Here is a 72,089-nt window from a genome sequence, read left to right on the forward strand (position 1 = left end):
AGGGTTCATAGGTTAGCTTCAAATTGACCAATCAAAAACGACAGTTCTCAAGCTTTTACTTAAGCATACATTATCCTTGGAGATGGGTACGCAAGTTGCAACATTGTCTCTCGATTAGCTTACTCTCAGAGCCTCCATTGTCCGCACCTGCAAGCCGACCTTGAATTAAAGAGAAAATATGCCATGCTGGCACCAACTTTAAGATAAGCATGTGAACAGTCTCTGTGGAAAAGTACAGCTTCAAGCAGAAATACACGTTTAATAGCACAGTGGAAAAATACGAACATCTAAACCGTGAGACCAGGCAACTAGGCCAAAGCCTCCGCTAAAGTAATGCTAAGCTAAGGCATTTCAAATAAGCAAATCGTAGCACATGTTTATGATTATGTCGGATTAGTGCAATTCTAATACACCACGTTATATAAAGCACGCATATAAATGATGACAAACTACTCTGAGGGCACATTTTGTTCCCGTACAATCTTCATTAATTCGGTTAATGTCACACGCGATTATGTCAGCACTACGTTTATGCGTTAATAAATCAAAACCTTCATTTTCTGCTTCATCAGTCCTCAAAAATGGTGGCCCCCACCTGCAACCACTGGGTCAAACTAAGACCTGCCTTGCATCCTTTCAACCTCCTCATGCATTGGGGTGTCACTCCTCCAGCCCTTCCCACTCACCACTCCCAATACACTCCCTCACATAAACACAGAACACTGAATTAACTTCCTATAATCAGTATATCTTCCAATTAGAAAAAGATTTGAAAACAAATGCGGTCATTATTGGACTGGAATGTTGGAAGTGTTTACCCTAGTTCTCTTTGATTGAGAAAATGGTTACTGATGTCTCAGCTCTGAAAATTACAAAATGACTCATAGAGGTGAACGTAGTTGATATGGTAATAATTTTATGTGCAGGCGTCTATAATTTGATGGGAGTGTGTATTTATAAAAAATAGCTTGTGTTTTCATTTGTAAGGGCATACTAGCATTCCAGATACTCAGCCAACCAAGGCTCTAGCCAGACTCAGGCCTACGGTCTGGCTTCTGTTTGGCCCTTGTCCCATGGGATTTTTTAAAAAGGTCGGTACACTCCCTAGCATGGTGAGATACGAGAGGTTTGGAGTTGTGGTTAAGATTGTTTGTTTCACAAGACTCCGGAGCCTCCCTCCTCATTGCCAAGACTCTCTCTTCAGCCTGACTCCGTCAAGACATTATTCCTCGCACTGTCACGTCCCACCTCGATTCTCACGTCTGTTCTTCATCGGTTCCCACCTCGCCTCCCCTGCTTTCTCCATGGATTTACTGTTCCTTCTTTCTCGACCAGCTGACAAACAACTGAAATAGAATTTCATCCCAGCTGGTGGAATTCTGGAATTTTTGGGAAGGGCATTCTATGGAACAGACTGCTTCCTCATTTCCTGCCTCTTCTTGCCTCCTCTCCTCTCTCCACCTTTTTTCTCCTGGCCCCTCTGTGCTTTAACACGCCATTAGGGCCAATATTGCTCTGCGTGATTAGGCAACCCTTGTTAAAAATTACTTATGTGGCTGACTTATGTATAATCCGTTGCAACAGAAAGATAAAATATACAAATACTCCTGCCACTGTGTTTTTTAATGACGTCTTCCTGCTTTTAAACTCTCAAAATGAGAATTAATGAAAAATCAGATTGTATCCGAAGCTCACCAACATCTTATACTCTTTAACCATTGTAAGTCTACCTTCTTGCTTTAAAAAAAAAAAAAGTTTATTAAGTTTTAAGTAATCAAACAATCATCAGCAAGGCAAGGCAGTTATACAATAAAGCAAAAAAAACTCCAAAATTGGAGAGGGTCCAAATTACTATTCTCCTGTGTAAGTGCCAAATTCATAAGGTAGGGGACTCGACCAGAGGACAGGGACCCAAACGTCCTCTAAAGTAGAGAGTACATCGTCAAAGAGAGGTAAAGTCCCACTCAAAGATTCTTGAAGCAATCAGTTCAAAGTTTATTGCATTATCTTTTCAGTCAGTATTTTGCTTCCAAACGTTCAAAAAAAGTCACTTCATATCCTTTAGCGAAGACAACATCCAAAATAATGACACAAGAAGGAAAGAAGAAAAACAGCCAACACGTGTTTCGCCCCCTCTGGCATTATAAGCCGGGGCTTTCTCAAGGCTGGAAGACAAAGAAAAAATCTGTTGATAATATTGGTGAAAAGAAATATCAGGAAAAGTCCAGAAAACACCGAAGTGTGAGTAAAAGAGCAGAGTACTCTGCAGAAAATCACCGGTATGGTGCGACAGCTAACACCAATACAATAAGGACATTCACTTTGCGATAGATTTCATAACCTCTTCAATAGTAGGTAAGTACTATAGGGTAAAGTGTCTAGTGCTTGAATCCCAAATAGAAGAGAAAATAAGCCAGTGCTGGAAGCATTGTTTTAAGAAAAATACAAGTGCAGCTAATCGATAGGACACTAGTAAAAAAATACAATAATAAGGTATATCGTAAAGGTAAACATACATTTGTAATATGAATCTAATTACATTTTATGACAAATATCTAACATGTATTGGAGCATTTCTAATTTTAGAAAAAATATTCGTAATACTCATATTCTCAATTGTAATATAATTAGTTTAGGTAAACACTCAAATTGTATTTAATTGTATTTAAGTCATCAGGACAAATCTCCGATGTTAGTACGGTTCACAGCTCATAGCTACTACCTTGCCAGCTATAGTATAAATCATGTTTGTTAATTAAAAAGGTACGCTAATTCAGAAAGACGGGATCTCCGTCTGTAGCAGAAAACACTCCTTTACCTTACCTTATGGTTAAATTAATGTCGGAAACGCCGACTTTCATGGGCGCGGAGCCATAAGGAACTCAAACGAGCGCATTAAACATCGCGCTCGCAATGGACGAGCCTTTAACGGCTAGGAAATTCCTAGCGTCGTTCTGTTTCGAAATAGAAACAAACGACGGACTATTATCGTTATAGACATTAAAAGAGAAAGAGGAAAAAGATGGCCGCCATTTTATCATGGTGCATACGATCAAACAAACAGACGTTAAGACATCTTATTTGTAAACCCAAAGAATATATACAGGAAATCTAAATGGAGACCAATAACTAACTTATAAATATGTGAAAAAGAAAGAGTGAGAGTAAAAATTAGAAAAAATAAAAGAAATAATATCTGAAACAATGTTGGAGCATACAATAGATTCTATGAAAACATCTGTCTGATGGGATAGAAACACAGACTGTTTTTTGTACACGATAACAACAGAGAACTGAAAATAAGACAATCTATAATTATAAAACCAAAAATTTACCTTTTTTCTACAATAACCAAAAATGCCATTCATAGTCTTTATTAAGACCCTTGTCAACTGTATCATATTTAATAATGGCACGACTTTCTTCTTGACGTAATCTCAATGCCCTATTACCGCCACGCAGGGAGGGTAAAATGCGTTGCAGACCACTGAAAGTGAAGGTACATTGTTGTGGGTGACAGTTATTAAAATGTTCAACCAGTGGTGCTTGAATGTCGGATATTTGTATATTCCGAAGATGTTCCTGGATTCTAGTTTTTAATGGGCGAGTCGTACTGCCAATATAGGTTAAATTACAAGGGCACCAAATGGCATAGATAACATAGGTACTAGCACAGTTAATAAAGTCTGAAATCCGATGAGTATAATTATTAATACAGACTGATGTAGATTTGGAACGACCCAATTTACATACAGAGCATTTGCTGCAAGTAAAGAAGCCTTTGGGTTTTGAGGGTAGAAAGGTAGTAGAAGATTTTGGTTGAAGAAAAGAAGGACAAAGTTTTTTTTTTCTCTTCTATTTGGGATTCAAGCACTAGACACTTTACCCTATAGTACTTACCTACTATTGAAGAGGTTATGAAATCTATCGCAAAGTGAATGTCCTTATTGTATTGGTGTTAGCTGTCGCACCATACCGGTGATTTTCTGCAGAGTACTCTGCTCTTTTACTCACACTTCGGTGTTTTCTGGACTTTTCCTGATATTTCTTTTCACCAATATTATCAACAGATTTTTTCTTTGTCTTCCAGCCTTGAGAAAGCCCCGGCTTATAATGCCAGAGGGGGCGAAACACGTGTTGGCTGTTTTTCTTCTTTCCTTCTTGTGTCATTATTTTGGATGTTGTCTTCACTAAAGGATATGAAGTGACTTTTTTTGAACGTTTGGAAGCAAAATACTGACTGAAAAGATAATGCAATAAACTTTGAATTGATTGTTTCAAGAATCTTTGAGTGGGACTTTACCTCTCTTTGACGATGTACAGTTATACAATAAGATAACGTACATTGTTAAAGTTAAAATAGTATTATGACAGCAGTTATCTAACATTTGAAGATGTACGGAGTACTTAGTGCATTACAAGGTGATTCTGTGTATACTTATAACAGACATATACAGCTGTCCCATAATTTAATACTGACGTTATCTAAAAATAAAACACCCCCCCTCCCAAAACTGGCCTTCAAGCCGCTACTCACGTCGACAATATTGGCTGTAATGTGTGCGATAGGTTGGTATGGGGAAAGGGAAACACCAATACCAGAGATTGGTATCTTATTTCTTAATTAATACACGATACTGTGTTTTAATAACGATGACTAATAAGTGAATGAAATAAAGACTCATTTGTGGTCACAGCTGGCCTTCCACCTTGGTCCTTCAGCATCCTATGGCGTTTTAGGAACAAATTAAGAAATCAGTGTTACTGTGTGTCAAACGTGTAGAACTTTTATAAACTCTATAGTGTTTTTAGAATTCCATTTCCTTTCTAATGCCAAGCTGCTGTTAGGGCTATTTCTTTAAATGCAATAATGTATATGTTTTATATCCATTTTCCTACACACGCACTTCAGCTAATTGCTGGATTACATCATGTTTATAGACAGCCACTCCTGTCACCACTAGAACATCCCATTTTATCAATTGGTTTAAAAATGAATGAATGACCTCTGCATAGATCATGCAAACACAACCTTCATTTCATGATTCACGGGTCTGCGTTTGGAAGCACCATTAATTATCTCTTCCATTTAGAGCTCCCTATAAGCTATGTACAAAATTTAGAAAATAGTCATGCTTCTACTGTGCAGTGCTAACGCACACCTTAATACATGTGGAATGCATCCATTTGGAATTACTTTGACATCTCCAGTTCTAGGAATATGTTGAATGCATACCATTCCCAATCAAAGGTCTGTAACTACCCGTCTTTGCAGTTTGGTCGCCATCAAAGCCTCTGAAAAGATAGTCATTAGTACTGTCAAACTGCCCATGGCTAGTGTGACATACTAAATACCTGCTCCCAGGATTCCACATCAACATATTTGGCCCATTGTTCTTTAAAGTGTTGCTTTGTTGTCTTATTGACTTATCAGTAGTGAAGATGACATGTTTTTTCAGAAAAAATCTGCAGTGTGCATGAAATGGCGGTGCATTCATCTCCCACAAACAGATATTAAATCCAGCTAGGGTTTGTAAGAGCGCCCGGCTAGTAAGGGACTGCGCAGCATAGACAAAGTGATGTAGATTAGTCAGTTTCGAGGAATGTAAGGATTCCAATAGCGGGGACCGACCAAAAGGCATGAGCAAACATGAGTCATAAATACAGGAAGTCGGGCTACCATTTGTATAAGAGAATGCAGGCTGGAAAGCACCCAGTTAGTGTGTTCTGAACAGAGGGTTAGCTTCCATTGGTGCGGCAGGTGCAGTGGCTCCCGAGCCCAAGGGCTTGAGGGTACCACTAAATGACTATAGTATTTTACATTTCAGAGGCCAGAGGGTCTACCTTTCGCCGGAGACCATGACACACTGGTTACACTGCTGGTTCTGAATGTTACCACAACTTTTTTCTATTCTTCAAACTGAGGAAGCAAACTACTGGAACCCTGGAATGGGTTGAGGACCCTTTATGCTCTCGTCCCTCCAGTCCCATTGGATCATTGTGAGCTGTCTGAAAGAAAATGCTGTGCCCCGAATTGTCCAAAATATGAAATTAAATGGAAAAAGACAGGTTCTCATTCAGTTGCATCATTAGATCATGGGTTTTGGAAAAGAACCCATTAGATTCTGTCTGCACACAAAAAGTTAGGCCTGGATTTACTTTCATTTGGGTTGGCATTGGATCACTTTTTTGATGCAACCTTGACACAAAATGTATTTCGGTATTTACTAAGCCATACAAAGCCCAATTTGCACGGCTTAGTACAAAAACAGAAACAGAAACACAGTGCAGAGTGCTGCCTTGCATTACCTTGCATCGGGCAGGTGTTCATTGGTGGAGCTTGGGAGTTCCAGTGCATCCAACCATGAATTGTGACACTAACCGTGATGACTTAAAGCTGTAAACCTGAGTTTTCCACAAAATGGTGCGCCTGCCTAAAGCTGGCGTAACAAAGAGAAATACCTTTATTTCTCCTGGGTACTTCCTCTTTTCATCCGTGCTTCAATCCACAGCTCAGATGCAAAGAGGAACACACTGCAAAGGAATCCTTTCATCAGGAAGGTTGCCAGAACCCTTGCAATATGAGGCAATGGTGCTTACATGTGAGTTAGGCAGCCACAAATGCACCAGCGCTGGGAGAGAGTGAAAGCACGCCTTATCCCTTTCATGCAACCCAGTAGAGCAAGTTCCTTTGCTGCGTTGTGTTAGATGAAAGGTTAGTAAAACGCGCCTTGACTTCCTACTTCAAAACATAAAAATGCACTACTGAATGAGAGTGTTTCAAGCTTTCTTCTCATAAAACCCAACATCACACGAGCCCCCCAAAAGCCTAAGATTCACATATGTTCCCCTAAATCACACAAACACTAAACATTCGTCACCTAGGGAGTGCATAATTTCCCAGTTCATGGACACCTTCACAACGGAAGTAGTGTGCAGAGGTGCAAAATCACCATAAAATGGCAGATTCTGTTGGTCAGCAAGTGGACTTCACCAAAATGACGGCACCCTGGGGGTAGGGTCAGTGGTTGAAGTAGATGGGATCGGAGGGGCACGGTGAGCCCCTACTCTTCTAATTTATCAGTGCTGTTCCCCTACTTCTTGTAAAAAGACAACCATCCCCGGACAGTTAATTCCTATCTTTTTTAATTCTTCATCTGAAGCATCATGCAATGAGTCGCCTGTGGTATGAAACCAAAGCTGGGCAGACAGTTAAACAAACCTTCCTGCCAGGGTACCTGCTTCCCTAAAAGAAATGCAAATCTGCGCAACGAGTTAATCTGCAAATGTATAGGGTAATCTGCAAATGTAAAGGACGCTAGCGAGCTGGCACTGGCTTAAATTGATGAAACCACTCAAAGCTTTGTGGTAACAAAGATTTCTTTTTGAGTGACAGTGCAAAGAATTAACTGAGCTGTGCCGTGCATGCTTTCATTTGTGAAGGGACAGTTATGTCAAAAAAATTGCATTATGTTCAGTCTGGGTATTTCCAAAATCTATATTTTGGAAGAACCATTTTATCGTAGACCTTTTTGTGTATTCTGTATCAGGCTACATTATATTGTGTGTAATGCAAGTTTAAAAGAATGACTTACATATTCACACAGGCTCTGACCTCTTAGCACTAAAAATACATGTCACGATTCTCCACTGCATCAAACAAGGTTCTGTGGCCCTTGGGTTCCACACAGACCTGTGCAGCACATTAACTAATAGAGGTTTCATAATATACTATAGTGCATTTCCCAGTGACTAACAACTTTCTAATTTATTTTTTATTTAAACTGTGTGCTATTTTATATGTAGCTACCTGATGGTGAAAGACCAAAAAATGTAAATAATTTATTTTTAGCCACACCTTTGACCCTGCCCACATGCTCAATGACCCTGTCCCTTTCCATGCAGCATCACAGTTACCATACTATTTTTGAATGCACTTCAACCACTGAGTGGGGTATAATGTGGAAGAGGCCTGGAAGGAGGGAAGTAAGATGTCTTCCAAATTGGGCACGGTCAGTTGGTGGTGAACTTATCTAGAAGGAAGATGAAGATTTCAAAGAGACTAAAACAGTGAAGGGAATGGGCCAACTGTAATTTTGATGTGAAGTCAATTAATTGATTGTGTCAGTTAGTGGTGGATGAATCTTGAAAAAAAACCAAACCTGTCATTACTGGATGTGAAGCCGCAGATGATTCTGCTATTTCCTCTGTGATTGCTTCCCGAGATTGAACAAGCATTTGCAATGCAATAGGTCTCACATTTGTGAGAGTTATATCTATTGGCGTTTTAAATGACAATGGGGGTTATTCTAACTTTGGAGGAGTGTTAATCCGTCCCAAAAGTGACGGTAAAGTGACGGATATACCACCAGCCGTATTACGAGTTCCATAGGATATAATGGACTCGTAATACGTCTGGTGGTAAATCCGTCACTTTTCCGTCACTTTTGGGACGGATTAACACCTCCTCCAAAGTTAGAATGTCTTTTACCTATGTGTTTTGGTTTGGAGTGTAGTGGAAGTATGCCAGGTGCCACAGCATCCCTTCCAGGCCTGTCACTGCAGGAGAGAGGACACAACAAAGTGGCCATCTTGGGAGTGTTTTTGCCTCATTCTTATGGACTGTCTGTGATACCGTAGAAATGCAACCCTTTCTAGTGTGCTCACCTAAACTTTTATAGCACCAAACAAGCCACACATAGGCAGCTTTGTGGCATTTAACTTGGAGAATGAGGGGGGTCAAAAGAGATTGGAGCAAAGAAAAGGGAGCAACCATATATTTCTGTGTGCTAAACTTTTAAAGGAATTATTTCTCTACATTGGCAATACCAGTCTGACTTTTAAAAACATTGGGGCCCCTGGCGCCACCTTAGCGCTGCCATAGCATCATTTTCTTTTCACTCTAAAGCAGCGCTAAATTGTCTTTTTCCACGGGCCAGTTTTACAAAGCCTTGCGCCACATTATGCCTGCGCCAGGCGTAATGTATGCAAGGGGAGCGTTCCTCCATTAGGGGGGCTGAAAAAATGATACAAAGAAATCTAAAACATTTCCTTTCATCATTATGATCGGTATTGTTTTCAATAGGCCTCTAGGTGCTTTGCAGGATTAGCATGAAAAATGTTGATGCTAGTTCTCTAACCACCGCCATGGTGCACCGTATCCTAAATAAGGTGCACACATGGTGGTGTTGGGGGGGGGTGCTAAGGGGCGCAAGGAAAGTGGTGCTGCACTAGGTGCAGTGTCACTTTTCTTAAATTTGCCGTATTGACTGTATACAAAGAGAATAAGAGAAGAGGCAGCTTAACTGCAAATGAATTATTGCAATTTAGTTAAGAATGGCACCTGGTTTGCAGCGCTATGAAATGGAAGCACCTGTATTACCAAGTCCCATATTAAAAAAAACGAGTTATTCCCAGTCTGCCTCAACACGCACCAGACAAAGAACCCTAGGGGAGAGGATGTGGCATAAGGACAAGACCCACTGACATTGGAGTTGGGGAACACAGTTCGAGTCTCGTTACCGGCCTAAAATCTCTGTGATTCTGGGCAAATCGCTCATTGCTAACAAAAATGAATGTGTTCTTGTGTAATGTAGCCAGTGATCATGTAAAGCACTTAAATACTTTTGTATCAAGTTTGCGCTATATAGAAGTGCAAAAAACAGAAATGAATAAACCGCTCCAATACCTCCGTGTTGAGTTTGCGCTACATAAAACTGCAAAAAAAAATAAAAAAGACCCTGCAGACATTTCAAAGAAACAGCAAGAAGCCAGAAACTAGGGAAGACAGCGAAACAATATACCACCATGAATGAAGTGGTGAGGCAAAAGAAAAAATAGTGCACTGACACAAAGCTATCTGGACAATCGTGCAGTAATCCATGTAACAGGGTCAGCGTCCAAGGGGGTAACAAACTAGTCTCAAGGCGGGAAAACGTAAAGCATGTGCCAACGACGTCAAGGGATTTTTGAAAGGCAGGCCCAGGAACGAATGAAAGTGATAGGCATAAGATGGGTGTGGTTAAAGTCCACAGAACAGATTATAACAGGTCAAAAAGCAGGGCTTGCGTGCTGCTATGCTCGACCTAAAAACGGGGGAATGCAGGCAAAATGCTCTTCAGAACAAGAATTCCTTTTTTGTGCAATGAGGAATGCACAGAAAAGGAATCCTAGTGACATCAAGCATTATCAGGGGCCGTACCATGTAATTACTTACCTTATGCTAATTACAAAAAGTTAATTTCACTGGCCGGCCCCTGACAGTGCTCTTGAAAGCAACTTTCTAGCAGGGGATCTGGTTTGTGGCACCTGGCTGCTGGAGCGCCAGGAGGACCATGTAATTCTGTGCCGCACACAGACTTCTCCCCTGAAGAAGGTGCTTTCTAGGGCAGAATGTAATTTACTCATTGCAGCTAGGATTACTTTAAATAGAGTGTTCGGCATCTCACAATGCTTTTGGGCTGTTTTTTTTCCTCGTACAGAGCAGCGGTTCAGCCTCCAATTCCAGAGGCGACTTTCGCTCATTTTAAAATTTGCCTGATTTTTTTGCCTACCTCATGTGTCAGTTACCTCTACTAATAACCTTGCTGTTGATTACTAAATCATTCAAAATAGTATTCTTTGGCGCACTACGGCATAAATCTGTGATTTATGTCATAAGAGTGTGGGATTATTGTTTACTCAGAGGTGGCTATTCATTCATATTGTTACTGTAGATGCGAGTATAAGGTCAACACACTCATCGTTTGAAAATCTTACCCTATATTGTGTGAAGTTATCTAGACTCTTCATAGGGGTGGGAACGGTGCATGACTACTGATCTGAACTTAAGGTGAAAATTAGCATGTTCATAAAAGATGCAGATCACCCTCCTCTGTTAGAAAAGTGCTTGCACCATAAATATCCCACTACTGTATACAGTTTAATGTCAACTGTGAAGGGTTGGATAAGTATTGTTTTCAGAGATTTACAGAGGAGCAAGTTAACTCCTGACTCTTTCCCATTATAGACCATGTGGGCGTGCTACTTCCTCGTGCTGAGACCTGAAACTCCTTCCAAAGCGGTTAACCAAGAGATGCATGCTCTGGGTCTTTATACACATGCATGTCATACCTGATGTGGTCCATTCGTGCACATATATCACTCTCACCTTTTTTCACCACAAGGTGTGTATCGAAACCTGCTGACGTTGTGTTCAAATAATTCCTTATTCTGGATTCGGGGGGCTTGCTCTGATACATGTGGGCTGTGTTTTAGGTTCTTTTTGCTGTTGTTTCCCCCTATCTTCTTCTTCCTTCAGCCTGGATAGCTTATGCCGCAATGCTCTGGCTTTAAAGCATATGCTTTGTGCCACCACTGCCAGCAGGTGATCAACATAACTTCAGTGTCTTGTGTTTATGGACAGTCATCCGGTGCATGGCTATGCTCTGTGTCTTGCCATTGATATGTGGTCAGAAACAACCTGGCTTGCATGCAGAATAGCTAGGCACATCTCGATAGAGACATTGAGTTTCATCTCCAGAGAGATGATTCTGTATGTAATTATGGGATCCCAGTTACCACATGTTTTACCGAGTACCACTTCTGCTGATGAGATAGTGAAGTGTTTCCTCCAGGGGTCCATCCCTCATATGAGGAGGTCACCATCACTGGCCTTACACAAGTGATGCTGCTAACCTCGGGAAGGTGAAAGTGCCTAATTCCTATACTGCCTTTCACTAGATACCAGACAACTTGTTCCCACCAGAATCTGTTTGTGTGGTCCACTTAAGTGACATAATACACCCATCACCTATTGGCTCTGTGGGGACCAAACCCTCTCTACTCCAAAGAATCTATTGCACCTTCGAGTTGAGTCCAGCTTCTCGTCTGGCTGCGGAATTCCCAAGACACCATTGCAGTGAAGATTGTATTGTTGCAGGACGGTGGCCTCAAGAGGCGAGCCTGTCTACCTTTCTTGGAAGGTTAGGGGACCAAGTGTCAGTTTGCTTTGGTGACTTCAGAGAGTTGCACTGAGGATTCCAGCCAACTTTGGTTGTAGGTGTTATCTCTTCCAGTCCCAGTCTGATCAGGTAGACAAATCTATGGATGTGCCCTTGCCCTACTCTCATGCTAAGCAATGGGCAGCTCAGAAGGAGAGTGCCACTCAATAAGCGAATCAGTTTGCCCCACACTCAGCTTGACTCCTGAGACATTGGCAGAGGCCCGCGTCCAGAGGTTGCTTAAGGGGCTAGAGCGGTAAATGGCACCAAGGCAGGCAACGGGTCATCCCAAGGGATAAAGGGACGAAATGGTAGGATGGAAGTTGCACCACCACCACCCCTCACCTCTTCTTTGAGTGAAGGTGTAGCGAAAAAGGCAAGGACGCCAAAAGGCAGCAAAAGGGCACAAATTGCTGGCCAATTGGAGGCTGAGAATCTTTTGAATTGTGCCTGTAGGGCACTATGCCCATATAAAATTGGACAACCAAGGGGCACAGCCATTACTTTAGGTGGGATGACGCCGGACTACTATGAACTATGAAGTTCTATGGACTACGACTGCGGCTTACCTGCTGCCTGGGAGGAATTGCCAAGCAGTAACTTATGGAGAGGAGCCGCGGTTCAAGGAGAAGCTTCGGAGCCTCCCGCATCTTATGGTGGTCGGCTGGCAGAGGACCGCCATCCCATCAGCAATGCGACTGTGCCGGTGAAAGGGCTGGAATTCCAGCATGAAGAGGGGGGGCTGCAAGCAGAGGACCGCTACACTGAAGTTACGCCACTGTGGGTGGCGTGGATCAGCTTGTGAGCAGCTCCACGACCACTATAGACCAGAGCGCTTCAACTGGTGATGTGAATTGGGCGACAGAATCTTAAATCGCTCCACCCACCAAACATTTAGGGGAAGCGTATTCAGAGCGCAGCAAGGCCTCGAGTTTTAAGATCCGGAACCTGGGGTCATTGCAGTTACCAGCAGGTGAGTCAGACAAACATTCCAGCCAGGGGAGTGGCCTTGGGCCAAGTTAAGCGATAACTTTAGCTGCACTCATTTGGAGTGGCGGAAGCAAATTTTAGCGTGGCTGAGCCTTATTGATCCTGTTTAGGCAAAGGGCGCCAGGTTGTCATAGAAAAGTGCGATCAAGCGCAACTCTGCACTGAGTGCACATCTGATGCCTGTTATGGGTCCTGAAAACAGCAGCAGCACGCAGGAGCGGCTCCTGGGCACTTGAGGCTTGTTATCTGCTGGGATTGGGCCCTGGCACTTTAGAGGACGCTCTTGGCAAGTAGATCAAGAAGGGAGCGGCCCTACGCAATACATTTCAAGTACGGCAAGGCAGTTGCAGAGTGGATGATAAGGTTACCGCAGCAACAGGCATCATGTGACTGCACAACAAAGGCCTGGTATCAGATTGGGGAGCCTTGAGGTTGTGCTCCACAACACTCCTGAAAAGGGGTATCACAGCAGCTTGAGTACGGTACAACTGTGACTTTTACAATGCCCAGAAGCGGGGCCATAGCGAATTTCAATTGAATAACTGATGGTCTATTATTAACTAACACACAAGAGATACAGAAAAACACCAGTTTGGCAGGGAGCAGCCCCAAAGAGGGGTGACACGACCCAGACCATGCTGTGGGTACAAAGAAGGTGAAATCGGCTGGAGACAGCCCTGAGAGGGTGACGTGACCCAGGCCATACTGACAGAGGCAAACCACTGCGTACAGCAGGGACAGCCACCAATTGGCAACACAACCTGCCTGTTTACATGGGGGAACCAAGCAACATGCTACAGCCTGGAGATATTGCAGAAAAAATAAGTTAGAGCAAGAGAAGCGGCTACTAGCCATAACAAAGAGTGGCTGCTAGCCCAGTTAAGAGCCATGAAGAGCGGCCAACCCATCCCTAGGGCACCTAGAGACAGTGGCGAGAGCGAGGAGCTCAGTGGGGGCCAACGAGAAGGAATTGAAGAGGCAGAAGATCCCAAAAAGCATCACACATCACAAGCAAAGAGTGAAAAAGGAGGTGAAAAGGAAAGCAGACAGGGACAAGCCGAAGACACCACAGGAGACAGCGACCTGTGGATGGTGAGCAGATAAGCGTGATAGTGTAAGCTTGTTCAAAAATTTTTGTGCCATTGCTGTTCACCAATAATGGGGGGCAGGCACACTGGGGGTGACAATGCGGGACAACAGTTGCAGGTGCAGCATCTCAGACAGCAGCCACATTGAGTGGTGCCAAGGAACGAGCCACGAGCACCGTGCAGACAGTACCCAATGAAGCATGGGGTAACAAATTGGGGGGCGGTGTTGAGGGTCAGAACAAGGATGGATTAGCCCAGAGGCTTACAAGAGGTGCACGCTGGGTCACCTATATATGGTGAGGAGGGCCACAGGATTAGCGAGACAGATACCGTTGGTGATAAATGAGCTCATCTGGTGCAAAACATTTATAGATATTTTCGTACTATTGGAAATACAAACAGCGGGATTAGATTTCACCACGTCCAACAAGAAGGAAGATGATATAAGAGAGAAGGCACAAGTGAAAAATGAGAAGAATTTTGATAATTGACTGAACACCTTTAGTGTAATGGCCTGCATGACTGTTGAGAAATTCCCCCATTGTGTAAAGGATCTATGGCTATACGAGTCTAAGATCCATGAGGCATACAGGTAATTTGCGGTGAAGCATGGCTGGACTTTGACAAGAGCATCACAATAAAGATGCGAGAGCCCAGGCGTCAACTGCAAAAAAAACAGAAATGATAAAGACAGGGAAAAGAAAGATAAGACAAAGAAAAAAAATAATGGCTAGTCGGGATCAAGCCTTGTATGGGGGAGCTTTCAGCTAGCTCGCTCTCCCATCAACATACACAGGTCAAGGTTGCTAGATAATGACTATGAGAGTAAAGTGGAAGCATGTTTGCTATGCGAAGGATTCAGGAAAGGTTTCAGGGCAACACTGTTGAGGCAAGTCAGGTCAGGGGGGAACCAAGAACCTGAGCTGTGCTTTACATCACCCTGAAACTGTGCGCAAGAAAATCTGGAAAGGAAAGGAGCTGGCAGGTTAGAGGGCCCCTTGGTTTCGGGGAAGCCAGAGAGATTAGTGGTTTCACCTCTGGGGGTAGTACTCAAGAAAGAGCAGGGCCAGTATACACTATTTCACCACCTGTCATTCTCAGAAGGTGAATTAGTTAATGATGCCATCAACCCCGAAGACTGCACAGTTAGTTATGTGTCAGTTGATGATCTGGTTGATCTGGTGTGTGCCGCAGGTCTGGGGGCTTTGATGGCAAAAGCAGACATCACATCTGCTTTCAGGCTCTTACCAGTACACCCTGACAGCTAACAGATGCTGGGTTTTCAGTTCAATGGGGAGACCTACTTTGATAAAACCCTTTCCAGGGGGTGTTCCATATCCTGCGGCTACTTTGAAAAGTTTACACATTTTTGGGAACTGACCCTACACAAAAGGCACCCCCAGTGTGGTTAATTGCAGTACTATGAGTGCATGAACTTCCTTGGGGCCTTCCAGAAACTGGCTGCTCAATTGGGAGTCTTGCTAGCTGCAGATAAAATGGTTAGACCTACCACCAGAATTGTTTTTCTTGGGATAGAGAGGAATTCAATGGCAGGCACCGTACAGATATCAGAAGACAAGGTTCAAGACATAGGGCAAAAGATCAGGGACTTGTAAGAAAACAGAAAGCCTCCCTGGGCAAGTTGCAGCAACTAATTAGCAAGTTGAACTTCACTGTAAGAGTCATCCTCGTAGTGCGAGTCTTTGCGATAATGCTAACGCAGCTGACCAAAGGTCTGAAGAAAAAACACCACCATGTCAGACTGTGTGCAGGGGCAAAACAGGACTGGAAGATTTGGTTAACCTTCCTAACACACTTCCATGGGGTATTAATATGGAGGGACGGATGGGTATCACAGAAAGAGTTAGCCCTGCAAATGGATGCCACAGGCAGCTTGAGCTCTGGAGAAATCCTAGTAGACAAATGGTGTGTGAAGAGAGAGACAAGGCAGGGGTAACCAGGAAAATGGCATTTCTGAAACTGCTTCCTTTCAGTGGTGTTAACTACCTGGAGTACATGACTATGTAATTTGAAGCTGACTATATGGTCAGAGAACCAGGTGGTGGTGCATGCCATTAATAAAGGGGCAGCCATGTGCCCAAGGGTACTTAGACTACTAAGGAGATTGGTACATCTGCAATTAGCAAACAACCTGGAGCTGAGGGCAAGCCACATTCATGGGATCAATAATGCTCAAGTGGATGCATTATTTTGTTTCCAGATGGAGACGTTCAGGGAGCTGTCACCCTTAGCAGAGAAGAGCATGGCACCTTTCCCGGGGGAGCTGTGGTCCCTAACAGTCCTGACCTGTCCCAGCTATTGCAACATGCATTGGCCCCCAAGACAGCAAAGAGGTATGCAACTCACTAGAAAACATTTCGAGAGGTTATGGGGTTGCAATCTTTCAACAACTTTCAAGACACTACACAATCAGCCGAATTGTTCTTCAAATGGGCATTCGATCATCAGAAATCCAGATCGTGGGCTCAAGCACATCAAGCAGCAATAACCTATTGCGCAAAGCTGGCCCCTGGAGTGGACCCAAAATCATCACATTACCTGAAAGCAGTGATGAAGGGCTGGCGGCTCTTGGATGGGGCAAAAGTGGACAAGAGGAGCCCCATTGAGTGCAACACCCTAGCTAGCATAGTGAAGGTCCTGCCCGTAGTATGTAAAGACACATCAGAGGTCACGTTATTCAAGGCAGTATTCTTGTTGGCATTCTTTGGAGCCTTCAAAGTAAGCGATCTCGTGGCCTCAGCAAAGCACGAGGCTGGAGGATCCTGTATACAGGCACAAGACATGCAACTTGGCTCTGAAAGTGTGGAGGTAATGCTTGAAAGGTCCAAAACAGACCAGCAAGGAAGAGGTGTATTGATAAGACTGATCCGGCTGTCAAACACAGTGGCGTGTCCGGTCCACTGAATGGAGGAATACTGGGCAATCCGCCCTCCAGGAGAAGGCCCACTATACAAGCACAGGAATCAGGACTGTCTGAGCAAATTTCAATTCAAGGTGGTGCTGAGGATGGCTCTCTCAAGGGCGGGGTTGCCAGCAGCAGAATTTGGTACACATTCATTGGGGCAGTGACCAAGGAGGCCAGACGGGGACTGTCTGAGGATGGTATCAAAGAAATACTAATGTGGCGCTCAGCAGCATACAAGCGTTACATGAGGCTTTCACAGGGAGGCGAATCTTAGCAAACACAACCAAACCCCTCTCCCCCCCAAAAAGTGGAGAAATATAAATAGAATGTAGTCAGAAGGGGAGAGCTGCCCACCAAATCTATCACTGTTTTCTTTGGCAAGTGAACAGAGAAAGATGGTATGGTTGGTAAGACATTCATTCATTCATGCGGAGAACCAAAGGCTGGTGGACCAATGGGGTCGGTGGCTGGAGGCCCAAGCGTGCCAACAGTGCCATAAGATGGGCCAGAATACTAGGAATGTGCTAGGACCAGCTGGAGGAAGTCTTGGGCAGGCTAGATCAGCAGTTCCCGGGTGAGCCCTATGTGCACCTTGGGGGGAACAATCTGACACAACTAGGTAGGAAAGAGCTGCTGGGGAACATCAGAAGTGATCTGATAGGAGGAACTAAGCTATTGGACAGCACAAACCCACTATGTTCCGAAATGGTGCCTAGGCAGACATGAAGGGGGGCCTGGTCCACCGCTGCCCTGGAAATATCTAGAAAGAAGCTCAATGTGGCGGTGGCAACATTTTGCAGGGCAAATGGTTGGGAGGCCATAAGGCACAACCTGATTAACTTGAGGTGCCCAGAGTATTTCACACAGGATGGGGTGCACCTAACATATTCAGGGCTGGAAGTATTCTGGTCCAACCTCTGAGTGGCTGCGGCACTAGCCAATTGACGTTAGTGGGAGCTTGGTGTTGCATAGGGGGAACTGCCAGAGGACCTAAGCCCACATGCAGCGTGGCGATGAAAGAGGCAGATAATCAAACTTAAGGAGTTTTGAAAGGCTACAGCGCGGAGTCAGACCTAGCACTTACCTTGGGATTTCTTATTGCAGGGTAAGGAGGTCATGGAGGGGAAAGGGGGCAAAAAAACGACATGCGCAACCCGGCCCACTGGTCGGCGGGGCAAAAAAACGACATGCGCAACCCGGCCCACTGGTCGGCGGAGCGCAACAGACAATCCAAGGTAGCGATTTGGGCCTAAAGTAAAGTTATGGCACAATACCCCTACCCCAGCACAAACAGTGAAGCTCCAGCTCAAGGACCCAATCATCAGCAATAAATGCTGGACTAATACAGGGGCTAAGTTGACTATTAAGGATCATAAAATTGTCTAGGCATTATTTATAACTTAATGACCGATTGGAGTGATTTATGATTTGATGATTTGATGTATGATCATGTGTGACTTGATTTATGACCTGCATGGGACATACCTCTACATGAAGTAGATGCAAGGTACACAGAGCTAAATGAACAAGTGCAGTCAAAGGCAAACAAAGGTAGCACAATTACACACACTCCATGTCTTCCCAAACAAAACTCAAGCTCCCACACATTAGATGAATTCATAATCCATATCAGGGAAACACACGTCAAACACCATACATACTAACATTTGACAACACAAAATGAAATACCATAACAAACAGTACACAATGTCATGACACCACCATTGCATTTACACCCACATATCCGTACAGTCTACATATACCCTTGTCTTGGGGGACCCCAGCACTGCTCAGAAAGTCAGATACTGCAAACAACTGCAAATGGATCAGAAAGCGGGCTGAAACACACACAACTGCAGACATACTACACAAGTTTCTCAGGAACAACATAAAGGTAGAAAAGGAATTTCATTTACAAATGTGTACTAAACAAACCCAACTGTATGGGTTCACTAAATCAGTTTTTTTTTAAAGTCCAAGACCATTGGCCAGTCCATTTGGATCTGCACAGGCACATCACTGTGCCATCACTTGACTCCTAACTGCCAGGGAACATTAACAGGAAGGGGGGTGGAGGGTCGGATTTTGGATGGATGGGTTTGGGTTTGGAGGGGTGGTCTTTTTTTTGGGAGGGGTGGACTTCTTCTTAGGGGGAGGGGTCTGGGTGCTTGCATGGGGGGCAGGCGTGAAGTGCAGGACTTGGAGGTGAAAGGGAGGGTTTGGGAGGTGAGTTAGGCATCTTGGGTTTGGGACTGGGGTGGAGCGAACAGCGGAAAGGTCAAGGTAAACAAAAACTTTCTTAGGTATACGGGGATGGTCAGCAGAATGGTCTAGGCATTTGGAGGTCGAGGGAGTGGTTGTCTGCTGTATTGGTGTGGATGTTGTAAGTGTGTGTGCGGGAGGTATGCTTGTGTTTGGGTGGTGTCTGTTGCATGGGTGAGTGTGTGCATTTGTCTATCTTGAGGGTTGGGAGGTGGAGGTGGTGGGGAATGGAGTGGTGGATGTGTGTGTGTCTGCTGGGGTGGTGTCTGTGGGTATACCTGATGTGGTGGATATCTGTGTGTCTGTTTGGGTGGTGTCTGCAGGCGTGGTGGTTGTGGTAGATGTCTGTGTGTCTGCTAGGGTGATGTTTGCTGGTATGCTGGGTGTGGTGGGTGTGTCACTGACTGTTGTGGTGATGCCTGTGGGTATGCTTGATGTCGTGTGTGTGCTGGTGGGGGTGGTGGGGGTATCTGGGGAAGTGGTGACTGAGGTTCTGTCTGTGGGTGTCTGTATTTGCTTGCGTGTTGGTGTGTTTTGTGATGCTTGTGTCTGTGTGTGCTGCTCCTGTGTGTTGAGGTGAGTGCGTGCAGATCGGTCTATGTGCATGGGGTAGGTAGGGGAATGGGGGATTTGGATTGGGAAGAGGGAGGTGGAGGGGGGACAGAAGGTGGGGAGTGACTGGCTGCCATCAGTGTGGAGGCCAGAGCCTGAAAAGATCTCTGTAGGCCAGACATTGCACCACAAATGCCTTCCAGGAATACATTTGTCTGCTGCAGTTGGGCTATCAGTCCCTGGATGGCATTCATAATGGCTGTCTGATCCACAGAGATACTTCTCAGGAGGTCAAAAGCCTCCTCACTGAGGGCAGCAGGGGTAAGAGGGGCGAGGGCGGAGGTGCCTGCGGCAAAGGAGATGCCCATTCCCTTGGGTGAGCAGGCACGGCCAACTGGGTGGGGTGCAACGGGGAAGGTAGTGGTAGAATGGGGGTGGCGGACAAAGATGCTACTGGGGTATGTCCCAATAGGTCTGCCGCCACTAGGGAGTGTCCACTGAAAGAAGATTTCAATAATGAAGATGATGTTCCGATCTCCCCTGTGGCACTCCCTTCACCCTCCGGGCCACTGCGTCCCTCTGTGTCCATGGTGTCTTGACCCAAGGTCCCGTGGCCAGATGCACCCCCACTTGGCTGTGCCCTATCTCCTTTGCTTCTCTGGGCAGCGAATACAAGGAGAAATAGGGTCATCACATGACAATGATCACACTTGAACAACAGCTCTGATTAGCAAACATTAACAAGATGTCAAGTAGGCCCCAGTAACAAACTCCACCTAAGTGGCCCATACATGTTCCATACCATATGCATGCATGCCATCTAAACTGTCAACAGTTGCCCACAGGAAAATCAGGATCTCAGACAACTACAATTGCACAGCTGAAGTTGTGCAATCACAGTAACCATTGAACTAATGAGAGACCACATCACCCTCAACGCTTTGCCCCATTGTTGTCCTGCAATAGTAGGCCAATGCCAATTCTATTCCCACAGACTCCACACAAGGCCATGCACATATCTATTTGTCACATACTTAATGATCCAAAAATAAGAAATGATGCTCCAAAATCCTGCCATTTTGCTGAGAAAAGTACAATAGCCTGGAGAAGGTGACATGGAAATACTCATGTCACACTGGAAGCAGTTCCACAATGCACACTTTACCAAGTGATATTTGTCCCACTGGAGTCATGAAGGTAGTACTAATGTTGCTCATAGAGGCCACACATTTTGCATGGAAATGGACACTGTAGGCATCATGTGCTCTGTGTCAGGGAGAGATGTCCCCAAAATCCCCAACACAATGAATCAGCAAGCCCCAAGATAATTGCCACTTATGTCGGACACCCTTAACAATGACATACTCTGACTGCATCAGTAGATGCAGTCCCTTGGATGTTGGAGAGGCCCAGATATTTGCAAGTACTTGTGGAAGGCCTTCAGCATGTTGCCCAATTGGAAGCTACATAATTGTCTCCATTATGGCCATGCAGACCCAGATGTTTGTCTCTGGATGAAAGTGTATACCCAAACACATATAATTTCAACATATGCCAATATACTCATTTACCCAGACACATGGCTGAAGACAGTGATCCATCACTTGCTTAGCCTTGGCCTGTAACACTGTAGAGTAGTGGTCTATTGCATAGAATGTACACCCACTACAACAAACAGTACTTGATCGATCAATGTACACAGCCATATGTCGTTCCTGGAGACCAAGTTGTTTGTGGATTGTACACAGTTGTGTCCTAGGTCCCTGGGTCAACAGGCAAGGCACATTAATATACAACACATAACATGTCTACAAAAACAATAACTCAACTACTGTGTTACACATGGCTCATCCCTAATCGTCAGGGGGAGCTGTCAGAACCTAACACATACACTTGGCAATGTGACAGGCAGGAATATACCTTGTACCCACTCCTTTGTGGCTGCTGTGCTGTTCTGAAATGCCCATCAAGGTCTGGATCAGCCACCACCGGAATGTGAGCCTTTAGAGGGGGGTCATGGTCTCACTTGCACTTCACTCAAGTTGGGAAGACAGCCCCCGCTGGACCGCTGCGCTTTTCTGGGCCCAGCATCTCAGATCCTCCCAGCTTTTCCTGCAGTGGGTGCTCCACTGGCTGTGGACCCCCAGGGTCCACACCTTCGTGGTGATGGCTCTCAATATTTATTCCTTCTTTTGATGAGCATTTACTTGCATGGATGCAAAAGAGAAATCAAGAGATTATAATCACACGTTTCATCACAAATGGCTGAGTCACAAACATGTCAGTAGCATCAAGCTAGGACTTTTCTATTTGTCAACACTCTCTAAGCCAATAAGTACATGGACATGCCTACAGACATATATATACTGTATTTCCATCTGCAGATAAACCTACTACCCTGTTCATGGCCTACAATGACTAAGCAAGCTTACTGACATCAGGTAGCCCATGCTCTAGCAACTGGTACTGTGATGCGAGCCACTATGAAATGCTACACACATGTGGCTTCTTAAGGGTAAACTCTTTAGGAATGAATGGACCAACGCATTCATACTCTGTGAAAATTACTCACTGCATGCAGTCCCTACAGGCAACTGCCAGAGTACAAACTTCAACATTACACATGAATAACAGTCAAGAGGATGGCATGATGGGTACAGAAAGTGTCTTCCTTCTCCATGTGTGGACATGTGGCCTAACAAATCCAGACTCATGCCACTTCAGGGGATGGGATTCTGTGTTATGTATTTGCTGCACAGAACACTCCTTTGGACATATCCTACAGAGATGGCACCCAACAAACAAAGCCATGCATTGTAAAGTTTCTGCTATGTGACCAAGCTACTGAGTCACATCATAGTCTCCCAGGAATCAACATGCTGTCTGCACTGTGGGGCTGTCAATTATGCAATATGCCTCTACAGGACAAATATGACTTGTGTGAAGGTGACAACAGAGTTGTGAAAGTAAGGGACGTGTACTGAGTTTCAGACACACATTGACAAGGATGCTCAATGCACATATGAACTAGATTAATGATTTACCTCTAAACCCATTCCTAATCTAGTGAAAGGGATGAGTCATTCAGGGCAGGTCTTGCCACCAGACCCTCATATTGGCCAAATGACAGGATCTGCTGGTGTATAGGGAGTAGGCACAGTGCCACAGCTGCATAGCCATAGTGACTCTACCATAACCTAGACTACGTCCCATACTGGGAGATACATTTGACAGGCGCTGGTCCCTGCAGGCTGAGCTGGCAGAACCTACATGACACTCCATTCCCATCACTTCCATGCAGGACAGTACATCACGTAGCCAACAGGTATTTGTCATGTGGTGTGTGTAGCAACCTGAAGGGCAGGATGACTCATGATATGCCTTCCACATAACAGTTTGGCAAGGGTGTATGTGGTATGAAAGATCTGTGGTGCTGTACACATTGCTCATATTACTCTCAAATGACTCAGACAACATGCATACGCAACTCATGGTGTCATGCACACACGTTGTGTGACATTTACAACAATCATGAGGAATGAGATGTCAGTGGATGGCAGTAATGCCTCCTTACCTATTTATGTGCATCCAACACAAGGAAGATCTAGGCCCTAAAAACCTCACACAACACAATGTGACTGAACTTAACATATGGCACTGACCACCAATACCTGCACATTGTCCATCCCATTGATGCCACACAGACTGCAACAACAGACACACGAGTAGTCTAACTGGCACACTTGTGTACATTCTAACCTGTGAGGAGGGAAAGGATGGTGAAGTACAAAGAGAAGTATGCACATGATGTACTTACCTGCTCCTCTAGTGAGCCTTAGAGCTGTCCATAGAGGGTTATGACCTCATTAACTAGCCTGTCCAGCTCCTCTGGAGAGAAGACAGGGGTCATATTACCTGCTGGATGTAGCATGATTGCTCTCAGAGGTGGCACACAGCAGCTCAGGTCATGGAGATGATGCTAGCAGCAGTGTCTGGAGTCAAGTGAGTGAATCTGCAGAACATGGCAGTCACGTCCGCCACGTACGGGGTCTTCACCTCTGGCAGACACAGCCATTGGCCCGTGATCACCACTGGCAACAATGTTAGCTTATGGCTGTGTCCGCCGTGGTTACAACATCCTACCGCCATGACGGCTTCCACCAGTGGTCGCTGGCGGTTCCTATTGTCTTGTCAAATAGGCCAGGTTGCTGCCATTTTGGCAGCCTGAAATACTGTTTTTGGCTTTATAAACTGCGCCACATCTGCAAAATAAGATTTTTTACCTCACAGACAAGCTTATCCTGTCTTGTCATGTAGGTCCTACTACTCAAACACCTTTATAGTATCTTGCAGGGCACAGATGGCATTTAACAGTGGGGCACAGTCCACCACCGCCGACGATCATTTTGTCGGTAGGGATATCCAGTCACATTTCGATGGGCAATTATGTTGCACATTTTTGAGTTTGGTACAAATATGTGTTGTAGCCATATATGTGGAAAACCATGGGGGTCACATGTGACCCTTGTGTTATTTGCAGCTATGATGTGTACTGGGCCCATGTCTATCCAGTCAGAAATGCCTTGTCACATGACATCATTGACATGCATCATGAATGTTGCTGTGGACACACTGGCTAATGTTACAAATCATGTCTTGTCATACATAGGTACCCAGGGAGAGGGAGGATGCAACAACCTCCTGTCTACTGTCCACTGCAAGACCTTCAGACTATGGAGCAACACCACATAATAATATACTACCACCAGGATAGGCAAACAATAGTGGATTCATGTCGTCAGTTGTATCCAGATCTGATACCAGCCATTAGTTATCCAACCAGCATACCATTCATGTCAGTATTGAACTTCCTAGCCACAGGGCTGGCATGTCCCAACCTATGTTCAGTATGGTGTTGAAGGATGCCCTCTCAGCAATGTTGAAACACTAGGACAGCTATATCTGGTATCCCCGACTTGAGGATTTAGCCAGTGTGAAAGCTGACCTTTATGGTTTGGCATACATCCCACACGTGGTGTGGGCCTTTGATGGCACACATGTTGGCTCGGTCCCACCGCAGGCCAATGAACAAATATATTGAACAGAAAGAACTTCCATTCCATCAAAGTGCAAGTTGTCTGTTTGGCAGATCTCTACATTTCACGTCTGTGTCTGTTATCCGGGTTCAGTCCATGATTCCTTCATAATGCAGAACAGCACCATACCCCAGCTGATGTCACAAATGTAACCAGAGAGGGCCTAGCTGGTTGGTAAGTCACATCTGGCCTGTTTGTGGATGTGCAATGTCTGGTGCTACAATCATGAAGTGAGTGACTCATTGTTGCACATATGTCCCATTCCTTAACAGGAGACTCCGCATATTCGAACCATGCTTGGTTGTTGACGCCAGTGAGGAATCCAACTACTCCAGGGGAAGTCCGCTTCAGTGCAGCCCATGGAAGAATAAGGCAGGTAGTGGAGCAGGCTTTTGGGCTTCTGAAGGCTAGATTGAGGTGTCTTGACCGGACTGGTGGAGCCCTCCTCTACTCACCCAGAAAAGTGTGTCAGATCACTGTGGCATGCTGCATGCTTCACAACATTGCCCTGCATAGGAATATCCCGCACTTCCCAGAGGAGGGGAAGCCTGCAGTGCCACTGGGTGAGAATCCTGAAATGCCCAATGAGGATGACAGTGGTGAAGAGGGAAGGAGCTGACCTGCGAGAAGATCTCATCAACATCTACTTTTTATGAGTGTATGTATGTCATGTGGTATAATCACTGTATAAGGAACTGTAGTTGTGAGAATGACTGGAGTTGTGTTTTGGCAACAACTAGAGAGCTGATACTCAATATTCAGCCAAAGGGTGCTTGAAGAGTTAGCCTTTGACACATCCCTACCTTGATGAAGCTGCTTTGTTTGTGTCAGTCTCATTGCAATGTAATTTCCTTTCCAGATGCTTGCTATGTGATTTGTGTAATAGGTATGTTTTCAGGCCTATACTCCTTGTTTTGTCTTTATACAGGTACCTTCACCTTGACATCCTCATCTGGGCATTCCAGAGCTGTGAAGCAGGTATCTGATGCTGTTCTGGCATGCAAAGTGGACATGGATTGTTTCAGGTAATGTAGGTCACAGATTTGGGGTGTGTGAGACCTGTGCCAAGACAACTTGCACAGAGTTTGGGTGTACATTTTGAAGAGCAGATTGGGCTTGTTTTGTGTGCTGTGCTGGGCCGATTACATCATGTGTGTCATCATGTGGGCATAAAAAATGTAGCCATTGATTGCGAGCAAGTCATTCACCCTTCACATTGGCTAAACACTATTCTTGTATGACCTATATGTTGCTGTAGATGTGTTTCATCATTGCAGGCCACAATGCCTGTGCCACAATACTGACATATGTTTGTGTCATACCACCAATGCATGGTCATTGGATTATGATGGGCATGTGATCAGGGACTGTTGCAGTGCCATGTGTCTGCATGTTGGATGATGTGATGTAGGATTACTTTAGTGTCGAATGTGATAAGGCTCAAGCTGCTGACATCATTCACTTTAATGTTTGCTTATTCTACAGGACAATGTCTGACAAATCCTTCCCTTCTGTGGTCTGAGGGACTGTGCCCTGGAATATGTACTTTGACTCAGTATGAGTCACACATTCTTATGTCACAAAGCTTCACACATATATTGACAGCCTATGTGTTGTACACTTGAATAAAATATTTGGTGTGACCAGACACTTGTACTTATGTGTTTGTGTGTAATGGTTGTAATCCTGAGAAGGACACTGTGTACCTGTAACAAATCCCTCCTTGCACAAGTAAGTTATGTCCTCATTGTATGGTTCACATGGTCTTACATCGCTACGTAGCAAAATTGTGAAATTAAGCAAGCAGACAATGAGTTTGTGATGGGTGAATTTATTACAGTGGTGATGCAGTAAATTAAATTTTGAAATAAAATAAGAAAAATAATATAATGAAGGCGTCAGTCATGGTGAATGAAATAATTGGAGTAGATGCCACACCACTGGGAGTCCAAAATTCAGAGTAGTCCTCCTATTGGAACTGGTGGGTAGTTCAGGATCAGTCAGCAGAGTGAATGTGCGGCACACAAAGGAGTACCTTTAGGAAGAGGTCACTTGCTGGCAGTGTTGGGTGTCTTGCCATCCACACCTCCTGGATACTTCGCTGAATGTCCCTGCCTGTGTGGTGGGGGGATCTGCTGCTAAAGAGGCAGGGGTGACTGGTGTTTGTTCCTATGGCAGGACCTCCTTTCCAGTGGCTTGCACCAATGAAGAAGGGCCTAGTGTTGATGTGCCAAAGGAAGATGTAGAATGGTGTTGTAGAGCCCTGCTTAGGGTGGTGTTAATGTCCCTCATCACCCCTGTTAGGGAGGCCATGTTGGTATTGTGAGCCTCACACTGTTACTGCACATCCCTATGGATATCCATCTGTAGCTGCTTGATTTCTCAGAGTTCGGTCAAGACCTGGCCCATCACGCCTTGGGACTGCTGATAGACCCCACAAGACTTGGCTGATGGTGTCCTGGACAGGAGCAGCCCCAGTGGCCACACTCAGTTGGCCCACCTCATCCCTCCCAAGCACCCTACCCCCACGGCCCTGTGCCCTTGCTACAGGGTGCCCCCTCCCACTGGTTCCTTGACAACCATTGTTGGAAGTGTTGCATTGCAACTCAGGATCGAGGATTTGGGGGCACAAGATGGTAGACACTGTCATCAGAACACAGGTTCTGGGCGAATGGCTGCCTGTGATGTAGAGGCAACCGGGCTAAGAGGTCATGATGTGGCCACAGTGAGACTCACTGTTGCTGTTTGACCAGATTCCCCAGATGGGCCTCCATGTCATCCACGTTCAGACGTCCAGGAGTGTCTTCTTCTCTGAGGGCTTCATCCAGGGGGGTAGTGGCAGTCTCTTCTGTGGCCTCTATGTGTCTAATGGCAACTCCACCTGTTGATGTGAAAGATACAACTTTACTGGTTATATTGTGACATCCACCTCCAACAATTTAGTGTTACACTAAGCATAGACCTTGTACAAAGTTATTTTGCAGTTAATGGTATTGTGGCAAGTAGCCATGATATTGGTTGTATTGACCTGACATTTGTGAAGCATGCCAGTTCCATCTAAGTCAAACTGCTGCTAAAATGTGCAGATCATTAGCCCTTGGGAGGATGGACTGAGAATGCCATCTTGCCACCAGTGCAGGCAAAATAGTGGCTAGGCAAGATATGGACATGGCTATTTTGAGGCCTAGCTGATTGTTATGCAGGCAGACCTAGGAGTTTGTTGTATATGTAACTGGAGTCACCATGTGCCTAGTGCAGTGTGAATGTGTTTGCTGCCAATACCATTCTGGTGATGCAGCTTGAGACCTTTGGAATCATTGTTTTACACGCTGGGTAAACTGCCCTTCCTGTTCTCAATAGTTCCATCTTGGGTTAGCTGGTCAAGATCGAGCAAGGTGACCAGACACACCTCTGAGTTGAGCATGATCTGCATCTTGGTCCATCCCAGGTGAGTAAACTTCAATTGAGAGTTGGCAGAGAAGGGTATTTGGACAAGTGAACACTGTTTTGTTGTTTGGAGTTCTGAAACAGTGCCTCTTTGTAGTTGCAGTCATGTCACTCTCCATACTACACACACTTGACAAATGTTATTCTCCCAGGTGACTAAACTTCAATCGCGAGTTCATAAATAGATAGATTTGGGCTAGAGACACAAGGTCAATTGGGCTTAGCATTCTAGTCACTCCTACTTCCCACCACTGTATAAATGTTATCCTCCCAGATGAGTAAACTTCATATGAGAGTTAAGACACAGGAGTATTTGGGCATGAGAACACTGGGTTTGTGTTTGGATTTGAAGAGACAGAGCCTCCTGGCATTAGAAGTCATGTCAATCCCTTTACTTCATACAGTTGGTAAATCTCATCCCCACAGGCAAGTGCCCTCGAGTTTCGGAAGTAGGGTATTTGGAAAGCTGAACACTGGACTGGTGTTTTGAGTTAGTGAAACAGAGTCTCATGGCCTTAGCAGACATGTAACTCTCTGTACTACACACACTATACAAATATAATCCTCCCAGGCAACTACACTTCAATAGAGAGTTAAGACACATAGGTCTTTGGAGAAGAGAACACTGATCTGGTATTTGGAGTTACAGAAACAGGGCCTCCTGGGAGTTGCAGTCAGCTCACTCTCTCTAGTACACACACTATACAATTGTAACACCCCCAAGTGAGTACACTTCATTTGTGAGTCTTTGGAGTTGAGGTCACTGGGCTGCTAAGTGAAGTAACAGTGACAGACCCTCCTGGAAGTAGCAGTCATGTCAGTCCCTCTATTATACACACTATACAAATTGTATCCTCTCAGCTGGGTAAACCTACATTGAATGTTGCCAAACAGGGTTCTTTCGATGAATGAACACTGTTCTGGTGTTTGAGTTGCTGGAACACTGCTTTCTGTGAGTTGTATTCAGGTTGTTCTATCTAGTTCACACAATTTTCCAATGTCCTTCCCCAGGTGAGAATACTTAATTTGTGAGTTGACAAGCAGGGGTATGTGGGCAAGTGACCATGGTGCTGGTTCTTGGAGTTAGGGAAACAGGACAGGGAGTTGGAGTCACATAAGTCCCTGTACTACACACACTTTAGAAATATTATCCTCCCAGATGAGTACACTTCAGGTGTGAGTTCCCAGACAAGGGTCTTTGGAGGAGAGAACATTGGACTGGTGGTTAGAGTGACAGTGACAGTAAGACAGACTCCTTGGAGTTACAGTCATGTAACTCCCTTTACTACACACACAATACAAATGGTATCCTCCCAGGTGAGTACACTTTAATTGGGAGTTAAGACACAGTGGTCCTTGGACAAGAATACACTGGTCTGGTATTTAGAGTTACAGATACAGGGCCTGCTGAGAGTTGCAGTCATGTCACTCTCTCTAGTACCCATACTATACAAATGTTATCCCCCGCCAGGTGAGTACACTTTATGGGTATGGCAGGAGTCTTTGGAGAAGAATACACTGTGCTCGTGGTTGGAGTGACAGTAACAGAGCCTCCTGGGAGTTACAGACATGTAGCTCCCTGTGCTACACAAAAGCTGCCCTCCCAGGTGTGTACACTTCAACTGAGGGTTACCAGATAATGGTATTTGGACAAGAGAACACTCGGCTGGTGGTTGGTTTTACAGACACAGGGCCTATCCTTTCCTTTGTAGTCATGTCATTCCTTCTACTTCCAACATTTGACAAATGATATCCTCCCACCTCAGCAAACTTAAATTGTGAGTTGCCAGACAGTGGTCTTTAGACAAGTGACCACTGTTCTGGTGTTTGGAGTTGCTGAAACAGTGCCTCCTGTGAGTTGCAGCCATGTCACTCTCTGTAGAACACACACTTGACCAATGTTCTCCCCCCAGGTGAATACACTTCAATAGAGAGTTCACTAACAGATGTATTCTAGCATGTGACCACTGTGCTAGTGTTTCTAGTTACAGGACTAGTGCCTGCTGGGAGTTGTAGTCATGTCAGTGCCTGTAATACACACACTTGATACATTTTATCTCCTCAGGTGTGTACCCTTAAATTGATATGGACCAAACAGGGGTATTTGGAGAAGTGACCAGTGGTCTGGTGTTTGGAGCTGAAAAACAGTGCCTGTTGGGAGTTGTAGTCATGCCAGTTCCTGTACTAAACACACTATACAAATGCCATCACCTCAAGGGATTACACTTCAAATGTAAGTTGACAAATAGTGGTCTTTGGAATGGAGAACACTGGACTGGTGAGCAGTGTGACAATAAAAGTAGCAAAAGGTGAGCTGTGAGCATGCCTGACAAAGCATTTTGGTGAAATTTTTAGTGTTGCAGCTTACCAGACTCCACTCCCACAGGTAATCCTGTCAAGCCCTCAGGATGCAGGACGGCCATGACCATCACCTCACAAGGAAAGAGATGTAATGGGGCACTGGCAAGGCCACAGCCAGTCTTCTAACCCTGCAGCTGGCGCCTGGAGACTAGGGAATGGACGTTGCCCCTGAAGTCGTTCCACCTCTTCCTAATGGCCTTCCTTCTGTGCAGGGTGGTGCCTACAGCATTGACTCTGTTGACGATCGAGTCCCACATTTCCATTTTCCTACGGTACGGTATGATGACTGCCTCCTCCCCGCAAGTTTGGTGGTTGGGTATTTCTGATCGGCAAACCCGTAATGACACCCTTAGTGGGGAAGACCCTGTGGGCAATTGATTTGTCCATGGTATTGAATGATACAAATATTTATTTTGGTATTAATTATGGAAATGTATTTATATTTATTTTAATTATTTATGGATGAATTGTGATTTCTTATATACATTTATGTAAAGTTTATTTAATAATTTAGATTTTAGTAGAGGGTTTTTCGGTTTGTATGGTAATCGGGTTGGAAGTTATTTAATTTATTTATATATTTTTTAATTGTTTTAATTACGTTTTAAAATTATTATTAATTGTTCAAATTTTGTAATTATTTATGTTAGTTACATTTGAAATTGAATTATTTATTTAATGATTGATAAGTGTATTTAAGAATTATTTTTGTACAATGTATTTACTATTTATTATACCTTTTGTTTTGTCTGTTTAATTATAAACGTAATGTTATTATTGAATTTATATATTATTATATTTTATATATGTATTATATGTATATATATATATATATAAAGATAGATATATATGCATATGCATATATATATATATATATATGTGTATAGATATATATATATATATATACATATATAGATATCTACCTATCTCTCTCTCTCTCTCTCTCTATATATATATATATATATATACATGTTACATTTTTTATTAAGATGTTTTTAGAGATACAAATTTGCATATAACATTATTTAATTTTTCTACGTGTTTCATTATTATTTTAAAAAAATTGGTATTTTTTAAATTTATATAACAGTGTTTCTCAAACTGTGGGTCACGACTCACTGGTGGCTTGAGAGAAGATTTTTGGTGGGGCAACAAAATAAAGCAATAAATGAAGATGCCTATGAATTCTATGTTTATATTGTCACAGTTGCGAGGAAGAGGTCAGATGTCTTCTGATAAATTGCTGTTTATCCTTTAAACACAGGGATTGTTTTTTCTTTTTCTTTCCGTGACTGCAAAGTGAGCCAAGTTTTTAAGGTGAATATGTGACAATCTTGCTGAACTAAATGGAGTGTGTAAGGGAAGACTGTAAGATGTTTTTGTTTTTGCCACACAGCAAAATATAAATACTTGTAAATGAAACGCATGCATTCAGCAGTTAGGAAAGCAAAAATTAAACTGAGATTTTAATAGGATAAAAGCAAATCAAGACAATTTACTTGGTGGTGCACAAATGATACACAAATTATGCACAAATGATAAATATTCACAGAAACCCGATTTCCACACATTGTCATTAGTGTACTATTTAGCTTTATCAGTAAAACAGTATGTCTGTCTAAAGTTTGTGCCCATTGCGATGTAAAATGTGCTGTTTGTAAATGACAGTGCTCTACAACACAATCCTTTAGTTACTTTCTAAAATCTCGTGACTCATGTCTTTTAAATGTAGGTGGGTAGCGAAAATTTCTCATTCTAAAAAGTTGCTTTTGTTTCTAAAAATGTAAGGACCACTGATAAATAATATTTATTTTATAATGTCAATGAGTATTAATATTTTTCATTGTCATTGTTTGTTATAAAAAGTGATTATGTGTTGGAATGATATATGTAGCCTCTCTAACTCCCAACACTCTCCCTACTGTTGCTTAGATTGGCATGTGAATAGTAAATCTTAGCTCTCCAAAATACAAAACCTTTTCTACTGTTGCTTATATTGGGGTGTGGATAGTAACTGTAACCCCTTTGAATGTCATCTCTTTCTCCTACAGTTGTTTAGATTGGAGTGGGAATGGCAAATAAAATATGGAGAAAGTGCAATAATGTTTTTATTTTGTTTAAATTGCATTTACATTAGTTATTGTGTTAAGTGTTGTTTGCTTTAAATTGTTTTTAATGTTTATATTTATACAAAATGTAATTTCCCTAATAATTTTATTTAGTCCCTTTATAATGACATAATTGTTGTAAATGTTTTTGGTAATATGTTTTAATTTTGTTAGTTATTTGATATATTACTGTGTTTTTGTTTGTTTAAATAGTGTTTTTAAACAATAATATATATATACATATGGTTTATTTATATAGTTTGTTTAAGGTTTATACATTTTAATATAAATACTTTTTATATTGTAAATGTCATAATTTAATATGTTATATATATTTTTATATAGTTGTTTATTCATTTTACTTTGTAGATGTTTTAAATGCAATGTTTTTTTTAAATATTACATATAAAGTTATTGCTTTTTTAAAATATATATCATATTTAAATTAATAAAAGCATTTATTAAAGTTATATTACATTTTACTAATTTTATATTTTAAATTACTTACAATTCAATGGTTACTATGAAAACAATATTTTTGCCTTTTTGACGATATTCTCTTGAACTATATTTTTGGCATAACATTTTTGTCATTTACTTGTAAGTCCAGAAATATGATACTTTGAAAAAGGATACTTTTTTCGAGATTGTTGTTGACAATATTTTGTGATACAACTGTCAATGAGAACGTATTATTATGTGAAGATGAAAAACAACAGTGCTTTCACAGTGTCTCTTTGTCTTGCACGTGAATAGTCAGCCTGCCCTCAAACCGCCGATTAGGTCCACACCTCTACACGTTGTGAGCTCAGCATGTTTTCTTACCTAGAATTAGGGGTGTGTGAAATTCACATAATTTGCTTATTGGTAATTACACAAAATTTCAGGAAAGGTTTGTAGAATTATATGTAATGGCACAAAATGCATATCTGCCCGTAAATGCTAGAGTTTGGTATTAAATGCATCCTTTTATCAATTTTTTACGCAATGGCGCATTTTGCAATGGCGCGAGTCACAGCAGCTGGTATTATGGCCATGTACATAATTTTGCTGCAGACTTTGCTTAATTACATGGTGAGACAAAAATGACATAACAGGGTATTTTACATCGCATTTGTAGAGTGAACTTACGTGAATTAAGCTACCATAATTTACATTCCACTCTGCGCTCCCCAGAATGCCCAGCAAATATCAAAGTATCGGTTAAAAAAGAGCACTTTTCCCATATTTATGTGACAGAAAACTTGGGCACTTCCACGCAATGACAAAAATCTTTCCACCCTGTATTCCCACACGTCTCCCGACTGAAACATTTCCACCATGTGTGAGTGAACTGAACAAACGTCATAAGAAAGCCATGTGAATACCTCATTGTACACATTGACCTCCCAGGGTTCAAGTGTTGACTGGTTACTTTTGCAGGGAATAGATCCAGCCATACAACTCTGGTGTCCTTTTTTGGGAGAAATATGAGAACACTGGGTAGTAGAATTACTGGTCCGCTGATCGGGCAGTAACCTGTGTGATGTGTAAAATCAGCGACACTGTATGGCAGAGGGGCCTGCCATTAAGAGGGCATTACTGTTGTACCGATGGGGCCATAGCCCTTGTGTGAAGTAAGTTGGTGACCCCATGTGCTGGGGACTGGGGAGCGAGTTGGGCCGCTTTGAAGTGCAAGGGACATCTCCTGGTTTCGCTGATGCGAGAGGGAAGGCAGCCATAGGGAGGTGCAAATGCCCCAACTGAGGCATCTGACCCGGAAAGATTGCCTCTCTATCTGTGAGAGGGATCAGAAAAATGTACCACCTCATTGAATGGAGTGCTGCAGTCGAGAAGTTGCGGCCCTTGCAAAGCTGAAAGGGCTTTACATTGTCGACAGCCACTACAGACCTCCGTGACATCCGAGTGTGGATTGTTCCTGGTGGGTAAGACTGATCGCAGGGCTGAAGGGCTCAGGGGAACTTATTCTGCCTCAATGCTCTTTGGGTGCTGGAACACTTTTAACTTCGAAAGTGTTGTACTGGGACTCTTAAGACTTGGACCTCTAGTGGAAGTGGAACTCAGAGACCTACCTATCTAACCCTAGAGTACTGCCCAATTATTTATTGCTGCTATTGAACCTATTTTCAGCCGTGAGTCTGTGTTCACCCCCTGCATCTAAACTATGCCCCCACAAGAGAAGCCTTGGACTGCTCGCGACCCACACTTCTACTGGGAATCAAGTGCTGAAGGGGTACTTAACAGCATAGGAGGGAGATAAGAGCCACTGAACCAACTCAATTTTAATTAGTTATTTATTTTAGTCAGAAATGTAGTGATATGCACAAGGTATTGCAGTGAAAGCATGACCCTGACCGACCCTAAAATAGATTCTTTGAAGACAATACTACTTTTTTTAACAATGAAACCAATTAAAACAGCAGAAGACGTATTAGCGTGATGCAGTAGCAAAGTTCCATTGTTCGTTAATAGCACCTGTATTCCCCTCTTTGTGTGCAAGTATATTGTAAAGTGTCCCTTTTTGGATGGTCACCCCCCACTTTTTGCTGTCAGATGCTGTTGTATTTGACCTGTCAGCGTACTGAGGCCTGCTAACCAGGCCCCAGTACCAATGCTCTTTCCCTTAAGTTGTATGTCGAATTGCATAAGCCAATTGGCTAGGACCTTACCATCCCTGTAAGTCCCTAGTAAATGCTACCCAGGGTACCCAGGCAAGAGTGGTAAAGGGAGGGTCACTAGGGCTGCAACACTGATTGTGCCACCCTGAGTACCGTAAGTAAAAGCGAGACTGCAGAGCTGCCATGTCAGCCTGCACAAGCAGGCTGCTGCTTGAGTGAGACTTTGCCCACATAAGATGCTGGCAGAGTCCCTGTTACTGTCCATAGACAGGTCGGTCCCCCCAAGGCAGAACCCTTCTAGCCCAGGGGACAGAGTGTACTGTCCCTTGAGTGAGGACATATGTGCAGGAACATATATACCCCATGCTGGCAGTTAAAATGTGGTGCTGACCTGAGTAACCGGCGGTCCATTGGATAACATGAGCTGGCATCTGACCATTGTTCAGATGTCCAGCTCTGCAATGGCCCAGCCGAATCCTGTTGTATTTGGTATCAAACATTGTGCTTTTTAACCCTGCACATGATGTCCATGTTTAGGATTAAACAGCAGATGCCCAGGTGGCACCCTTAGAATGTGCCCACCAAGTTACTGAGTCCTGTACTGTTTTGGCGGGCTCTCCCAAGCTAGCACCTCGGCAGGACATAAGACAAACGGCCTGAGCAGGAATGAGGTCACACCTCCTCTAACCCAGGATGGCTAGTGAGATAAGCATTAGGATAGTGAGCCTCAAAAGCTTCCCCCACCTGTGATGTGTGAGTAGCTGTCCCCCCACTGGTAGGACAGAGCGATTTTCGCCCTGCTCGGGGAGACAGGTGAGAAATTAGCTATGCACCCCCATAGGACTAGCCACACCTTGAGGGTGGGCTAGGAGGTCTGCATAGCTGGGGGAGGGTTTTGCCATCTTGGCAGACCCTAAGAATAGTGAGTTCTGGATAAAAAGTGATGTATTCCCACAGGAAGTCATCATTGCAGGGATGGATTAGCCGCAAGAACTAGTAGCCCATTGGCCTCTGTCTCTCACACCCTTAACCACCTCCTACACCAGGATTTAAGGGGCTCCCCTGGCACCAGAACTTAGATCGTACCTGAAAAAGATGAAATAAGCACAAAGGGATGTCTGCACCAACAACAGGACCAGGACTTCCGCCCCAGCCCAAAGAAGGGGACACAGAGTGTCCATGTTGGTAAGTCGTGTCATTTACTTATTGCCCATTTTGGTAATGTGAAATGCTTCACACATGTCCTCTAAGTAGCCTGGCTGCTCTTGGCCACGCTACCAGGACTGAGCTAGGGTTTGCTGAGGATGAATCTGAGGTCCAATACTGGGTATTGTGTTGGTATTCCATGGTAAGACTACTTACCCATACCATATAATATCTTCACCTTGCTACACAATCATATAGCCAAGAATATCACATAGCTCATCCAGGTCCCTTCTTAAATCTACAGAATACCTTGCAGGAATGCTGCAAGTTGCATTAAGGCAAACCTAAAAAAAATGTATGCTGTTGTTCCCCAAACTGTATGGATCTTTTACATTTTAAATGCATTATGTATCAAGGCACAACTATAGGTCTTCAAAAGATCTGTAGCAAAGATATTTATGTGTTTTAATGTAGCACCAACGTGAGAAACTGCAGAAAAATACAGTTACATCTTGTGATAAGTGTGATGTTATATGGAAATGACCTGATTGGGAGTTGTCTGAAAAAGTTCTACTCATTGAGGGTTTATATAAGACCGATTTATGGTGTAACCTAAAGGAGAGTGGTTTTGGGAAAGGAGCCATCTTGGGCTATCCAGTCTGTGATACCTAAGTAGATAGTCTGCTAACAATGTACAATTAACTATTATCATCTTCTCTGGTTCTCCAGATGAGTAGGAGACAATGGAGTTTGAATCATCTCCACGCTGCATCCTCTGAATTGAATGACTCCAGGGAAGATCTGCACACTTTTGTGTGCTCCCCCCACAGGCTGTTTGGTTAAATGTGACATCTGTTGAATTCGTCATCACGACTTCAGACATAAGCCTGTTTCTCTAAACAAGTCTTGCTTTGCGCATGCACATTCCGAATTTCCCTCATAAGGGTTGTCACTGATGATAATGTTGTGATCAGAAAGGAGCATAGTCTTCAATGGGTGTGGACACCAATCTTTTATGAGTCTGTTGTGGAAGATATAAATTTCGTCCACTCTCATAGGTTCTTCAGATATGTAAACCAAGATACCTCTACTAAATGAAAAATACATGAGAAACGTAGTTTACGTTTTTTATGGGGCTCCTAATATACATCAAATGGCATAAGAGATCCGTGGACAATTTTGGAACCCCCATAGCTGGCTTTCAAACTGCGTCCAATTGTAAAAGTTGGCAAAATGCATGCTGACATAATGTCAGCCCCCACCTACCAAAGCCAGCACTCTGCTTCAGGATGTTAATCAGGGTTCCATGGACCACCATCTCAAAGTGCCTAGAGATGTACAGGAAAATCACATTCATTCAATAACCCTCAATTTTGCAGAGTAAAAGATCTGAATTTGGAGGTGTTTGTTGTAGATACGGCCTCCTATCCTAAACCCCGAATGAAATCACCCGAGTAGTTCTGTTCTAATATTAATTATTTAAGCAGAGCAGACACGTAACTCGGCTACGAGACACCTTCTCTATACTCCAGTTGTGTTACACACTGTCCACCCTCTAATGCTACCCCCCTCCTCCTCCCTTTGTGGCTATCCAGGGCTGGACTGCCCATAGCGTAATCAGGATGATCTGACTGGGCAGTTTTTTAGCTGCTTGCTGGCCTTTTTTACGGCGTTGCATGCCCGGCTTTTACAGTTCATTTTCCCCATATTAAAACAAACATTGCCTGAAGCAAGCTCACATCTGTGCAGTTTTCCATACCTTGCAAAAAACTACACAGTGGGACTTTATAAGTTCAAAACTACCCCAGTTTGCAAATGTGAGCTTCTTTTTTCACTATCTAAAGCACTAATGGGCCGCTGTTATTTTGATGCCCGGGCCTATTTTCTGTCCCCGTCTGACCCTGACTACACCCATTGCTCCCTCTCCCGTGATTCCTGTTAAGCTCTTTCTCCCCTTTCTTCCCTCCTGTCTGCATTTGTTCTCGAGCTCCTCTTCTTCGTCACACTCACCTTTGTACCCTGGTCCCCTTAATTTCCTGTCCTCTCCTCTCTCCTCTCTCCTGTCACATTATCGCCTTTCTTCTATCCTGGTTGCTGACTCTTCACCGTTGCTGTATTCACCTCACAAAACGCCCACAATTTCATATTAAATGAAATTGTACCCTGCAAGGATGTACCTATTGCCTCAGGAAAGTGCTACAGTAAATCTATTTCATGCATGATTAATGTGCATTTTTTCTTAATAAAGGGTGTTTAATGTTATTCCAGTCGGGTTCTTTTGAAAGTACGGTGGCTTAAAAAGAAAACATTCTCTGATGAAAAAAAAACCAGTTATTGACAAAGCCAATAGGCCTGCCTTTTGTGATGGGTGTATTGTGCAAAAATAATCATTGACATGTTAACAAGAAAACGAAATGAGGAACACACAATCATGCACTGATACATCCACGTCCATACATTCATTTTCCCAGATACAAACAGAGACTCCCCTTGTTACACACTAGCACTTCAAACTCCAAACTTGTTTATCCTGACATCATCCACTGGCACTGCTGACTTCTACCCACCTGATGGTATAAATTGAGACTCTGCTTATGCTGCCACTGCCCACCAAACACTGCCCATTGACCTTGACTCTGCCTGCTGACATCATAGACTCTGGCACTAGCCACCGACATCCTACTGACATTGCGGATACTGATGATGGTCTTGCTGGCACGGCCACCCAAACAATGCTGACTTTCTGATCAATCATCAGTGGGACATGAATATAAAGCATGAAAAGATCCTAGAACTTTGTGGGCAACTGGTCGGCACAGTTATAGGCTATATCACTTGCTAACTACTCAGTATTAACCAGATAGACTTGTGAAAACGGGAGAGATCTGCCACACATTGCTGATCACTGGAGAACCCTAACATTGCCCATGTAGTAACTACCGAATAGTCATAGTCACTGAGCACTGATATCTTATAAGACCAGTGTTAAAAAAATAATTATTTAATACAGTGAATCTTTGCAAGTCTTCTCACTTGTCATCTCATAATCGTAATCCTTTGAGAAGGAATGTTAGGCATTCTATCCACTTTTTCTCTACACCTGTTACTCCGTTTAGCTCCATAAGATCAGGTGATCGACCTCCTGCAAAAGTCAGCACAGGGAACTGGATTAATAAAATAAAAGAGAAAAAATGCCAACACAATGAAGGAATCTCCAACACTAATTTGAGCTGCCAGCATAAACCAAACTAAACATTTGCCTCAGTCTCACAGTTCCTCATTCATCAGACTGCCAACCGCTCTCCCCAATAACACAATGACCACACATCGTGGTCATCACACAGGACATGGAAACACTTTCCACATAGGCTCAAAACAAAGACAACACACTTGTGTATAGGGCTGTTTGTTTAAGTACTTCAGTGCCATACATATGGAGTAGTAGATGCTATACACACGCCACAATAGTACCATGTAGACATCAAATCTGTCCAATAATGTAGACTCTGACACTACCCACCCTGGTTCTGCGTACAATAACATTATCCACCTAAACACTGTGTGCTGAAGTTGTAGACGCAGACTATGCTGATCTTGACACTACTCATCCAAACACTTCACACCCCGTCACTGCCCACCCAGAGACCGGTCACCAAGAAACTGCACACCCTATCACTAGCCTTATGGTCTAACAGTGTAGACGCTACCATTGCACACACTTATGGTTACTTTCCCACCGTGAGAGTGCAGATCTGCCATTACTTACTGGTGCACTGCCCACCAACACACCGCACAGCAGCACTGCAGGCACTGTACACTAATCATCTTGGGAAACCAGTGTTTAATTTGTAAAAGAGTAAGGGTCCAAAGATTTGCTTAGAAGAATGCAGCTGGCACTATCCAAGGTGGTGGTGCTGAATACCAAGGCTGCGTGGTCTTGATTACACCCAAAGCCACACTAAGCCACCAACAAATATTCCCTCACTCTTACAGGTTCCCGATTTCGCCCTTTGTTACTATCTTCCCCCGTCTCCTCCTCATCCTCCTTTTCCCATTGTGTATGTTTCACTCTTTTGTTCAAGGTCAAAGTCTGATGAGGAAAAATACGTGCTGATTCCGACAAATAAGTGTTGTTGGGTCCCACCTTCAACCCGCTCAAATTCAGCATTGTGTGAAAGTAGCGTGATCAACTAACCGCAGATCTTCCTAATGAGTGAGTGCTTATCTGCTATAAACAGGCACACTAATTGTTTCTTTTAAAATTGCTTGTACCCTGGTAATGTGCCCCTCTCTCTTCTATCTCTCTTTTATTTGCTCGTTGGTTCGTATCCTTGTCTCTCTTCTTCCACCTGCCTCGCTCTTCTGTCCTATCCCCCTCCCTCAGCCCATCACATCTCCCTCATCCTTCACCCGGCCTATTTTTATTTTTTATTTTCCGGCTCTTTCTTTTAATGAACTTTTTCAGAGAACAGACAAAAGCTCATTTTCTGGAGTCCGTGCTTCATTGTCTCAGTCGAATGGAACTTAAAATGTTTTTTATGAATTGCCTTCAGGGTCAATGACAATTGAACAGCGACTATTAAAAATTCAGGAGCCTGTGAAGTGATATTAAGGGAGGAAAAGGGAGCTGGTGATGCCTCCTGTTAACCCATTCACGCCAGGCGCCACAACAGTGCGCTCCTAGACGTACTACTGCTTGTAAGACTGGGGTACGAGAGTACCGTCCTATCCGACCTCAGCCCCCTCTCCACTTATTTCAATAAGATGTGAAAAAAGGCATTCCTCTGCGGCGTAGCTCTCACCGGCGCAGCAACTGCAGGTGCACAGGGTCCAGGGGTGTTCGAGCCCACAGAACTCCTGCTATGCCTCAAATTAATTCCAACCCAGGAGGCAGATGCCCTATTTTCCTTGCTTGCTTTAGGGCTCATGGCGCCCTTGATATTCCACTGCATCCTTCCTTCAGACATGCAACAGACACCCATTGGATCAGGCAATCTGATCGATCCAAGCACCCCCACCCACACAGTCATGAAACCAGGCAGCCCTCCATTCCTCTACTTAAATTTGGGGTAGGGATCTGGATAAGGGCCTCGGGACGGCCATCCCTATTTATTGGTGGACAAAACGTCCAAAAAAAGGTGCAACATATAATACCTTTTTTTCCAGCAGCAATTGTTATAGTAAGCAGAAGGTAACCCGCTTCTCAACTCGAGTACAAACATAAATAAATGTCTAGAGCACACCCCTCACTTTCTTGCATTGTATACCTAGTGTCGACATTACAGACATTATGTCAAGGATTCCCAACTATAATGCTCTAGGGATTACTACAATTCATTTTAATAGACGGTCAGATATTTAATTGTGACACACTTAAGTAGGCATTTTGTTGAGACAGGAAGGTCCTCTGCTTGATGGCATCTGTGTCCTCGTCCTGCGTGCCCAAACTGCATAACAGTGATCCTGTTCTTATGATTTTCCCACACACTAATACCATGTGCGCATTGTCTAGGGCTGTTGTGATGACAATGTTACATTCTGAACATGGTATCTAAAAAAAAGAACAAAAAAAGAACAGTACCCCTATACATAGTGGCATTGCACACAAGAGTGATCACTTACATACTTACTTGTGGACTATTACATGTGTTTGTGCTTTCTCTTCTTTTACCTGATGGCGATTTCCAGATGATGTAAAGATCACATGACACTATATAGAGAAATACTGTTTTTAGTATCTCTGTTTGTTATCTTTTCTAGATACCATGTTCCTACATTGAGAGAACAAGGTGAGTTAATAGACTCTCTCTGCATGCAGTTATTAGCACTGCATATTGTTTTCATATGTTTTGAAGTGACTGTGTGTTGACACGGAGCAACACAACACATAGGACCTGATTAGTACCTTGGCGGAGGGGATACTCCGTCACAAAAGTGACAGATATCCTGCGCTGTTTTACAAGTCCCATGGGATATACTGGAACTTGTGACAGAGTATCCCATTCGCCAAGGTTGTAATCAGGCCCATAGACATCCCGATGATGGCTCTGGAACATGTAGGCCATAGGATAGGAGCTGAAACATGTTGACAGCATAAGAGAGGGTTATAGGACCATAACGTCCTAGATAGCCCCTCCAAGGTGATTTTAACCTATACCCATGTTGACCCCTAATTAAGGAAAGCCTAGCCAGCATGAGGTATTTGTATTTCTATAGTCCCTCAGTAGGAATAATATAAGAAGTGCTCCCTGGAATATAGTTGAGCCCACCCTGGCTTTTAGGCTTGGGGTGGACCTGACGATGAACCATGCCACTACTAGAGTGGATGAGGGTCACATAAAAAAAGAAAATATTTTTTTTTCTTTTTTGAAAATACACAGGAATTTTGCATAGGATAGGAATCTCACAGGCTGGGTATAACCTTTTTTGGTATGCAACCTAGAACAATATCCATGTCCTCCCAGTTTTGTTTTAAATACTGTTACATATCAGGCGATTATTGGACCCCAAAAGAAATTTGGGCAAGTCTCATGGTGGAGTTCAGAAAAATCAATCTTCTTCAAGGCTTACCATCTCAATTTCATGATTTTGTTGAACCTTTTGAGAAATCTAAGGTAGTGCAGCTAAATCCTCATCGTGAATTTGACTGTGCTTTATGTATTGAGGCTTGTTGTGAAGTGTAGGAGACCTAAAAAGAAGTCCTCAGATCTTATCTAGACGAAAATCTGCAGAATGGCCTTTCAACCTCTTCAGCAGGTGTTTCTATGTTCTTTGTCCCAAAAACGAATGGTGATCTAAGACCCCGCATCAACAGAAATCTATGCCATTTATAATGAATAGAACAAATACTCAGAAAAAGAAGCTGCAGAAATAATTAGGCAAATAGATTAAGAAAACCTATAACAATGTTTAATGTTATTGGCAATGGTACGCACACACTCTCTGAGAGTGTGTATTCATTAAATCACATTCTGTCCTCAGCCTTAGTCCTCCTTAAAGAAGACTTAGGTCTGTTACAACATGGCCAGACTCACGTAAGATCCATTATACAACTAGATTATGCCTTGGCAACTACTAAACTAAACAGTAATAGTAAAACCTTGTAATTTTACCTGAACACAGGAAACAAATAAAAAAAGAAATCCAAATACACTTTGCTGAGTATAGAACAGATGGAAGAAGCACTATTTTTAGTTAGCAACCATCCACCCATTACCTGGCTGATGTACAGCATTATTTCCCAACCAATTTAAACATTTAATGTGTATGACTGCCAGAAATATAAATCATTAGGCTTGTACGAAACAGTGCACAATTCACATCTGTTCAATTTGTGGAAGCTTCCGTTTACTCACATGTGCTTGAATGAAGATGCCCTATGTTTTATAGGAACACCCAGCTGCAGAAATCCATTAGGACACTCCCTTTTGTGTGATGCAATTTCTTTGCATGAAATGTATAGTGCTTTGATGACAGGGTGTATTTGATAACAGTTTCTAAAAGAACACAGTGCTGTGGATGGACCTTGTACCCACCACCTCAACATTGAGTTGAACATGTCCCTTGGCCTAGTATTGATACGAGATGCATTCATTTTGATGAAATTAGTAAATTAGTTGCAGTGTTACTATAAAAAGAAGACCCTTCGACTTCTGTGGCAGAAAGCCAAGATGACTTTGGAGTTTCAAAGGCTGTTACAGACCAATAGTCAATTCACTTTGCTGATATTGCACATACAATTTTTAATTTGTTTTTCATAACTGGCATTGTGCATCCATTCAAGAGCATTGTATTTCTTCTGGTGACTTGATTTAAAGCAGTATTTGGACTGGTTCCATCATTTTACCATTCTTTGTTCCCCAGTTTTTATGGAGGATTTCCAACCATTCTACTGTTTACTGACTGTGGTATTGTCATCTTCCTCCTGATCCGATGAGGAAACCAATAACATGGAGTACAGCTAACCAGCTGAATAAAGATGCAGAGAGACTAAACCACATTACCTGAGACATACTTGGCTTTCTAAACTTAGAATAGCAACAGTTGGATGCCAACTTTTCATAAAATAGACAATGTACAAATGAAACCCAAGTTCTGCAGTATAAACTGTCCAGCTGAAACCATCTTGGATTTACACATGGAGTGGCTTTCCTTGGCATGTAATTGCTGCTACAACATTGCAATCACATTAGAGAAAATGCTGAGCAATGTGTTTGTCCCTACTACAAAATGCAAACTATGATGGATCAACTACACCAGTAATACTCTTTGATGAGGTTGCTTGATGACTGTCTTGACTCACTGTTAATGTTTGAACCTCCAAATCCAGTACTCTCACCATCACTGAATACTTTGGAATTGGAACTGATTGCTGGGCAATCTCATGTGCTAGATAACAACAAGAAGAAACATGCAGTAACTGGATTTCCCAACAACCACATGTATGCTGTGTGTGCACAGGACGATGTTGATATGTCTTCAGATGAGGATTAACAGCACAACTCCAATTTATCTCAGAGACTGTATCAAAGAACTGAAGATTTTCAACAGACTATTTTTATTTTTTATTTTTATTTTTAAAACTGCATATTTATTATTGGCATATTAAGAATCATGTCTGATCTGTTTAATCACCAATCTGCAATATCCATTGATATGGAAAATAATTCCTTAAAAGGGCTGTGAGGAAGGGTGGTAAATAACTGGGTACAACCTGCTGTCACTCCTTTAAATGTTTTTGGTTGGTAATCCAAATGGAGAATGTCCTGCAGAGCATCCTTGCAGACGGAGGCCAGGCCTGGTGAGTGGCCTGACCAGTACACATGAAAGGGGAACTGCCCTAAACTGTTCCAAGTAGTAGACCTGGAATACAAACCTCTATCTGTGAAAGTGGTATAAAGATTGGCGCACAAGGCACAATGTTGTTTGTTGCTGTATTCTCATCTACAGAGGAGTGGGTACTCTGAAGAGTACTAAGGGATTACGAAACAGCCAAGGGTTGGTGTCACACTGACAGCCCACTCGCCAGTAGAAAGGAAACATCAGGAAGCATCACCAAGAGTCTGATCTGAAGAAAGAATTACTGAATGTCCTAAGTTGCAAGATATCCTGCCTGTGAGCAAGAGAGTCTTCCTTCCTGCAGGAGGAACAGCTCCTGCTGTGACCCTGCAAGCGATGCGCTCTGTGGATAGGTTTTGCGCCACCTGAAGACAACTGCTGTGTGCTGCCAAGAGGCTCCTGCACGCCGCCAGTGAGATCCCACTTCTGCCCTCTCCTGAACGTTTGCTTACAGTTGTAGGTTCCCGTTGCTGTTGGTGAAAATCCAGCTGCCACATGAAGGCCAAATGTGTCCCACACCACAGACTGTTGAGAATCTGAGAGGTCTGAGTGCAGCGTGGGGGAGAAGAAGTCTGAGCTGCACCCACGAGTTTACCTGTTTACCCTGAGGCTGCTATGGTGGAGGGGGAGAGTCACAAGGGGAGGGCACTAGAGCCAGGTGACATTCTGATCAGCTGAGGCCCCTCAGAGCATCAATCCCCTCACTTGTCAATCAGGTGTTTGTGTATAATGGAACATGTAGTGAACTTCTATGTTTTCTTGCATAAAAAAGTACTTGCCTTTTTATTGAATGAGAAGCACTGGGGTGGACATGTATTTTATTGTGCTGCTGGAGAGGTGGTATTGATTCTTGAGCATAAGTAAGCCCCGCAATAACCTCCTTTAGAAGTCTGTAACTGCTCACTCACTACCACTGAGAGTCAAGTGTAGAAAGGGTTGTCATTGGTCCAGTTTGCAGAGCCATAGTATGGCCGGCCCCAGGAAAGCAGATTTAAAAGACCTCAACCCCTGCAGTTAAGCCCCTGCCTTCCCGTTGGCCTGCTGATCAGGGGCTGACACTGTCCCATCTAGGAACTAACCAACCAAGTTATAAAAAATAACTTGCCTTTTCTTTTTCATATAATGATTTATTTTGCAGTTTTGCCATTTCTAAAGGTTGTAAATAACAAGTGTTACTCTTACACATTTTCGTAGTACTCAATCTTTCAACCTCTGAAGGGTGAATGCCTCTTTTGGACTTGATGAAATTTAAATTTGCTGGTTGCACTAGATGTTCTCAATTAGTACTTAACTTGTTGCAAATTTGTCCCAATGCCCAGCAGATTTGTAATTGTCAAAACATTGAGGAACCCCTGAGTTGGACTACATTTATGTTACCCATGTATAATGGTAGTGGGGAAGGCATGAGACCAGGGTATTTGACATAATATTGGTGAAAACAATATCAATACGCCACAATATTAGATAAAACATATTGCTTACCAAAATATTGTCATCCCATAGATAACCATAAAATACACAAACAACAGTAACATAGGGCCTAATTACGAGTACGGAGGTCCTAAGACCTCCATACTCGCGGTGGCTTTCCAACCACTGTAATCTTGGAGATCTGATTACCAGATTGTGATACTGGCAGTCAGACCGCCAAGAAACTGCTGCTACCACAAGGATCATGGATCCCGATAGGTTGGCGGCAGCAGTGCTTAATTTTGCTTGTTGTTTTCCGGTGCTGAGCACCGGCACTTATTTTTGAGGGCTGGGGCTTAGTCCTCTGCCTCAAGCATTTGCTAAGAGAAAAAGACACATATGGGAAAGACGGAGAAAGGGAAAAACGAAAAAGCGCCACAAAGGGAGAAAGCAGAAAGCTGCAAGAGTGAGCTGAAGCGCTGGGAGTGGCTTTAAATGGATTAAAGAGGCCCGAGATGGCTTCAGGATTACGAAGCATCTGTATTCCGTGCTCACACATTTAACAGCAGCAGCCGCGTGTTTCAGAAGAGAGCTCTGAGCACCAGCACTTTTCTATTTACAAATTAAGCACTGGGCGGCAGTGCAAGTCATGGTCAAGCACAGCGGTGCTAATGTCAGCACCACCATGCTGATCACGACTTGCCTTTCCGCTAGCCTTTTCACAGCGGAGTCACCGCCATGAAAAGGCTGGTGGAAAGGAAGGAATAGGCCACAGGACATCCTCGCAACGCCCATGACTATGTGCATGGGCCTCTCGGTCAGCACGCCCTGAATGTACACTGTCTGTCACAGCAGACAGTGAGCATTCCTAGTGTGCTGCCAGCTCCAAGAGTGTGGCGGCATGGGCCAAAGCCGCCGCACTGTCAGTACCGGCCAGCCCTGTGGGGAAGTCACAATACAGCGGTGGGGAGGGTGCCAGCTTGGCAGCCATATCCCCACGGCCGTAATAGCGGTCCAGCGGTTGCACCGTCCGGATCCTAAAAAGGGTCAAAATATTGCTCTTAAAATATCGAAAATACACAAAATTGGTGACAAAAATATTTATAAACAAAAAATCATGAACCTGTTAAACACTTGCTAATTAAATACAAAATTAAAAAATATATATTGTTAGCAATAATATTGCTGAGATATAAATAAAAGTGATATAGTACTATAAAAGCTATTTTTAATAGCCCTTACAGCAAGATAAAATTTCTAAAAAATTATATTATTTACATTTTCATTAAACCTATATTCTTGAAAAATATAATTACTTAGGAAAAAATACATCCACTCGAGTACAGCCTAAAACTATTTTACAGTGCACTAAAACTATACCAAATAGAGAATCCCCCAAAATCATAATTTTTTTAACACTTATGCTTATTGCCGTTTCAATAATCACAATGTCACAATGTATTTTAGACATAGATTTGGTATATGGGTGACTGTTTGCTTTTTTTCCAAGAAACACATTTAGATGCATACAATAGGAGCAGGCCTCACTGTGGGTCATAGTGTAAGTCGGATCAAACATTCTCCCTTATATGGGTTAGGGGTATGGCCACACGCTTAGGATGGCTATATGCCTGAAAAACAATAGTAATAAACACCTATCAATACTTATGAACCATAATTGTGTCCATTTGTGTCTCAGTCTCAATGTGGAGTGTATAACTGATGTCAGTTATGCAATATATGAGGGGGTCAGGGCTCTGCGGTGGGGAGCCAGATGCATGAGGAGGAATTAGAAACAAGAAACATATCAAGTCCGAGAGGGGGAGAGAGGGGGTTACCAGATAGATAACAGGGGCTACCCTCCTACCTCTCACTCCATACCTCTATTTCACTAGGTTTGTCCATCACACCTTCCCAAGTGGGGCAAGCTCTATATTGCAGACATGTCTTGCTGCCCTAGTCAAGTCAGCATTGTCATCTGCTATCTGGTTATCCATCCTCTCGAGGGGCTCTCATTTGTCAACTTCCTCCGTCCTTTGGGGTGTAATGGGTTGGCATTGGACTCCTCGTGCCTCGTCACGGAGGAATAAAAAAAAAATCTAACTATCATAAATAATAGAAATGATTAAAAATATATAAAACATTATCAATATGTACATATAATAATATTTAAAAAGAAACATATATAACACTAAAAAGAAACCTTAATTACATTCAACAAATAACGAAAAAAATAAAAAATAAAATTCACACTGACAAATGAATATCATACTATTTAAACCAAACTAATTGAACCCTTTACCTATTTAACACACCACTATAAAAAGAGCATATTTTGCACTGAAAATTCCATAACTGGAAGAAAACAAAACTCTGCCAGATTTCCTGAAGAAAACCCAAGGTCAATACTTCACAAAACATATACAAATCACTACACGCAAGTAAAGTAACCTAAAACCTGCAATATAACTTTCAAAAATTGCTGTGCCGTAATTTAAAATAGCTAACTAACTAATGCAACCGTTTCATTTATGTCTCCAAACTGAACATCGCAAAAGAAAAAAAACATTCTACAGACTGACAACTCCAAATTCATAGATGTGAAACTCCCAAAATCCAACCCCTAAATTGTAAAATAAAAATTAACCTTCAATTAATCTCCAAACGAAATTAACAATAGTTTAAATGCAATACTAAGCAAACACTTTTTATCTAACAGGAAAAGACACCCCACCTGTCCCACATGTCGACTGAATTAAACAGAAACTGAAAAAATAAAACACCATGTTAAAAGGACAGCAAATGTGTACATATGAAATGTAATAAAAATGCATTTTACAATGTTAGTAATAAATAGAATAAAAGGTTTACCACAAAATAATAAATATATACTTATACCTTTTTCAGAGAAAATGACACAAAGAGCCTCATATATCACGTCACAGAAAGGCAAACAATTATCTCATATGGCATTCACATACAACAAGCAAAGCAGATCAATCTCAACTGAGAACATCACCCAAGATAAACTACATGCTCTTAAACTGTAGGTCAGCAGTCAAGCATGCTACTGAAATAGCGGAAACTATCTTATTACACGAAACTGACGTTTGATTTTTGACTGAATCCTGGCTAAACAACCACTTACCCCCCATTATTAAGCTCCTCACTCTACCGCGCTTCTCAATCATCGGTCATGACTATAAGGGCCATATTGGTGATGGAATAGCTATCATACACAAAAATTATCCATGTCTAAAACGTTCTGCACCAAGGAATACTCTACCTTCAACTATCTAGGAGTCGAGCTCTCCTCCAAAGGCTCCAATCTTATCAAAGTCCATGCCATTTATCACCTACCAGGTAAAAAATAATAATTGTTTGTGGAATTAAAAGACCTAATGACACAAAAATCCCTGAAGGACACCACAAACAACGCTCTCTCCTTGGTACAATTCTGGCTGACCAACAACTACTTAAAGCTCAACCCCAGTGTTAGAAATGGGGTCTTTGGTTGACAGTCAGGTTACCCCCTGTTCAAGCAAGGACCCTCACTCTAGCCAGGGTAAAAGAGAATCACCCTCAGCTAACCCCTGCTTACCCCCTTGGTAGCTTGGCAGAGCAGTAGGCTTAACCTCAGAGTGCTAGGTGTAAAGTATTTGTACCAACACACACAGTAACTCAATGAAAAACACTACAAAATGACACAACACCAGTTTAGAAAAATAGGAAATATTTATCTAAACAAAACAAGACCAAAACGACAAAAATCCAACATACACAAGTCAAGTTATGAATTTTTACAGATTAAACTCAAAAATAGCGCTTAGAAACAAAAATGCTTCGATGAGATGTTAACACGACGTCGTGACGGAGTCGTGTAGACCCCCAAGTACAGTACCTTTGGTGAAGAGTGAAAACAAGCCGATGCGCGAAGTCTGGGATCGCGGCGTCTATGCGAAACGTTGAATCCGTGCACTTCGAGCGGCGTCGATCACGACGTGGTGCGGCGACTTACACGGAGTCGCAGACTTCAGCGGGGTTGCTGCGGCGTCGGGCCTGCGAAGAGCGTCGCATTCCAGCGAAGGTCACGGCGTCGAGTGCAGGCGGCGTTACCGGATTCAGCAGCGGTGTCGGTCCGGAGTCATCCGAAGTCGATTTCCTTGGATTTCCACCAGCTCTCCTTTCAAGGGCCCAGGGACTGGATAGGGCACCACTTGTCAGAGCAGGAGTCTCTCCAGAGACTCCAGGTGCTGGCAGAGAGAAGTCTTTGCTGTCCCTGAGACTTCAAACAACAGGAGGCAAGCTCTAACTCAAGCCCTTGGAGATTTCTTCACAAGATGGAAGGCACACAAAGTCCAGTCTTTGCCCTCTTACTCTTGCAGAAGCAGCACTGCAGGAAAGCTCCACAAAGCACAGTCACAGGCAGGGCAGCACTTCTTCCTCAGCTATCAGCTCTTCTCCAGGCAGAGGTTCCTCTTAGTTCCAGAAGTATTTCTAGAGTCTGTAGATTTGGGTGCCCTTCTTATACCCATTTTAGTCTTTGAAGTCACCTTTCTTCAAAGGGGACTCACACCTACTTGTGAAATCCTTCCTTGGCCAGGCAAGGCCTCAGACACACACCAGGGGATTGGAGCCGGCATTGTCAGAGGCAGGCACAGTCCTTTCAGATGAGAGTGACCACTCCACCCCTCCCTCCTAGCAGAGATGGCTAATCAGGAAATGCAGGTTACACCCCAGCCCCCTTTGTGTCACTGTCTAGTGCGAGGTGAAAAACAACCCAACTGTCAAACTGACCCAGACAGGGAATCCACAAACAAGGCAGAGTCACAGAATGGTTTAAGCAAGAAAATGCTCACTTTCTAAAAGTGCCATTTTCAAACGCACAATCTTAAAATCAACTTTACTAAAAGATGTATTTTTTAATTGTGAGTTCAGGGACCCCAAACTCCACATGTCCATCTACTCTCTAGGGGAATCTACACTTTAATCATATTTAAAGGTAGCCCCCATATTATCCTATGAGAGAGACAGGCCTTGCAACAGTGAAAAACGAAATTGGCAGGATTTCACTGTCAGGACATATAAACCACATTACTATGGCCCTCATTCTGACCCTGGCGGTCGGCGGAGAGACGGCGGTCGGACCGCGAACAGACCGGCGGTATTAAAAATGGCATTCTGACCGCGGCGGTCCCCGCCGCGACCGACCGCCACTTCTCCACTCCGACCGCCACAGCGGTCATGACCGCCGGGCTGGAGTTTGCGCACTCCGGCCCGGCGGTCGTCCCAAGACCGCCAAGGGTATTATGACCCTGCCTACCGCCGCGGTTTCTTGCGGGCGGGAACCGCCGTGCGAACCATGGCGGTAAGCACTATCGGGGCCAGGGAATTCCTTCCCTGGCACTGATAGGGGTCTCCCCCACCCCCCACTACCCACCCGAGTCCTCCCCCCACACCCTCCACCCCCCTGCCACCCCCCAGAGGTGGTACGAACCCCCTCCCCACCCCCACCCCGACATGCACATACATGCACCCCGACATGCACACACCCCCAACATGCACATATACACACCCCCTACACACACATACACAACGGGGACACATACCCGCACACATACATGCAGACATGCGCACCTGCCGAACAGCACACATTACCCATAGACACAGCAGCACCCCCCGCCCGCATACACGCACTCACACACCCCCTCTACACACTCACACGCACACCCCCATGCACGCCCACATCACACAACACCCCCCCACCCCCTCCCCTCACGGACGGTCAACTTACCTTGTGCGTTGGTCCTCCGGGAGGCGACGGGAGCCATGGGGAGGTGACCGCCAACAGAAGACCGCCAACAGAAGACCGCCACACAGAAATGTGGGTCGTAATTCTGTGGGCGGTGTTCTGCTGGCGTGGCGGTGGAGGTTGACCAGTCTCCACTTTCCCGCCGACCGCCAGTGTGGCTGCTGGCGGTTTTCCGGCGGAACGCTCCCAGCGGTCAGAATGCGCACAGCGGCATACCGCCGCGGTCGGCGGTCTTCACCGCGGCGGTAACTCGGCGGTCTTGCGAAAAGACCGCCAAGGTCAGAATGAGGGCCTATATGTCCTACCTTATCCATACACTGCACCCTGCCCTTGGGGCTACATAGGGCCTACCTTAGGGGTGCCTTACCTGTAAGAAAAGGGAAGGTTTAGGCCGAATTTACAGTGTAAAAATACACTTACAGACACTGCAGTGGCAGGTCTGAGACATGATTACAGGGTTACTTGTGTGGGTGGCACAACCAGTGCTGCAGGCCCACTAGTAACATTTGATTTACAGGCCCTGGGCACCTCTAGTGCACTTTACTAGGGACTTAACAGTAAAACAAATATGCCAATCATGGAGAACCAATTACGTACACATTTTAAACAGGAGCACTTACACTTTAGCACTGGTTAGCAGTGGTAAAGTGCCCAGAGTAACAAAAACAGTAAAATCAGAGTCCAGCACACATCAACAACCTGGGGAACAGAGGCAAAAAGTTAAGGGAGACCACGCCAAGGATGAAAAGTCTAACACGTGTCCCCCCCAGCTAAAAGTGGGGAGCAACTACCCAACCTCATGGGAGTTCTCATCACTAAGGCGGAAGAACCTGGACAGACCATCAGCATTGGCGTGCTCTGTACCAGGACGATGTTCCACCGTAAAGTCCATCCCCTGTAGGGAAATGGGCCACCTCAACAGTTTTGGATTCTCACCCCTCATCTGCATTAACCATCTGAGGGGCCTGTGGTCGGTCTGAACTCGGAAATGAGTCCCAAACAAGTAGGGTCTTAGCTTCTTCAGTGCCCAGACCACAGCAAACGATTCGCGTTCTATGGCACTCCACCTACGTTCCCTGGGTAGTAACCTCCTGCTAATGAAGAACTCTCTTCTTATAGGGCGGAACTGAGGGAGTTTTTAACCCACCCTAAAGCTTTACAGATCCCGTGGATAAAATATATAAAAAAGTCCTGTATGGGATTGGGCCTCCCTGACCTGTGGTCGGATCCAGCTAACGCCTCACTAAGGATCCCACGAAGAGCTTTGGTCAGTGCTTACCACGAGCAGAAATTAGCTATGGCCCTAGACTGCAAGAATGAGGGGTCATTAACATCTGTATTCGCGCAAAGCAAGGACTCATACCGCCTGGAGAGGGTTCTGGATGCTATTTCTCCTGTGCTGGCCAGGAAGCTATTTCTCCAATGGAGATATGGCACATTGCCTCTGCGATCTTACACCTGCTCCTGGTCAACACTGCCATCTACCAAGCTATGTCCGACATGTGTGGGAGCAGAGGAAAGCGATCTGCATGTGGTCTTGTTTTGTCCAACTTACAAGGCCGCCAGGAAATATTGGCTCCTACCACTTATTAGAAACCTTGGTTTTAGGGAGTACCTCCCGGTGTACAGAATTTTAAAAACTGATGTTTCAGGTCCAATTGTGTTTGCACTAGCCAAATTCCTTACCAATGTCTGGCATATTCGTACCCGTATTTTAAAGTTGCAGGCTCCTATCTAACTTTAAGTTTTTATTTTAATTGTATGGTCTTTTATCTGATGTGTTTCCTGTTTACTTTTCCTTGATGGTTTTATATGTTCATACGTGTGTTTTTTGTGTACATCTTTTATGGCCAAATTGGCCGAAATAAAGATCAATTGATTGATTGAAGGCTACGGGTTGATCTAGGCCCTCTTCATTAAGCTGTGAGAGTACTGCTCCAATACCATGCTCTGAGGCGTCTGTTTGCACAACAAACTCCTTGGAGTAGTCAGGTTCCTGCAGCACAGGTGCTGTGCACATGGCAGCCTTCAGGGCATCAAAAGCGTTCTGGCAAGCCTCTGTTCAGATCACTTTCTTGGGTTGCTTCTTAGAAGTCAACTCAGTTAAGGGGGTAACAATGGTACCATATCCCTTAACAAACCTCCGGTAATATCCTGTGAGACCTAAAAAGGCTCTCACTTCAGTCTGGGTCTTGGGAGGCTCCCAAGCCAGAATTGTGTCAATCTTAGGCTGTAGGAGTGCCACCTGGCCACTCCCCACCTGGTGTCCTAAGTACACCACAGAACCCTGCCCTATTTGGCACTTGCTCGCCTTAATAGTGAGGCCTGCCTTCTGCAGGGCCTCTAACACTCTCCAGAGGTGTTGCAGGTGTTCCTCCCATGTGGAACTAAACACAGCATTGTCATCCAGGTAGGTGGCACTGAACTCATCCAGTCCTGCCAACACCTGGTTGACCAACCTCTGAAAGGTGGCAGGGGCGTTCTTCATCCCAAAGGGCATCACATTGAAGTGAAAGTGCCCATCTGGGGTAGAGAATGCTGACCTCTCCTTTGCCCCCTCAGTTAAGGCAATCTGCCAGTACCCAGATGTTAAATCAAACGTACTGAGGTACTTGGCAGCTCCTAACCGATCAATGAGCTCATCAGCTCGGGGGATGGGGTGTGCGTCAGTCTTGCTGACCGCATTGAGACCCCGGTAGTCCACACAGAACCTAAGTTCTGGAGTGGCACCAGGAGCAGTAGCCTTTGGGACCAAGACCACTGGGCTGGCCCAAGGACTGCTGGAGTGCTCAATAACCCCTAGGGTTAACATTTTGGAGACTTCCTCCTTAATGCAAGCCCTGACCCTGTCAGTCACCCTGTAAACCTTATGTTTAACAGGTGTACTGTCCCCAGTGTCCACATCATGTGTGCACAGGTGTGTGACTCCTGGGACCAGGGAAAACAGCGAGGCGAACTCTCCCAGCACGTGGCGACAGTCCCTCTGCTGTTCGTCAGTCAGGGAGGGGGAGAGGATCACTCCCTCCACAGACTCATCTTTCTCTCCTGCAGACAGGAGGTCAGGAAGAGGCTCACTCTCTTCCTCCACCCCGTCATCTGTCGCTAGGAGCATGGATAGCTCAGTTCGCTCAAAGTGTGGTTTGAGGCGGTTGACATGTAGGACCCTCAAAGGGTTCCTGGGGGATTGCAAGTCTACCAGATAGGTGACCTCGCTCTTTCTTTCCACCACCTCAAAAGGCCCAGTCCACTTATCTTGGAGAGCCCTAGGCTCCACTGGTGCCATGACCCACACTTTTTGTCCAGGCTGAAACTCAACCAGAGGGGCATTCTGGTCGTACCACCGTTTCATATCCTCCTGGCTTGCTTCCAGGTTCTCCTGAGCGAGACTCCTGAAGCTGGCAGTCTGGTTTCTTAGTGCCAGCATGTAGCTAAATACATCCTGGGGTGGTTTACTAGGAGCTTTCTCCAAAGCCTCCTTCACCAGACTGAGCGGTCCCCTCACAGGGTGGCCATAGATGAGCTCAAAGGGGCTAAAGCCAAGTCCCTTTTGAGGCACCTCCCTGTAAGCGAACAGAAGGCATGGCAAGAGGACGTCCCACTTACGCCTCAAGGGCTCTGACAGGCCCTGAAACATACTTTCAAGGTGCGGTTGAATCTCTCAACCAGACCATTACTTTGGGGGTGGTAAGGGGTGGTGAACTTGTAGGTTACCCCACACACCTTCCACAGAGACTTCATATAAGTGGATATTAAGTTTGTACCTCTATCAGATACCACCTCCTTGGGGAACCCCATGTGGGTAAAAACTCCCATCAAGGCACGTCCCACCATGGGGGCAGTGACCGTCCTTAGAGGAATGGCTTCTGGGTATCGTGTGGCATGGTCCACCAAGACCAGGATGAACCTGTTGCCCATGGCTGTCTTGGGATCCAGAGGCCCCACAATGTCAATTCCTACCCTTTCAAAGGGAGTACTGACTACAGGTAAAGGTTGGAGGAGAGCTTTGCATTTCCCCCCACTCTTGCCACTTGCCTGACAAGTCTGACAAGACCTACAATAAGCAGCTGACTGCTTGTGCATCAAGGGCCAGTAAAAGTGGGAGACAAGCCTCTTATAGGTTTTGTCCTGCCCTAGATGTCCTGCCAACGGCACATCATGAGCCAAACCCAGTAGGAAGGCCCTGAAGCACTGGAGTACCACCAGCGTACGAGCTGACCCAGGCTCAGGAACCTTAGGCTCACTATACAGGAGGCCATCCTCCCAATATATCAGGTGAGTACCTGGCGCCTCGCCAGCCGCCTGGGCTGCAGCCTGCTGCCGCAGCCCCTCAAGGGTAGGGCACTCCTTCTGCGCTGTGCAGAATGCTTCCCTGGTGGGTCCCCCTTTCTGCTGCCACTGTGACAGCTCAGGGACCTCCCCCAGTTCAGCCACCTGCTCCCCTGTAGGTTCCGGGGCGTCATCCTCAGGCTCCGCCTCCTCCCGGACCGTGGGAACCTCGGGCCGGTTTCCCGCACCCCCTGCCCTTCCTCTTCTTGGCGGTCCCCTGGGCCACTGTTTCAGGATCCAGGGGCTCTTGACTACCCTGATTGGCTGCCATAGACCGGGTGGATATGCATACCCACCCAGGCAGACCCAACATCTCCAGGTGAGACCTGTGTTCCACCTCCTTCCAAGGGGAATCCTCCAGGTCGTTACCTAGCAAACAATCAACAGGCATGGTTGGACTCACAGCTACTTTCCAGGAACCTGAGACCCCCCCATTCAAAGAGAACCTGCGCCACTTTGCAGAGGCGCTCAGAGTTGTCTACCGCAACTACTTGGTGAAGTACCCGGGGATCAATCTGCTCCTCAGACACCAGGTGACTCCTCACTGTAGTCACACTGGCTCCTGTGTCTCTCAGAGCCTCCACCCTCTGTCCATTGATGGTCACCCATTGCCTGTATTTCTTAGTGTTATCAGGCACTAGGTTTCTCTGGACCATCTCACTGTCCCCTAGTGAGACAAGGGTAATTTCTGCTGGTTCCCACCCACCTGAAACCAACTCCTCCCCAAGCGCTACACTGGCCAAACCCTGGGACGGTGCACCAGTGGGTGCCGGTGTACTTTTGGGGCATTTGGGGTCCCCCCTCACATGACCCACCTGGTCACATGCATAGCACTTACGTGGGGGACCACCTGCCACTGGCTTCCCTTTGGACAACCATGGCTTCTTTTCACTGGGGGGTTGGGAATCCTTACCCTGGGAATCAGTTTGGGGCCCTTTAGAGAACTCCCCCTGTTTGCCCTTACCCCCCCCTTTCTTCTGAGAGGGACCCTGCCCACCCTTGGCGTGGTCTCCCCCATACCTCTTTTGGACCCTGGTGCTCTCCCAGCGGTCCGCTTCCTGCGCAAGCTTCCTGGGGTCAGTCAGCTTGCTGTCAATGAGGTGCTGGCGCAGCTCTGGAAAACATAAACTGTACAATTGCTCCCAAGCAATTAAATTGTAAAGCCCCTCATACGTGTTTACCTTACTGCCCTTCACCCAACCATCCAGTGACCTGCAAAAAGAATCAACACATTCCAACCATGTTTGGGATTCCTTTCTCTTGTAGGATCTAAACTTCTCCTTGTACTGCTCCGGGGTGAGACCATACCTGGTGAGTAAGGCCTCCTTCATGACAGGGTAGGTGAGACTCTGAGCATCCCCTAAGGCCGTCAGTGTGTCCCTCCCCTCTGCCTCAAAATGCTTCCACAGGGCTGCCCCCCAATGAGCTTCAGGGACCAGGTTCATGTGGAGAGCTGACTCATAACCCTTGAACCACAAGTAGATATCATCCTCCCTCTTATAATCCCTCACAAGGTATTTTGGGATGTGTACCCTTCTCTCTGGCTGCACTGTAGGATTGCTGCCACCATCCCTACTGGACTGGCTCCTCTGATCTAACTCCTTTAAGTTAAGCTCATGAGCCAGCTGCATCTTCCTTTCCTGAAGGACTGCTCTTCTCTCATCTCTTTCTTTCTCCAGATTGAGCTTCTGCAGCTCCAATTGGTATGCCCTCTCTGCCTGTCTGTCCTGCAACTCCTCAGGTGTCAGACCCTTGGATGAGACACTGCTACCTGCCCTGGAGACCTTCTCCCTGGACATAACAGGCCCACCCACAATACCATTGTGTACTGAACACTCTTCCTCATCCTCCTCATCAACCTCATCCTCTGTGTGCCCTTAAGTGATCTTGGCTGTCACCCAGGCCCTCAGCGCCTTTTGCAGCTCCTCCTTCCTGGATGAGCTCTTAATGGAACAGTCAAAACTTTTACAGAACTGCTTCAACTGAGCTTTGGTATAACTCTCCAATTTCTCAAGGTCAAAGTCAGCTCCAACTGATGCATCTCCAAGTAGAGACATGATGAAAGGTAAAAAGAGTGCAAAGTTCCAAATGCAGAAACAAGTTCCCAAATGAAGTTCAAAGTCAATCAAGGATCAGCGGAAAAAACAAAGTGGACGTAGGGAAAAATCCACAAAAAGAGAAAAAGCAAAAATCTCAAGACAAGCAGTATGTGGTCACGTAGTGGTCTGAACTCAAACAGTAGTGTACACTTAATTACTGTATGTCAAGTACAAATACAAGTCCAAATCCCAACCGCTGATCACCAATGTTAGAAATGGGGTCTTTGGTTGACAGTCAGGTTACCCCCTGTTCAAGCAAGGACCCTCACTCTAGTCAGGGTAAAAGAGAATCACCCTCAGCTAACCCCTGCTTACCCCCTTGGTAGCTTGGCAGAGCAGTAGGCTTAAAATCAGAGTGCTAGGTGTAAAGTATTTGAACCAACACACACGTTAACTCAATGAAAAACACTACAGAATGACACAACACCAGTTTAGAAAAATAGGAAATATTTATCTAAACAAAACAAGACCAAAACGACAAAAATCCAACATACAAAAGTCAAGTTATGAATTTTTAGAGATTAAACTCAAAAATAGCGCTTAGAAACAAAAATGCTTCGATGAGATGTTAACACGGAGTCGTTCCCAACAAGCCGACACTAGCGGCGCCGGGCACGGAGTCGTGTAGACCTCCAAGTACAGTACCTTTGGTGAAGAGTGAAAACAAGCCAATGCGCGAAGTCTGGGATCGCGGCGTCTGTGCGAAACGTTGAATCCGTGCACTTCGAGCGGCGTCGATCACGACGTGGTGCGGCGACTTCCATGGAGTCGCAGACTTCAGCGGGGCTGCTGCGGTGTCGGGCCTGCGAAGAGCGTCGCGTTCCAGCGAAGGTCACGGCGTCAAGTGCAGGCGGCGTTACCGGATTCAGCAGCGGTGTCGGTCCGGAGTCATCCGAAGTCGATTTCCTTGGATTTCCACCAGCTTTCCTTTCAAGGGCCCAGGGACTGGATAGGGCACCACTTGTCAGAGCAGGAGTCTCTCCAGAGACTCCAGGTGCTGGCAGAGAGAAGTCTTTGCTGTCCCTGAGACTTCAAACAACAGGAGGCAAGCTCTAACTCAAGCCCTTGGAGATTTCTTCACAAGATGGAAGGCACACAAAGTCCAGTCTTTGCCCTCTTACTCTGGCAGAAGCAGCACTGCAGGAAAGCTCCACAAAGCACAGTCACAGGCAGGGCAGCACTTCTTCCTCAGCTATCAGCTCTTCTCCAGGCAGAGGTTCCTCTTGGTTCCAGAAGTGTTTCTAGAGTCTATAGATTTGGGTGCCCTTCTTATATCCATTTTAGTCTTTGAAGTCACCTTTCTTCAAAGGGGACTCACACCTACTTGTGAAATCCTGCCTTGGCCAGGCAAGGCCTCAGACACACACCAGGGGGTTGGAGCCGGCATAGTCAGAGGCAGGCACAGTCCTTTCAGATGAGAGTGACCACTCCACCCCTCCCTCCTAGCAGAGATGGCTAATCAGGAAATGCAGGTTACACCCCAGCCCCCTTTGTGTCACTGTCTAGTGCGAGGTGAAAAACAACCCAACTGTCAAACTGACCCAGACAGGGAATCCACAAACAAGGCAGAGTCACAGAATGGTTTAAGCAAGAAAATGCTCACTTTCTAAAAGTGGCATTTTCAAACGCACAATCTTAAAATCAACTTTACTAAAAGATGTATTTTGTAATTGTGAGTTCAGGGACCCCAAACTCCATATGTCCATCTACTCTCTAGGGGAATCTACACTTTAATCATATTTAAAGGTAGCCCCCATATTATCCTATGAGAGAGACAGGCCTTGCAACAGTGAAAAACGAAATTGGCAGGATTTCACTGTCAGGACATATAAACCACATTACTATATGTCCTACCTTATCCATACACTGCACCCTGCCCTTGGGGCTACCTAGGGCCTACCTTAGGGTTGCCTTACATGTAAGAAAAGGGAAGGTTTAGGCCTGGCAAGTGGGTACACTTGCCAAGTCGAATTTACAGTGTAAAAATACACTTACGGACACTGCAGTGGCAGGTCTGAGACATAATTACAGGGTTACTTGTGTGGGTGGCACAACCAGTGCTGCAGGCCCAATAGTAACATTTGATTTACAGGCCCTGGGCACCTCTAGTGCACTTTACTAGGGACTTAACAGTAAAACAAATATGCCAATCATGGAGAACCAATTACGTACACATTTTAAATAGGAGCACTTGCATTTTAGCACTGGTTAGCAATGGTAAAGTGCCCAGAGTAACAAAAACAGTAAAATCAGAGTCCAGCACACATCAACAACCTGGGGAACAGAGGCAAAAAGTTAAGGGAGACCACGCCAAGGATGAAAAGTCTAACACCCAGCATAACTGAACTTCTCCTCTAGCCAAAAGGAAAGCCTTACCCTATCCATAACTGGATTGGCAACCTGGATGCATTAAACTGCAAACTATCTATCTCCAATTCTGTTAAGTCACTAGGAATTACGCTTTACAAAAACTTGAGCATAAAGGACCATATTTATGTGTCAGCAAAAAGTGTCTTCTACACTCTGAAACTCCTAAAAAAATTCAAAACCTTTCATCCCTCAAATATATAAAGACTGTAGTCTAACCTTTAGTCCTCTCTAAGCTAGACCACAGTAACGCAAACTATCACTGGTACTCCAAAAAAAGCACCTTATCCCTATGAGATCTATGCTCAATGTAGCAGCTAGACCTCTTTATAGGGAGAGAAGTTATGATCACATTGCTCCCACACTTAGGAAACTCAACTGAACCAATTGAAGCAAGAAGCATATCCAAAAGGCTTGCATAACGCACAACGTTTTGTACACAGACAAACCAAACTACCTCGCAAACAAACTATCAAAATCTGGGTGAAAGAGGCCTCTGTAAATTTCAAGTACTCTACTCCCGATTCCTCCCAAATTTAAGAAAGAAAAATCACTTGCATGTTCTTTCTCTGGGAATGCGCCTAGAATTTGGAATGCTCTACCCCAGGATGTATGACAATCAATCAGTCTTATGCTTCAGGAAAAACCTTAAATTATTTCTTCTCAATTCATACCTGAATCTATCCTCCTAAAATGATCAACTTGCTTTTGTGCACTTTCCCCCAACCACCAAAAAGCCTGAGCAGCAACACCTCTAGAAATAACTGAACATTTATTACTCCAAATACTGAAAAAGAAAAAATCCTGAATGTTGAACCACAAAGCACAGTACAAGAGATCTTCCCGATTTTTAAAGCACATCTGAAGGAAAATACAGAGACTGATGAAACTTGTCCGTCTCCACAAATGCCCACGCGCAAAAAGGAAAACCTCAAAAGGGCCAAAAAAATAAATTGAAGGTTCTCCAAAAATGGTTGAAGAAAGGTGAACTTCCCAGAGGGTTTCCTCACGTCAGAAGAACTCCCTCCCCCGAAGGATGTCGTTCCACACCACCATGCCACATTCCCTGATTCTCAAGTACTGGTTGCTTCTCTTTGTACTGCTTGAAGGCCTAGTATGGTCGGCCAACCTTTGAGCCAAAATCTGTCTCCATTACAAACAAGTATGCTACCACGGAATCCTTTTGCGCAACCGTGTGGAGCTCCAACGTGGTCCAAGCCTCGGCCGGTCAGGTCGCCACCTCTGCGAAGGATGGAGAATCAAAATGATGTGGACACTTTGGCTTTAGACTTTAAGCTCTTGTATGACACAGAACCATTTTTAAATAGATCTCAACTTCTAAAGTGTTTTTAGAGGTAGATTCGTTTAGTTCAATAGTTAACAATGATTTACACTTAGTAGCTCTGGAGGACTTGGGTTTTGGCCCCATAACTAGAGTGTTTTTCTACTCCGAATCATTAGTCTGTAAAATTCTAAATAATTAAGATAGTTTGTAATGTAAAGGTATTGATGTTGTCCCCACTCCAAGGGTTCCGGGGAGCACCCCAACTGGTAAGATTACACAATATCTCTCCACTGGTGCTGGGAACCATATGTCTATGCCCCCACACCACACGTCCACGCCCCCACACCTATGTCACTCAGACAACCATTTTCTCAGAAAACAGGGTTTGCAAATTTCTCTAGGGAAACATGGCAGGGAAGTGTCATTTAGGAACCCCTTTGAAGAGCGCATCACAAAAATTAAGTGTCAATTAGAACTGGTTACTAGCTGCCTTAAGTAGTTCCTTCACAATATCCCGACCATTAGTTCCATCACTTTAGCAATGAGCTCATTATCATATTGTGGAACGTGGCCGGTACAAGAAATAAGGGGGAAAAAATTGAGTTTTTGAACTCTCTTAATGCAGATGTAATCTGCTTACAAGAGACTTAGGACCTCATTATGACATTGGCGGTAAAATCCGCTTACCGCCGTGCAGAAGACCGCCACCACACCGCCGCGTCCGCGAACTTCCGCCACAGCTATTATGACACACAGTTCAGCATCCGCCAAAATTCAGACACCCACACAAGTCCGCCACACCAAAGGTCAGTGATAAACTGGCGAAAACAAAACCTCCACTGTCACGCCAACAGAAATACGCCCACACTGTCACGACCCACGAATCCACGCAGCGGTCTTTCAACCGCGGTATTCCATAGGCGGTACACACCGCCGCGCTCAAAATACACACACATCTCCAAAACACAGCCACATTGGACAATTTGAAATACACACACCTGATACACATACACACACCACTCCCACACACTCAATACAATATAAAACACACACCCACATCACCCAGAAACCCTTACGACCACAAATCATGAACGAAAGCCAGAGAGAGACACCACCATCAACAACACTAGCATCCACAGGCACACAACACCATCACCCACATAACTTCCACGCACCTCACACAACACCCCACTACATATCAGCACACTTATCACCCCACACACCACCCCACACATCACCTACACCACCCCATTGCATGAACCCCAGGTTCTCGGAGGAGGAGCTCAGGGTCATGGTTTAGGAAATCGTCCGGGTAGAGCCACAGCTATTCGGATCACAGGTGCAGCACACCTCCATTGCAAGGAAGATGGAGCTATGGCGAAGAATAGTGGACAGGGTCAGCGCAGTGGGACAACACCCAAGAAATCGTCTGGACATCAGGAAGAGGTGGAACGACCTATGGGGGAAGGTGCGTTCCATGGTCTCCAGACACCACCTGGCGGTTCAGCAGACTGGCGGCGGACCCCTACCTCCTCCCCCACAACTAACAACATGGGAGGAGCAAGTCTTGGCGATTCTGCATCCTGAGGGCCTCGCAGGAGTAGCTGGAGGAATGGACTCTGGTAAGTCAAAGCTTTAGTATTACATCCTCCACCCTAGCTGCATGCCAACACATACCCCCACCCTCACACTCACCCTCATCACTCCTACTCCTCACAAATGTCCCACAATCACAAACCACCCATCCCAACACCAAGCCCTGCATGCAACACCAAAGCATGGACACCCATCACTAAAGCATGCCCACTGCACATACCCATACACCCCCCTAAACCATCATCACACAAGGTCCCACACAGGAATGCTAGCACTGGGGTACAAGGTCACCCACCCATTGCACACCTTGACACACACAGATGCAATAATCATGCTTTTATACCCCTGCAGGGCCCCTACCCAATGTCACCGGACAGGAGGGTCCACACATGTTTACACCACCAATAGAAGAGACCCACAGTGATGACAGCACCTCTGTCCAACTGGATCTAGATGACCAGCCCAGCCCATCAGGGAACTCGGGACAGTCAGATCCCCACACCCAGTCACAGGCCACTACAGAGCTTCCCCCCTCTGGAAACACCAGCACAGCACCCACCCAGCGGGCCCATACCTCCGTCCCCAGGACACGTCAATCAGCAGTGTGTCCACCACTACAGGGAACCCAGGCAAACCCACCAGCCCAACAACAACAGGTACCTGGGAGCAGTGGTAGTGGGCACACGGTCCAGGGGACGGAGGCCCAGGAACACAGGGGAACTGGGAGGGCTGCTGTGCGACAGGGGGCGGACAGGCCCAAGGAACCCACTCTCCACGAGGCCCTCTCCTCCATCATGGGAGCCTACCACCACTCCCAGGAGACGATGGCAACGGTACTGGCCAAGTTTCAGGAGACCCAGCGCCTGCAGGAGGAACAGTATATGGGCTTCAGGGAGGAACTCAGAACCATCAATTCCACCCTGAGCACCATCGTAGGGGTGCTGAAGGAAGTACTCAACACCAGGAGGGACACTGTGGCACTACAAGGGGCCCCTGACACTGGCCTGGACGATGAACTGCCCACCACCTCCGCCGGCACTAGTGGACAGGAGGCACCGCCACAGGACCACCACACCAGCACCCCAACCCCTGCAGATGGAGAACCACCTCGCAAACGGTCCCTGAGATCCAGGACAAAGACAGAGAACGATGCCAAGACCCCCGCCAAGAAATTAGACCACCCTGATAGTCATCCTACAGTCCCACTTTGTCACCCTGTCCATCCTCAAACTGCCCTAGCTCCACTTCCTATGCCCATTTGGGCAATGCACCTGTGAGACTAATAGACTGGACTCTGCCATGAATATTCCTCCGCCATCACCCCTCACCATTTTACAACCCCCTCCAATATTGAGCACTTAAATAAACACCCTTAAAGCACAAAAAATCTGGAGTCTGTCTTTGATTTCGGAATACTGTATTAGCAATTACTGTGGCAAAAAGCTTTTTCATTGGTAATGGCAACATACCTATGTCACACAGCTCTAGTTCATGAGGAATCAAAGCAGATGTCACACAGTGGGACCCACATCTGTGAAATCGTAAGGGAAAGTGACAACTCAGTGACCATACACTGGGTGAAAACAACAGACAGTAGAGAGGTAGTAGTGTTTAAGTACATGTAGTAGGCAGGTTTGTATTCTTACCTGTGTGTCACTGGAAACATTGCTGGATCTCTGAGTCCCTGTTGTCCATGTCTTCTTCCTCTGCTTCCTCGTCTTCACTGTCCACAGGCTCCACAGCTGCAACAACACCGCCATCTGGACCATCCACCTGCAGAAAGGGCACCTGTCATCGCAAAGTCAAGTTGTGAAGCATACAGCAGGCCACGATGATCTGGCACACCTTCTTTGGTGAGTAGAATAGGGAACCACCTGTCATATGGAGGCACCTGAACCTGGCCTTCAGGAGGCCGAAGGTCCGCTCGATCACCCTCCTAATTCGCCCATGGGCTTTATTGTAGCGGTCCTCTGCCCTGGTCCTGGGATTCTTCACTGGGGTCAGTAGCCATGACAGGTTGGGGTAACCAGAGTCACCTGCAAATGGCGAGGGACAACTGTTAGACACACACTAACCTGGAGGGATATCCCCAGACCCAGACAACCATTCCCACTGACTAGCTTCCAGGTGCTCACCTAATAGCCACACACGGTGCCTCTGGAGTTGACCCATCACATAAGGGATGCTGCTATTCCGCATGATGTAAGCATCATGCACTGAGCCAGGAAACATGGCATTCACATGGGAGATGTACTGGTCTGCCAAACATACCATCTGTACATTCATCGAATGATAACTCTTCCGGTTTCTGTACACCTGTTCACTCCTGTGGGGGGGTACCAAAGCCACATGGGTCCCATCAATGGCACCTATGATGTTGGGGATATGTCCCAGGGCATAGAAATCACCTTTCACTGTAGGCAAATCCTCCACCTGAGGGAAAACGATGTAGCTTCGCATGTGTTTCAGTAGGGTAGACAACACTCTGGACAACACGTTGGAAAACATAGGCTGGGACATCCCTGATGCTATGGCCACTGTTGTTTGAAATGACCCACTTGCAAGGAAATGGAGCACTGACAGCACCTGCACTCGAGGGGGGATTCCTGTGGGATGGTGGATAGCTGACATCAGGTCTGGCTCCAACTGGGTACACAGTTCATGGATTGTGGCACGGTCAAGCCTGTATGTGATTAGCACATGTCTTTCCTCCATTGTCGACAGGTCCACCAACGGTCGGTACACCGGAGGATGCCGCCATCTCCTCACATGTCCCAGCGGACGGTGCCTATGAAGGACAACAACGAGCACAGAGTCAAACAACTCAGAGGTACATACCCACAGCTTACACAGAAAACCATTCATACTCAAAAATTGGTCTGTATGTGTGTTGAGTCTAGGCCTAGGTATGTGTGACGCAGTTGAAAATGAAGCAATGTGGCCCCTGAAATGGCGGCTTCCTGACCTCTAAAGTGGGACAATGGGATGTGAGGTAACTGCGCTGGCGTTGTACACCATTGCGGTAGGCGGTCGAAGACCGCAGCGCAATGCTGCATTGGTTAACATGGGACCCTATGGGTCCCAGGAGCCAATGACGATGTACGCCGGCGGTGACGGTACGCACCGCCGCGGACGTGACCATCATTTTCTATCTGTTCAATCACTCAATACCTGATCTTCGACAGGAGAGGACCTACACTGCAAGTGCTGCTGTGACCTCGGTCTGGAAGAGACAATGGCTTGAGTGTCTGGGGAAAGGGCCCCTGCCTTCACATCGGAGGAGTTAGAGATTCTCGTGGCTGGGGTCCTCCCCCAGTACACGCTACTCTACGGTCCTCCAGACAAACAGGTATGTACACTGGGAGCATGATGTGTGGGCTATGCCTGTGTGGAGAGGGGTGGATGTAAGAAGGAAGGGGGGAGTGCGGCGTGCATGAAATGACGGTGAGTGCATGTGCCACATGGCAAGGGTAGGGATGGGGGACAATCACTTTGACGGTGCAGTTGGTAATAACTTTCTCTTCCCCCTGTACAAATCATGTAGGTCAGCACCCACCAGAAAAAACATATTTGGCGTGCCATCGCCATGGATGTCCGGACCCTGGGGGTCTACCACAGACGGAGCACCCACTGCCAGAAAAGATGGGAGGACATTCGCCTCTGGAGCAAGAAGACGTGGAGGCTCAGCTGGGGATGGCCTCCCAACGTGGGAGGGGTGCCCGTCGCACCATGACCCCACTGATGTTCAGGATCATGGCGGTGGCGTACCTGGAGTTGGATGGGCGCTTGAGGGCATCACAGCAGCCACAAGGGGGTGAGTACACTCGCATTCGGCTGACTTTGCGTGCAGTGGAGGGGTCTGGGTGGGGGAGGTGGGCTGTGGGTTTCCCTAGGCCAGGGCGAGTACCGTAGGCAAGGTCCCTCCGTAAGGCAGGCCATCTGTTTCCCCACCACACCTCTGTAGAGTGACAACTACACCTAGTCATGCCCCCGTGTCATTTATGTGTGCAGATGTCGTCCATAGCCTTGTAGGCCATTTCCCAGGAATTTAACAGTGGAGCCCAAGAGCGCGGCGTAGTGCAGGGGGCTTCTCTGTCTGTCGTGTCCGCCAACGGTAGCGGTAATGCATGCACTCAACATGTCTTTCTTCTGTCGTCCCCCCCTTTTTGTGGTCTCCCTGTTCTTGTGTGCATTAGAAAAATCAGGCGGACTAGCAGTGGCACCGGAGCACTAGGGGGCTGCATCCCACATGGCCTTGGAGGGCCACACTACGGAATCGGACTTCACCAGTGGGACGGAGGGCGAGGGGACAGGAGCTGAGACCAGTGACACAGACTCGTCCTCTGATGGGAGCTCCCTTGTGGTGGCGGCAACATCTGTGCCCCCCCCATCTACAGGTACAGCCGCCACCCCCCCTTCCAGCACCGCCCTCCTAGCAGCCCCTCAGCCTTCGCCCTGTGCCCGCTCACCTGGGAGGGTGGGCATCACCTTTGCCCCAGGCACCTCAGGCCCTTCCCCAGTCACCCCTGCTGCCCTCAGTGAGGAGGCCATTGACCTCGTCAGGTCCCTCACTGTTGGGCAGTCTACCATTTTGAATGCCATCCAGGGTGTAGAAAGGCAGTTGCAACAAACCAATGCATTCCTGGAGGGCATTCATTCTGGTCAGGCGGCCCTTCAGCGAGCTTTTCAGACTCTGTCCTCAGCACTGATGGCAGCCATTGTCCCTGTGTCTAGCCTCCCCCCTCCAACTTCCTCCATCCCCGACCCAATCCCCTGTACCTCAGCCTATCCCAAGCACACCTACTGACTAGCATGCACACACGTCAACACACAAGGGAAGTTCAGGCAAACATAAGCGCCACACATCCCACAGGCACTCACGCAAGCATCACACACATGCAAACACACCAACATCCACTGCCTCCACTGTGTCCCCCTCCTCCTCGTCTCCCTCCTCCCTCCCTGTCTTGTCTACACTCACACCTGCATGCACTACCTCTACAGCCACTACGTCCCTCTCCAGCACACCCACCACCACACCCCACTCACGTGCAGTCACCACCCCCACTACCATTCACATGTCCCCTGTGTCCTCTCCCAGTGTGTCTGTGACGCCCCCTCCGAAGATACAAAAATGCAGGCACACACCCACCCAACAGCCATCCACCTCACGACAGCCTCCAGCGCATACACCTTCACCCAAAATCAGCAAACAAACACCTCCTACAACCACAACCTCTTCCTCCACTCCCAAACCCCCTCCAGCTACCCGTCCCAGTATGTTAAAAAAACTATTCCTGTCCAACCTTGACCTTTTTCCCACACCTCCCCACCCCGTCCGTCTCATAGGTCCCGAACTAACACCTCAGCCACAACATCTCCGGGACCAGTGGTGCCTGTAGTCACCGGAATCTCGAGAGCACCGGCCACCAGGGCAGCCAGTGTGTCACGGAGCTACAGCACAGACAGTCCCCCACCTGTAAAGCATCAGAAGTTGACCAGTGCTCGGCGGGAGAGGGGGAAGACTCCAACCACCAAAGCCGCTCCCAGGGGTCCCGGTGGGTGTGTGGAGTCAGCTGTGACACCTTCCAAGGTGGGGAAGGGCCACAAGAAACCCGGCAAGTCTGGGAAGAGCAGCACGGCGGAGAAGACCGCCATCATCCCCGCTTCCCAGGAGGCCATCGCCAGCACCAGCCCAGTTGCCCAGGAGGCCACCGCCAGCACCAGCCCAGCTGCCCCAGAGGCCACCACCAGCACAAGCCCAGCTGCCCAGGAGGCTACCGCCAACACAAGCCCAGCTCCCCAGGAGGCCACCGCCAGCACAAGCCCAGCTGCCCAGGAGGCCACCGCCAGCACAAGCCCAGCTGCCCAGGAGGCCAGCGCCAGCACAAGCCCAGCTGCCCAGGAGGCCACCGCCAGTACCAGCCCAGCTGCCCAGGAGGCCACCGCCAGCACAAGCCCGCTGGGCCATGAAGGACCGCCAGCAAAAGCCCCGCTGGGCCATGAAGGACCACCAGCACAAGCCCCGCTGGGCCATGAAGGACCGCCAGCACAAGCCCCACTGGGCCATGAAGGACCACCAGCAAAAGCCACGCTGGGCCATGAAGGACCGCCAGCACAGGCCCCGCTGGGCCATTAAGGACCGCCAGCACAAGCCCCGCTGGGCCATGAAGGACCGCCAGCAAAAGCCACGCTGGGTCATGAAGGTCTGCCAGCAGCCGAGTCCCTGCAATGGAGACCACCATCTCAAGCACCGCTGAACAGGGCACCGCCGCCTCAAGCACCGCTGACCAGGGCACCGCCGCCTCAAGCACCGCTGAACAGGGCACCGCCGTCTCAAGCACCGCTGAACAGGGCACCGCCGCCTCAAGCACCGCTGGCCCATGAGCGCCAAGGGCACTGACGCTACTGAGTCCGTCACGGGCAGAATGAAGCACTCTGGGCACCATGCCCCCTCCAGAACCAGTGGAGAGATCCATCCACTACCTCTGTCCTTAGCAGGATGAAGCACTCTGGGCACCATGCCCCCTCCAGAACCAGTGGGGACTGTTATCCACTTGAGAGACTATGGCTTTGCACTCCCCAGGATGGAACAGTGGGCAACCCACCCACTGTAGAGACTTGAGAGACTGTGGCTTTGCACTCCCCAGGATGGAACAGTGGGCAAGCCACCCACTGTAGAGACTTGAGAGACTGTGGCTTTGCACTCCCCTGGATGGAACAGTGGGCAAGCCACCCACTGTAGACACTTGAGAGACTGTGGCTTTGCACTCCCCAGGATGGAACAGTGGGCAAGCCACCCACTGTAGAGACTTGAGAGACTGTGGCTTTGCACACCCCAGGATTGAACAGTGGGCATGTGGCCCCCTCGTGAATTTGGTGTCGTGCACTCAACCGGATGAGGTGCCCCCCACCTTTCCCTCCCCCTGAGGTGCCTGTTTAGTTGCTCTCTGATGCCCCTGCAGTGTTCTCTCCATCATGGTCAGGGATCTTGTGTGGGCCTCGCCCATACCGTGTGGGCTCAGTGTTTCACAGACTTAATTGGAGCACTACCTGGACTACTATGCTTGGTATATATTTTGTAAATGGTGTATATGTATTTTTTTACCTACTTGATTTTCATATATTACATTGGTTACACTCATTTTCTATTGTCTTTGCATTCTTCCAGGGGTTTGGGGGGTGTAACTGTGATGTATTAATATGCATTTGTGTGTGTGTTGTAGTGGGTGAGGGTGGGGGTGGGTGTGTTGCGTGTGTGTGTCCCTGTTTTTTCCCTCCCCCCTCCCCTGTGTCGTAGGTGCAGTACTCACCGTGGTCTTCGCCGCCGGCGTTCGTGCTCCTGGTAGAGGAGCAGGAAGACTATTGCAGGTAGAATTTGGAGTTCCGGGTCCATGGTGTCCTCGTTCCTCGTGGGGTGTGTAGAGGTGAGCGTTTTCCCTTCAGAATTCCGGTTTCTGCCGTGTTTTTATCCGCGGTGAATCCGCCCCGGAAAAGGTGGCGGATTGGTGGGTTGTAATAGTGTGGGCGGTACATTGTCTCCCGTCTGTCTGTTGGCGGTGACCACCGCGCTGTTTGTTTGCACCGCCGTGGCGGTCGGAGTGTTAAAGTGGCTGTCTTTGTTGGCGGTTTCCGCCATGGTCGTAATTGCAATTTTTTTACCTCCGGCCTGTTGGCGGTCTTACCGCCGCTTTAACACTGTCCGCCAGGGTTGTAATGACCACCTTAGTCCACTAAGGAGCTCTCATATGATAAATACTACTCACTTTGCTGTAATGCCA

Source organism: Pleurodeles waltl, chromosome 7 (assembly GCF_031143425.1).
Source record: "Pleurodeles waltl isolate 20211129_DDA chromosome 7, aPleWal1.hap1.20221129, whole genome shotgun sequence".
In the NCBI taxonomy this organism is placed as follows: domain Eukaryota; kingdom Metazoa; phylum Chordata; class Amphibia; order Caudata; family Salamandridae; genus Pleurodeles; species Pleurodeles waltl.